The 72,089-nt window shown below is 39.5% G+C and overlaps 2 non-coding genes and 1 pseudogene across 2 annotated transcripts; 1 reads left to right on the forward strand and 2 right to left on the reverse strand.

Annotated features, from left to right (window-relative positions):
- Positions 1-4,486: 4,486 nt before the first annotated feature.
- LOC149493269 (uncharacterized) lies at positions 4,487-46,803 on the reverse strand (annotated as a pseudogene).
- Positions 26,271-26,377, forward strand: LOC149493270 (small nucleolar RNA R71). Its single transcript, XR_016318619.1, has one exon. It is a non-coding gene; the product is annotated as a small nucleolar RNA R71 (small nucleolar RNA).
- A 10,472-nt stretch (positions 46,804-57,275) lies between the features above and the next one.
- On the reverse strand, positions 57,276-57,382 carry LOC149493271 (small nucleolar RNA R71). The gene has a single exon (XR_016318603.1). It is a non-coding gene; the product is annotated as a small nucleolar RNA R71 (small nucleolar RNA).
- Between the last annotated feature and the right edge of the window lie 14,707 nt (positions 57,383-72,089).

The following is a 72,089-nucleotide window of genomic DNA, read 5'->3' on the forward strand; positions in this document are numbered from 1 at the left end:
GAGAAGAGAGAAAGAAGAAGAAAGAAAAAAGAGAGGGCGCGGCGTTTAAAGCCCTAATTTTTGCGACCGACACATTGGTCGCAAATTTTATAACCATCGATCGCAATTTTTAATGAGCCGACGTCATTTGACTAGGCTCAAAATTTGCGACCGATTTGCGACTAAATATATCGGTCGCAAAAAATCAGTCGCAATTTAGTCTCCAATCGGTCTCAGAACTTTGCCCCATTTTTTACGCGCGAAATTTTGCGACAGAAAAACATTGAGTCGCAAATCGGTCGCAAAATCGGTTGCAAATCCGTAGTACATAGGTCGCAAATAATTAACCATTCTCGCAGGAATTTTCAGCGCCAAAATTTGCGACTGATGGATTATACGTCGCAAATCGGTCGCAAAATTGCGACCCAAATAAGTCGGTCGCAAAAATCAGTCGCAATTGAGCGTTTTTTTTGTAGTGGTTCCCCTTCCTCCACAGTATATATGGGGAAAGGAGCCTTATATTTGGCGGCCAAATCTGTAACGTCCCATTTTTCTATTGAATTGAGTCGTTGCTTAGAGTCGAGTCGGGCTGATTCAAAACCTGGTTCGATCCATTAGAGTCTAGAGTGGGCTAGAATGGGATGTAATTGAAATAAGGAAAAGAAGTGGACTTACTTGAAGGAAACAAAAAGATCAAAGTATAAGGATTAGGACTTGCTTGCACTAAAGTATAAAGTTGAGGTATTGAGTTGTACCATTTTGACACTTGAGGTACCATTTGGTAATTTTCACATAAAAATCAATGATATTCTAGAGACTACCCGTGAGTTCCATTTCATTTTCATTTCTTCATCCTTATCTTCATCTTCTTCCTCTACTTTCCTCTTCCACTTTCCTTTCTCCATCACTTTTAATGGTAGTGAAGATTTTAATGGGATTCAAGCATTAATTCAACTTCTATTCTATCCAAGTAAGTAAACCTTCTTGAATTTCATACTTGAATCATTTGGTGATATTGTAGAGTATTCATAAGAATTCTCATGTATAGGAGAGGTGAGCTCAAAGGTAGAAGAAAAAGGAAGCTAAAAAGAAGAGCTTAAGCTTTTTGGAGTGAAGGTGTGCTATCTCTTTTAGTTTAATTAATTTCCTTGCATGAGAATTTGTGTGGTGTGTTGATAATGAGAAAATATGTTGTTTCATGTTGAGTAAGATGACTGAAAATGGTGAAAAAGCATGAGATGAAATGAATAAATGAAGTAGATATTGAGTTCATGCTGAAACAAATTTTGCTGGAAAAGTTACCAGTAACTTTACCTTGATTTTTACCCCATTTAACGATGGAATTAGGAAGTAGGAAGTGTCATATAAGAGTTATTTGTTCCTCTATGTGTTAGCTTTACATGGGTTTTTGAATCACCCAAATCAGAGTTTTAAATTGAGAGATATGACCAAAAAGAGTACAGACTGCGCAGGCTGGAAAACACGACGCGCGCTCGCGAATTTCATTTGTGCGCTCGCGAATTGTGCCTGGAAACTCTCTGACTCTCATGTGTGCTTTGCGCGCTCGCGACTTTCATTTGCGCGCTCGGGACTTGTGTTTTTATGCTCTTTTGGACTTCATTTTCAATGCAATTGTATTCCTTTGCTCAACTTGTATGCCTCCAATCATTTTAAAACAAAAAGACAACATTAGAACATGCATCAAAACAACATGCAAGCATGCAAATGATGTGAAATGAGGTAAACACAACTTGTAATTGTATTCTATGCAATTGTGAAATGATGTGAAATGGTGTATGAAGTTATGAATTCTATGCAATTGTATTCCTTTTCTCAACTTGTATGTCTTCAACCATTTTAAAGCAAAAAGACAACATGAACACATGTATAAACACAAAATGCAAGCATGCAAATGGTGTGAAACTAACATGACACAAGTTACCCGCTTGGCGAGGCTATCAGCATACAGGTAAGCAGTAAATTTTATGAAATGATGAAGCAGTTAATTTTTATGACATAAGCATGTGAAAATAACATGACACAAGCATGCAAATTATGACACAGTTACTTTGCTTTTGTTTTATCTATTGTCATTCCATTAATATGCTCCATTGAGGTTGGGTAGAAACCACGTAGATAAGGCTATGTCGCGACATAGAATAGCAGATCTGCGCTCCATACAGTTTGGTACTCCGGCTACAAGCCGTTGAGTGGATATGATTATATAGGCCATAGCAGCCAAGCATACAGTTTCATCCAGTTTCATACAGTTTTTCTTATCACTTCGGTTTCACTATAACCATATGGAGCCATACAGATATCTTGACATAACATTGCATGAATCATATAGTATACTAAACAGCAAGAAAGATCATCAAGGTAAAATGAAAGTATCATGATATGTGTGCTTACATTCCATATGTGAGTACATGTTTATTTCTACATATGTATGTGCTTATATGTTTCTTTATTCATTGTGATATTCACTGAGTTTAATCAAAGTTGTAGAGTTCATACAGCATAAAGAACATCAGGTAAGATCATGAAAGTACAATGCTATATATGCTTACAAGTTTATTTATTGAATCTTTAAGGAGCCATACAGTCATGAGATGTTATTAATCATAACTTATATGATGTGACTAAAAGTGCATAAGTCATACAGCATAATGATTAGCAAGTAAGACAATGAACATATACTGTTATGTATTCTTACATGTTTATTGATTTCATTCATACAACACAATGAACAGCAGGTAAGATCATGATAGTATCATAATGTGTGATTAAAGGTTCATGTAAAGGAGTTATGAGATAATTAGAACTAAATTATTTATGGTGTGAATTAGAAGTTTATTCTTTGCTATAAAGATGCATTGATGTTGAAATTTACTAAATCTATGATTTTCAATGCTTTTATGAACTTTGTATTTTAAGTAAGTTGCCATCGCACTTTATTAAGTATGTGAATTATGAGCACCACTGAGTTTTATACTCAGCGCGTCGATTTTTATCACGCGTAGGTTGAAGATCGTGGTTGCTACTTGAAGACTTGAGGAGTACTTTCAAAGCAGAAGTGACTAATTTGGTCATAGTAGATTGAGAGTTGTATAATTAAGAATTATGGCATGTATTAAGATTTATGGCATGTATAATTATTACATTTGTTAGAGCTTATGTGATTGGAAATATAATGGAAGCATGTAATTATTGTGGTGTAAGTATTTGGAGGAAATGATTGAATATGAAATATGTTACTATAGTTGGTATGATTAGGTCATGAAGACTTGATATAGATCATGAATGTACTTAATTGCTGGATATTAAATGCTATTGAGGATTTATACAGTTATGACTATATATATAAAGTGTTGTTGTGTTATGATGATTAGTTGGAGATATTGGAAGTTTTGTAGTTTAATTGGGAGTGTTTTATATTCATATTTAGCATACAGGATGATATCAGCATGACAGGATATAAGTTCAACCAGATTGTAGCGTCTCGGCTCGGTTCATTCGGGTTAACGGGTGGACCGGGAAGGGATGTTACAATTTTTGGTATCAGAGCCTAGGTTTAGGCGGTTCTCGGACGATAGGTGTATCTATGTAGGTTAAAGACATACAGTGAGAATATGAGTAATTTAAGTTAAAGACATGCCATATTGGTTTGATTGGAAACAACCAGCCATTGGAGAATGGTGTTGTGGTAAGCGGAGTATATATTGAGATTACTATTGATGATTAATGGTTATATCCTTCTGGACCATTATGCATGGAGGATATGCTTAGAGAATATTGGATAGGGAATTCGATGTAGTGGTTATTGGAGATGAAATATTATTGAGGTGTTAAGGATTTGTGTGCTTTCATGAGTTGATATGAGTTCTCAATGTTATAAGTATTATGAGATGTATTTTGAAACTGATTTTTATCCATGATTGTGATAGCATGAATGACTTGTAAAAATGTTTGTTCATGAGCTATGAAGTATATTGGTTTATGACTTAAACATGAAAATAACATATATGTATATACTTAAGTATGTTAGATGAAGTGTACACTTGTATAACTTGGCATTTTCATATGCTAATAATCTGATCTCATCAAGTTCATTTAACTGAAGTTTCCTTTTGTGGCCAGCCTTGCTTAAATCAAAATTTAAAGACTTTATTTGCCAATATGCTTTATATTCCAATTCTAGGGGTAGGTGACATGCCTTACCATAAATTAAACGGTATGGAGACATCCCAATTGGTGTCTTAAATGTCGTTCTATAGGCCCAGAGTGCATCATCGAGTTTAAGCGACCAATCCTTTCGTGATGAATTGACAGTTTTTTCCAAAATCCACTTAAGCTCGCAGTTTGAAATTTCCACTTGACCACTAGTTTGTGGATGATATGGGGTAGATACCTTGTGATGTACTCCATGTTTCCTCAAAAGGCTTTCAAATGATCTATTTAAAAAGTGCGTACCTCCATCACTTATGATTGCTCTTGGAACCCCAAATCAGGTAAATAATGCTTTTAAGAATTTGACCACTGTATTGGCGTTGTTTATGACACAAGCTTGTGCTTCTACCCACTTGGAAACATAGTCAACAGCTACTAAGATATAACTTTTACCCTGTGAAATAGGGAATGGTCCCATGAAGTCGATTCCCCATACTTCGAATATCTCTACCTCGAGTATGTTGGATAAAGGCATTTCATCTTTTCGACTTATGTTGCCAACCCGTTGACACCTGTCACAATGAGAGACAAATATACGAGCATCGTGGAATAGAGTAGGCCAATAAAAGCCACTTTCCAAAACCTTTGAAGCAGTTCTATTTGCTCCATGATGCCCTCCATATGGACTAGAGTGACAATGCATAAGTATATCTTGTATTTCTGTTTCCCCTACACATCTTCTAATCATACCGTCCATACATATCTTAAACAAGAATGGTTCATCCCATAAGAAATTTTTAGCATCTGCATAGAACTTCTTCTTTCGTGCATAAGTCATATCTGGAGGTATGATGTTAGAAGCTAGAAAATTTGCAATGTCAGCATACCAAGGTGTGTGAACATGTTGTATTAACATTAAATTCTTATCTGGAAAACTTTTATTTATAATTGTAGTTTCTCCTACTGGTCCTTCTTCATTTTCCAGACGTGATAAATGATCTGCAACTAAATTTTCAGAACCCTTTTTATCTCTAATTTCAATGTCAAATTCTTACAATAATAATACCCATCAAATAAGACGTGGTTTTGCATCTTTTTTAGCAAACAGGTATTTCAATGCAGAATGATCAGTATAGATTATGACTTTCGCTCCAAACAAGTATGATCTGAACTTATCACATGCATATACCACAGCCAACATTTCCTTCTCAGTAGTTGTATAGTTCATTTGAGTACTAGTTAGAACATGGCTAGCATAGTATATCACATGCAACTTTTTCTCATGTCTTTGGCCTAATACACAACCAATAGCAACATCGCTAGCATCACACATTATTTCAAATGGTAATCCCCAATTGGGTTTTGCTATAATAGGCGCACTTACTAATGCCTTCTTGAAAGTTTTAAAAGCTTCCAAACATTCTGGAGAAAAATCAAAAGATGCATCTTTAACAAGTAAGTTAGTTAGAGGTTTAGCAATGATAGAAAATTTTTTTATAAATCTTCTATAAAATCCTGCATGGCCTAGAAAAGATCTTATACCTTTAACCGTAGTAGGAGGTGGTAACTTTTCTATAGCTTCTATCTTCGCCCTATCTGTCTGAATTCCTTCCTTACTTATTTTGTGCCCTAAAACAATGCCTTCATCAACCATAAAGTGGCATTTCTCCCAATTCAAAACCAAGTTAGCACTTTCACATCTTGACAATACAAGATCTAGATTTTTCAAACAACTTTCAAATGAATCACCATACACAGAAAAGTCATCCATAAAGACATCCATAATTTCTTCTATGTAGTCATTAAAAATCGCGGTCATGCAACGTTGAAATGTTGCAGGTGCATTGCATAATCCAAAAGGCATGCGTCTATATGCAAATGTACCAAACGGACAAGTGAATGTGGTTTTTTCTTTGTCATTCGGAAAGATATAAATCTGAAAATATCCCGAATATCCATCGAGAAAACAATAGAAAGCATGACCAGCAATTCTTTCTAACATTTGATCTATGAATGGTAATGGAAAATGATCTTTTCTTGTGGCTGAATTAAGTTTTCTATAATCAATACACACCCTCCAACCTGTAGTGGTCCTAGTAGAAATTAGTTCACCATCTTCATTTTTTACTATAGTCATTCCTCCCTTTTTAGGCACACATTGAATTGGACTAACCCATTGGCTATCCGAAATTGGGTATATTATTCCTGCATCTAGTAACTTGATAATTTCTTTCTTCACTACTTCTTTCATATTAGGATTAAGTCTCCTTTGTCTTTCTGCCTTAGGTATATGTCCATCCTCAAGATTGATGTAATGCATGACTCGATTTGGACTTATCCCCTTAAGTTCAGAAATTTGCCATCCTATACTCTTAATCCTATTTCTAACAATTTTCAATAAATCATTTTCTTGATCTACCGTTAATTTGTTAGAAATAATTATAGGAAGTGTGTGATTGTGAACCCCTCCCCAAAATATCATAGCATATGAATGCATGTGACTAAGGGTAGAAATGCACGTGAATGTATGAGTCACAACCTTGTTTAATTATTTTAGGGTAAACTAGGAAAAAACCCTAAGTGACTCCAATTTTAATTAACCTAATTATTAGATTAATTAACCCAATGTTTAAGGCATGGTGTGCAAACCCGAGATGGATCCCGAGACTATGTCATGCTGACAAAACTAACCATGAATGAATGCTTTGCAAAGTGATTAATGTAATTTGAACCAATTTTAAGTGATTGCGACTTGCCGCTCGGGGTTAAATCCCAAACGTGCCTACGTACTTCCGTTTGAATGGAAGATCAAAGTCAACGTAGTTCGATAGGCCTTCTTTGAAGGGCTTTGAATGGGTATGCTTAATGCATGAGTGTGTGTATGCTTTGTGCATTTTTGTTTAGGCATTTTGCCAAAGAATTGATTGATTTTTAGGCATTTGATGCCAAAAATGTTGATTTTAATGGCTTTTAGCCAAAAAGATTGATTTAGGCAATTCGGTTGCCAAAATGATTGACTTTAGGCGATTGTCGCCAAAATGATTGATTTTAAGGCTTTTAGCCAAAAAGAGTTGATTTAGGCAATTTATTGCCTGAAAATTGATTGATTGGGCGTTTGTCGCCAAAATGATTGATTTAAGGCTTTTGGCCAAAAAGAGTTGATTTAGGCAATTGTTGCCAAAAATTGATGTGATTTAGGCGATTGTCGCCAAAATTGATTATTTGAAGGCTTTTAGCCAAAATAAATTGATTTAGGCAATTGATTGCCAAAAGTTGATGATTGGGCGATTGTCGCCAAAATTGATTGACTTAAAGGCAATTTATTTGCCAAAAGCAATTGTTTGAAGGCTTTGAAGCCAAAATATTGATTTAAGCGATTTGTCGCTAAGAAAATGGTTAATCTACTTATAGGCAATTTATTTGCCAAAAGTGATTAATTGATTTGCAATGTAGGCAATTTATTGCCAAGAAAACATGTTTAATTAAGGCTATTTCGCCATAATTATTGATTAATTGGACTTAAGCCGGACTTTGTTCGAAATAAAGGCAATTTCGCCATAGTTATTGATTAACTAGGCTTTTTAGCCAATATTGTCGGATTTAGGTTTAAATACCACGATTATTAATTAACCGGGCATTTAGCCTAAATTTATTTAATTGAGGCAATTTACTTGCCTAAAGATGAAGTGAATGCATTTATGCAGTTGTAGAATTAGGAGGAGGAGAAGAGAAACATGCATGAAGTGCTAAATTAAATAGGCAGAGTTTAGTTCATGTACCTGATTTAATCGACGGCCACTTCTTAACTCCAGGTTAAGCTCCTCGTTAAGGGAATTTTAATTAATTTTAATTTAGTGACCAAGTATCACCACAAGAAAGCAATAAAATTAAAATTAAAAAATGCAAGAAAGCAGTAAAGAATCGCAAGGAGCGTAGGGAGAAGGAGCGTCCGTCAACACAGACTGAGTCCCTCAAAACGGAGCCCCAGAGCCGTCTTTTATAGGAAAAAAGTGACCCCGGGCGCCCCTGCCCGCCTTCAAGGGCGGACATGCCCGCCTGGGCTGGGTGGGCGTGCCCGCCCATCCTGGGCGGGCGTACCCGCCCTAGCTGGGCGGGCGTGTCCGCCCAAGCTGGGCGGACATGCCCACCTGGGCTGGGCGGGCGTGCCCGCCCTAGCTTAGGCGGGCGTGTCCGCCCAAGCTGGGCGGGCGCGCCCGCCTGGCTTGGGCGGGTATGCCCGCCCATGTTGGGCGGGCGTGCCCGCCCTAGCTGGGCGGGCATGTGTGCCTTCTTTTTTTCTTTTTTTTGTTCCGGAGGCTTTTCCGGGAGTTCCGGACCTCCAAAAAAATATTCCAAGACCAGTTCCGTGATCCTCGTAATTTTTCGGACATTTCAAGTACCATATTGGCACACTTCCGGTGAACTTTTTGAATGACCTCCGGTCCGACCGGACTGTTTGCAGTCCGGAAAAAGTGGCTCTTTGAGCCCCAAAATATGGGTATTCACGGGCGACTACAGCCGCTGTCGCCGGCGGCTGCCGCCGCCGGCGATAGCGGCTACCGCCGCCTTTAAGGGCGGCCGCCACCGCTGCGGCCGGGAAAACCGGCTTTTTGAGCCTCAAAATTTGAGTATTCACAGTGATCTTTACCTAAGAAAGCATATCGCAAATGACTTGGTAACTCTTTAAGGTCTATTATTGGTGGAACTTCAATTGATGGTGGCAAAGGTTCATGCTCCCTAAGTAACATCTCAGGTCTTAAATTTATAAACTCCTCTTCTTCAAGATTGACATTTTCTTCCTCAAATTTTTCATTATCTTCCAAGGCAAACATTTCTTGTATGCATGCATCAACTACATCAATTCTCATTCAATTTCCCTCATCCATAGGATATTTCATAGCTTTATCTATATGAAATTCAATGACATCATCACCTATCCTAAGGACTAATTTTCCTTCTGAAACATCAATTAATGCTCTCCCTGTGTTCATAAATGGTCTTCCTAAAATAAGAGGGCAATTTTTATCATAAACAAAGTCAAGTATGACGAAATCAGTTGGAAAAATAAATTTGTCAACCTTAACAAGTACATCTTCAATGATACCATAGGGTCTTTTAATAGTTTGGTCAGCAAGTTGTAGAACCATATTAGTTCTCTTAACTTCATCCTCTAATCCCAATTTTTTAAAGAGAGACAATGGCATCAAATTAATACTTGCTCCTAAATCACAAAGGCATCTAGGAAAATCTACTTTACCTAATTTGCATGGTATAGTGAAACTTCCTGGATCTTTGAGTTTAGTAGGTAACTTACTTGAGATTATGGAACTACAATCCTCAGTTAGAGTGACTGTTGAAACATGTTCCCAACTACGTTTCTTCGAGATCAATTCTTTAAGGAACTTACCGTAGTTTGGAATTTGTGTGATAGCTTCCATGAGCGACATGTTGATATGCAAATTTTTCAGTTTATCAATAAAATTTAAGAACTGCTTATCTTGCTCCTACTTCTTGATCCTTTGCGAAAAAGGTGGCCTAGATTGATAAGTTTTAACGTTGTCCTTCTCCTTGTCCTTTCCTTTTTCTTGTCCTCTTGACCCTGCACTATTTACTTCAATGCTCGGTTCACAAACCGGCTCCACAGTTGCATTATTCAAAACATTAATATCAATACCCGAAGGAACTATTTTATCTACTATTTTTCCACTTCGTAAGGCAATGGCACTTACATTCTCCCTAGGATTCTTTTCTGTATTACTAGGAAGATTTCCCACTTCACGTGAGGAAATAGCACTTGCAAGCTGCCCTACTTGTACCACCAAATTATGTATGGATGATGAATGATTTTTAAATAACTTGTCAAACTTTGATTCTAACCATTTAAAATTATCATCTTGACTACTCATCTTTTGGTTAAATCCCTCCAGAAATTTATCAAGCTTATTAGTCAATTGTCCCAGTCTATCTTGAGATTGACTAACCTGATTGCCCCTCTCTTGATTATCATGATTTCTCCAAAAGGAATTATGATAATTACGATTTTCAGTATTATAAGTATTGGAGTATGGACCACAAACTTGTCCTTGGACATAATTCACTTGTTCCTCCATACCCGAATGCTTATAATTACATTCATTTGACACATGCCCATTTTGACCGCAATTGTCACAAATAAGAGGTGTTGATTTACTTATGTTTAAGTTATCAATTTTATAAGACAAAGCAGAAATCTGTGTTTGCATCATGGTTAAAGGATCTAATTCATGCACTTTTGTGAACCCCTCCCCCAAAACATATGCATGTGAATGCATATGATAAAGGATAGGAATGCACGTGATGTGTGAGTCGCCACCTTGTTTCATTATTTTAGGGTAAACTAGGAAAAAACCCTAAGTGACTCCAATTTTAATTAACCTAATTACTAGATTAATTAACCCAATGATTAAGGCATGGTCTACGAACCCGAGGTGGATCCCGAGACTATGTCATGCTGATGAACTAACCTATGAATGAATGCTTTGCAAGGTGAAAGATGATGTAATTTGGACCAATGAAAAATGTTTATGTGATTTTGACTTGCCGCTCGGGGTTAAATCCCAAACGTGCCTACGTACTTCCGTTTGAATGGAAGATCAAAGTCAACGTAGTTCGATAGGCCTTCTTTGAAGGGCTTTGAATGGGGATGCTTTATGCATGAGTGTGTGTATGCTTTGGGCATTTTGTTTAGGCATTTTGCTAAAGAATTGATTGGTTTTTAGGCATTTGATGCCAAAAGTGTTGATTTTAATGGCTTTTAGCTAAAAGGATTAATTTAGGCAATTGTTTCCAAAAACTGATATGATTTAGGCGATTGTCGCCAAAATTGGTTATTTTAAGGCCTTTAGCCAAAATAGGTTGATTTAGGCAATTAATTGCCAAAAGTTGATGATTGGGCGATTGTCGCCAAAATTGATTGACTTAAGGCAATTTATTTGCCAAAAGCAATTGTTTGAAGGCTTTTAGCCAAAAATTGTGATTTAAGCGACTTGTCGCTAAGAAAAAGATTAATCTCACTTATAGGCAATTTGTTTGCCAAAAGTGATTACTTGAATTGCAATGTAGGCAATGTATTGCCAAGACAAAAACGTGTTTAATTAAAGCTTTTAGTCTTAATTATTGATTAATTAGATTTAAGCTGGACTGTTCGAAATAAAGGCAATTATACCATAGCTATTTAATTAACTAGGTATTTTAAGCCAATATTGTCAGATTTAGGCTTTAATACCACGATTATTAATTAACCGGGCATTTAGCCTAAATTTATTTAATTGAGGCAATTTGTTTGCCTAATGATGACATGGATGCATTTATGCAGTTGTAGAATTATGAGGAGTAGAAGAGAAGCATGCATGAAGTGCTAAAATTAAATAGGCAGAGTTTAGTTCATGTACCTGATTTAATCGACGGCCACTTCTTAACTCCAGGTTAAGCTCCTCGTTAAGGGAAAATTAATTAATTTTAATTTTAATGACCACTTAACAAAGCAAGAAAGCAATTAAAGCTAAACTAAAGTGCAGAAATGCAGTAAAGAATCGCAAGGAGCGTAGGGGAGAAGGAGCGTCCGTCAACACAGACTGAGTGAGTTGAAAAGAGGGCCTCGGGGCCAATTTATAGGCAAAACGGACTGTTTCGGCGGCCTGGGCCGCTGGGTTCGGCGGCTCGGGCCGCCGGGGCTCGGCGGCTGGGCCGCCTGTGGCCGACGGCCTTGGCTGCCGGAGGCCGGCGGCCGAGCCGCCGAACCTACGGCGGGCGGGACCGCCGGGGTCGGTGGGCGGGGCCGCCGTCTCCGGCGGCCAGAGCCGCCGTGTCCGGTGGCTTTACTAATTTGATGCTCCGGGGGCTTTTTCGGGAGTTTCGGACCTCCAAAAAATATTCCGAAACCAGTTCCGCGATCCTCGCGATGTCCCGGACGTTTCAAGTACCATATTGGCATACTTTCGGTGAACTTCCAAAATGGCCTTTGGTCCGGTCGGACTGTTTGCAGTCCGGGAAAATTGGCTCTTTGAGCCTCAAAATTTGGGTATTCACAGTTGCCCCCCACCGGCAACCATAAAAATGATTTATGGGGGTCGGTGGTTGTCTGAAACATAAATTTTGAAGGCGAAAATCGAACGCGTCCAGAAGACCCGTCTTATGGCTATTTGCTTATAAATAGCTTGAAATTCACCATTTCAATCATTCTACACTCTCCATATTAGAGAGCTCTCTCAAATGCTCTCAAACTTCCAAGCTACAAAGACCTCCTCTCCTTATGGCTTCCTCAGATCTGAGTGACGAGGATTTTCTCGGGTCTCAGGGGATTTCTCTCGATGAGGTCGATCTCATGGCAGACGCTGATACCCACGCCTCCATGACCGGCATCTTCGCCCAGGTAAATGCCCCTTTAATTTTTTGCTTGTATGTTATTTATTATTTGGGCCTCAGGCCAAATGGTGGATTTTGGGCCTTAGGCCAAATTGTGAATTCTGGGCCTTAAGTCAAATTGTGGATTTTTTGGGCCTTAGGCCAAATTGTGGATTTTTTGGGCCTTAGGCCAAATTGTGAATTTTGGGCCTTAGGCCAAATTGTGATTTTTTGGAATTTTCCTGTGCTTACTGTCTTTATTAGTATGCATGCTAGGGCAGGACTAAGATATTACCCTTAGTAAGGAACCGAGGAATAACTCTTAGGTTGTTTTACCTTTTAGGATTCCCGTATTAAATTGGATGTGGCTGAGAGTTCTGTGGCTGGAATTCCGCTCGAAATATTTGATCAAAACAACCCGGTTGGCGCGATTATCCGTCCATCTTACCTGGGCTATCTGAGGCATTTTGACATGGGTCGGAGCAACTATAAGGAGTTATTGTGTGCTTTGGCTGAGAGGTGGTGGGACACCACCAATACCTTCCACTTTTCTTGGGGCGAGTTGACAATGACCCCTGCGGACTTCTCTGTGATCTCCGGGATCCCTTTGGGCATTCGGCCGATCGAGCTATATGATGACTGGAGGATTGATATCTCCTCCGACCGGATGGTGGAGCTGATTGGGATAGACCTACCTCGGATTGTCGAGCCAGGTTCTGCTATTCCTGCTTTGAGCGTTTCCAGACGCTGGTTATCCCTCCAGACCCCGGACATCTATGCTAGATACAGGCGGGGAGAGTTGACGGCTACTCAGGTGGCCCGATTCACTTTATTGCTGCTGTTTGCTTTGACCTTCTGGTCCAACAGGAAAGAGAAGTTTAACCCTTCTATCTTGAAGAGTTTGGAAAATCTGGCCCATTTGGAGGAGTATGACTGGGCCGGTGCTATTCTGAGTCGCATGTATGATGATATGTGTGACCTGAGTCGAGGCCACGGCAAACTCAGCGGGACCTACTACTTTTGGGAGGTAATGTAAAGAACATTCTTCCTTTCCGTGTTTTCCTGTTCGTCTTGATTTTCTTTTTCACTGATTCTTTTCTCCGTTCTGCAGACTTGGGCATTCGAGTACTTTCCTTACACTCGCCCTGAGTTGCTTCAAACTAATCTCAGATCAGGGCTGGCGCCTTTGGCTTGGAGATGGTACAAATCAAACCTTCATACCATTCGGCGCAAGGAATCGCTGAAGGAACTAAGAGCCTTTTTTGATACTTGCCCCTTGGAGCAAGTATGTGCTTATTGATTCTTAGATATGTTAAATAAAAAGGATTTATTAACATATTTGCGTCTTTTATAGGCCGAAGTGGGGCCGATGACTGCCCGTCTACAGAGTTGGATTCAGGCTGATCCCGATTTCCAGCGATCAGATGCCTTGTCTCAGCGGAGGGTGGTCCTGTCGCACCCCATCCTGCGGCGATATTATTTGGGCGAGAGAGTGGACATCCAGATAAGAGGCTGTCGTTCTGTCCCTTATGCTCCTCCCGAGGACATGCGAGCGGGTAAGCAGATGACGCTCACTGCTGCTCATACTGAGGGTATCCCACATGTGGAGTTCATCATGGGAGGGGATTATGATGAGTTCTGCGTAATCTCTTTGATACCGTCCATTGGATCTCGGCTTGATAGTATCCAGAAGCCGGTTCCTTCTCAGCCAATCGGCACTCGTTCTTCTCGGGCTTTGGGTCCCTCGACTAGGACTCCAAGGAGGAGGCCCTTGACCGATCCCACTTCTTCCACCCCGGTTGAGAGGCCGTCGCAGGCCGGGCCTAGCCGATTGGCAGGTCCTTCCAGGGCTCCCCGGGCTATTTTGGAGGCTATCGGGCCGCTTCACCCAGATCTGGCCAGTCTACGTCTTCCATACAGTGTTTCTTACTTTGTTCCTGACAGCCCCCCAGCTCTTCGAGAGGTTTCCCTGGAGAATGTGGATCGCCCGGCTCTTCCTTCCGAGGACATCACTGAGGTAAAGCCTGACACACCTCTCACAAAAAGGATTCATAAGAGATTTGATGTTGACTTGTATTTTCTTTTGTATGATTTCCAGGTTCCTGTCGGGTTGGTCAATCAGATGATGGAGCTGATTCTCGGGTTGCAGCAAGAAGTGGCTGCGGCCTGGACTCAGATAGCCTTTGATGATCAGAGGAGGAGGAGGCCCCGCCGCTGATAGTTGCTAGATTTTCCTGCTTTCCTTTGTTTTTCTCTTGCTGTATTTTCTGTACTGAACCTTGGCTGTATTTCTGTACTGAACTTTATTTGTACCTGCACTTGGTTAGTACTGAGAAGATGCATGCATGATTATCAAATTTGAAAGAACATAGGATTTTATTTCAATCCATTCTAAAAAAACATTTCTTCCTTTTTTTTTTGTTTACTGAAAAGGACACATTTTTTTTTTGCAGTCGCCTCCGGGCGCGTTTTTGCTCTATAAAAGCTACTTTTCTGGCTTTTTTTTCATTCACTCTTTTTTTCGAGCCAAACAGCAATTCTGGTCAGTTTCTTCTCTCTTCTCTCTTTTCCTTCCTTATTATTTTTTTATATTTTATATATTTTTTTTAAATAAATAAAAATAAATAAAATAAATAAAAGAACATGAATCCCTTCTACAACCATAGCATGCACAACTGGACTAGGAGTCTCTCCAGAGTTGAAAAGATCAATTTGGGGAGGTACGGTCTTTCTCCCGTTATTACTCTTAGAGGTGTAGTAATTGATTGGGATTTTTTACGGGCCTGCATTAGACTTTGGGACCCGGAAGCCCACGTTTTCCGGTTTGGGGCCATAATGGAGGAGATGTGCCCTCTTTTTGAGGAGTTTTGTGCTATCATAGGGTGTGACCCCAATGCCCCTTCGGTCAAGCATGAGGTGAAAATTGGGTATGTTAGGTCTTTTGAAAACCTGTTTCAGTTCAGCCGACCACAAGCTAGGGCTATGATTATTGATGACCAGAAGGCAATTCTGTTGCCCCTGACTGACGAATTTTTAGAGGCTTGCCCAGACGACCCAGACCGGATGAGGCTGAGAATGCGGGCCTTAGTTTTTTGTTTATTGGCTGGCTTCTTGTTTAATCAGGACCCAGGCTTTGGGGACTTGCGCCTCTGCCCCATGGTTCGACAAATGGAGGATATGGGTTGTATTGGCGGCATTGTGCTGGCCGAGACTATTAGGAGCCTTGACAGGGCTGCTTTAGGGTTCGATGACTGGACAGTTTCTCCCATTATTCTCCAGGTATTTCCCTTCTTCCCTTTTCTTTTCTCCTCTTTTTTTTTTGGTTCGTTCCCTTGTAATAGAAAGGATCCATCACCCAGGTTTGGTTGAAGGACCATCTTCAAGTGGTTGCTACTCCTACTCTCTTGCCCTATAGCCCCACTCAGTATCGTATGCGGAGGATCTTGATCACACACCCATCTACTGATGCATGGACTTCATGGCTAATTGAATTGGGTCCAAATGAGATACTGTGGTTCATCTCCTGGTACAACATCACCCGCTTTATCCAGGTTAGCTCTCGCTATACTCGGGTTTACCTTCTAGGCCTTACACATTGTACTTGGTACTGCGCTTCACGCGTTTTGAGACAGATGGGGATAGACCAGACTGTCCCGATTATGGATGACTTTTCAACTGATGCAGCCATTACCCCGAGTGTTACCTGAGCCGTCCTTAGGGCTTGGGTTAGAGATCATCATATGGTTAGGCCTTTACCTAATCCTGCCGGCGTTCAGACTTCTCCTGAATATCGGACCTGGTTCATTGCCACTGTCTGGCCGATTGAGAGACCAAGGAGGACTGCACTGCTGAGTGTACTTGAAGGTTGGGTTTAGGCAGACGCTGATGATGAGGTTGGGACTGGTGAGGAGATTGTGTTGGCTCCTCGGACAGGCGAGGCTGGACAGAGTTTAACAGCTAGGGAAGACTCAGAGGATGTTGCCCCTCGGAGGAGACGGGACACCTAGACTCCTATAGGCTTTTGCTGTCTTTCTCTTATTTTGACTTTTATTTGGTACTTAGACTCTTGATGTATGTTTTTTTTTTTTTGAATTTTGGACTTAGACTTTATTCTTTGTTTGGACCTTTTGCTTTATGCTTGACTCCAGATTGTTTGACTTTATTGCTTAAATTGAGAATGTCATTTGGCTTTTATGCTTTCCAAGCATTTTCCAACTTTATTTATTTGAGCTCTAATTTTTGCCTAAGCTGCCCTTTCGGGTTTTCAACTTAGCGAGCTTACCCATTTTTGCTTAAGCTGCCCTTTTCGAGTTTTCAACTTAGCGGGCCCCGACTTTTGCCTAAGCCGCCCTTTCGGGTTTTCGACTTAGCGGGTTTTTTCTTTTTTCCTCTTTTTTTTTGCACTTTTTCTTCCTTTTTTATTATTATTGGCAAAGAAGAAAGAGAAATGATTTTTTATTATTGATGTTTAGACCGCGCCCAATGAGGGCTGCCTACATATCTCCGATATATACTTTCTTTTTTCCGAAGAGAATCAGGTCTAATGTAGTTCAATCTTTACATTATGCAATGATTACAATTACACAAAATATCTTTTTAACTGATCTAAATTACATGGATTTGTAAACTCCAAACCATCCAAATCAGTTAAGATGACGGCTCCGCCTGACAATATCTTCTTCAACACATAGGGTCCAGCCCAATGAGGATGAAACTTCCCACGTGGGTCTATGATTGGCTGTCTAATTTCTTTCAGAACCAAACAACCTTCTTCCAGCTTCCGGTCTTTGACCTTTTTATTAAAATGCCGCGCCATTCTTCTTTGATAAACTTGAGTTTGGTGGATTGCTCGCAATCGCTTTTCATCCATACCCAAGAGTTGCAAATGATAATTCTCAGCCCAATCTGCTTCGCTGATCTGGCTTTCCCGGATGATTCTCGCCGACTGAACTTCCAGCTCAATAGGCAATACTGCTTCCATACCATGCACTAAAGAATATGGGGTTGCCCCAGTAGGCGTTCTGATGGAGGTCCTGTATCCCCATAAGGCATTCGATAATTGTTCGTGCCAAGCTTTATGCTTTTGAACTGTCTTCTGCAAAATGACTTTTATAGCCTTATTTGTAGCCTCCACCGCCCCATTTGTCTGTGGACGGTAGGGTGAAGACCTATGATGCTGAATCTTCTTCTGCTTTAACAAGTCAGAGAACTCACTTTGAAAGTGGGACCCATTATCCGTAATGATCTCGAATGGTGTTCCGTACCGACAAAGGATGTTGGTAAAAACGAACTGTGCTGCCTTCTTGGCATTCAAGACCGAATAGGAGGCTGCCTCAATCCACTTAGTGAAATAATCAACAACAACCAGGATGAATTGATGGCCATTGGAAGCCTTTGGATGGATCTTTCCGATCACGTCTATGCCCCAAGTTTCGAAAGGCCATGGTGAAGCAATGGGATTCAGATTGACCGGAGGCTATCTTTGTAGTTTGGCAAAAATTTGACACTCATGGCACTTCTGCGCGTGCCTCACACAATCTGCATTCATGGTTGACCAGTAATAACCCAGGTTCATAATTTTTCGAGCCAGAGCTATCCCGTGCATGTGTGGCCCAGACTCCCCATTATGTAAGGAATCCATGATGGCTTGAGCTTCTCCCTCCTCAACGCACCTTAGGTGCATGCCATTCCAACTTCTTTTATACAAAACTCCCCCAGGAAATATCCAGATGCTAACTGTCTCAATGTCCGTTGATCAGTCTTGTTGAATCCCTCCGGGTAGGCTTCATTCTGGAGATAATTCCGTATATCCCAAAACCACGGCTTGTCATCGACTAGATTCATGACATGTGCTGGCTGTTTCTGCAGCCGAACCGTCAAAGGTCGAATGACTTGGTCTCCCCCTATATTAACCATGGAGGCCAAAGTAGCCAGGGCATCTGCAAACTGATTTTTGGCGCGCGGCAGGTAGTGGAAAGATAACTCCTCAAACTGCTGAGCCAATTCGTCCAAGCGTTGTAGGTAAGGAACCAAACGCTCTTCCCTTATTTTCCATTTCCTTAGAGCTTGAGAGACTATCAGATTGGAATCTCCGAAAACCCTAATGGCTTTTATTTCTTTTTCCAGGGCCGCTTCTAACCCCTTGATGCAAGCTTCATACTCGGCTTCATTGTTGGTGCAGTCGAAATCTAATTTTACTGCGATTGGGATGTATTCTCCACAAGGAGTTTTGAATACGACTCCAACCCTGTTTCCATGGTAGTTTGAAGCTCCATCGAAGTACATCTCCCAGACTTCACTTTCTAAGCTCAACAAGTCTTCATCAGGAAATTCTACCTCCGGCATTTGGTCTTCGACCGGTAATTCTGCTAATTGGTCAGCCAAGGCTCCGCCTTTCACTGCCTTCCGTTGTACAAACTTTAAATCGTAGGCTGCGAGCACCAACACCCACTTGGCCATCTTACTGTCAAGAACCGGCCTCTCCATAAGGAATTTCAAGGGGTTCGACTCGGAAATAACGTATGTAGTGTAAGACGAGAGGTAGTGCTGCAGCTTTGTACAGGTCCAAACTAGAGCTAGACACAACTTCTCTATCTTGTTGTATTTTAGCTCATATTCTAGCATCCTCTTGCTGAGGTAATACACGACATTTTCTATCCTTGTATCTTCTACTTGCTGAGCTAGCATTGCACCCATCGCCTCTTCTGTCACTGATAGGTACAATAGTAAAGGCTTTCCTAGCCTTGGTGGCTGTAAAACTGGTGGGGATAACAGATATTGCTTGACTTGGTCGAAAGCTTTCTGGCAATCCTCATTCCATTTGACGGCTACCCCTTTTCTGAGTAATTTGAAAATCGGACCACAAGTATCGACCAATTGATTAATGAATCGGCTGATGTACTGTAGCCTTCCCAGGAAACCCCGAACTTCTTTCTCCGTCTTCGGTGCTGGCATTTCCAGAATGGCTTTGGCTTTTGAAGGGTCAATCTCTATGCCCTTCCTGCTGACCATATGCCCCAGAAATACTCCGGATGTAGCTCCAAACAAACATTTTGCCGGGTTGAGCTTTAAATTGTACTTTCGAAGTCTAAGGAAGAACTTCTCAAGTGTTGTTGTATGTTCTTCAGCTGTTTTTGATTTAACAACCATATCGTCCACATACACCTCAACTTCCTTGTGAATCATGTCATGGAAGATGGTTGTTGCCATTCGTTGATAAGTTGCCCCGGCATTTTTGAGTCCAAAAGGCATAACCTTGTAGCAGTAAGTTCCCCACTCCGTGATGAATGCCGTCTTCTCTTTGTCTGGCAGATACATCATTATTTGATTGTATCCGACAGCAAGATCGGTCAAGGAGACCATCTCGTGTCCAGCCATTCGGTCCGCTAACAAGTCAATATGCGGCAGGGGGAAGTCGTCCTTCGGACATGCTTTATTCAAATCCCAGTAATCGACACACATTCTGACTTTGCCATCTTTCTTCGGCACCGGCACGATGTTTGCTAACCACGTCGGGTAGGCAATAGGTTCTATGAACTTGTTCTCCAGTTGCTTGGCAACTTCCTCCTTGATTTTCAAGGACCACTCTGTTTTCAGCCTCCTTAGCTTCTGTTTCACTGGCTTAGCCTCAGGGTATACCGGAATCTTGTGCACCACTATTGCTGAGTCAATTCCCGTGATGTCACTTGCCTTCCACATGAAGCAATCAGCAAATTTCTTCAACCATTCACTGACCTGTTCCCTGTTCACACAGTCATATGCAATGTATGTATATTCATTTTCTTCTTTGCCAATCATTATTTTTTCTTTTTCATTTTTTATTTCATTTATTTCTTTTTCATTTTGCTTGGAAATGCTTGGAAAGATAGACACACAGGGTAATCAAGAATTTGCAAGCCTTTATTGATTATGACAGAATCGTCTTCAAAAATTACATCGAAATTGAAATCTGGATCTTCTAGATCCGACACAGACGACTCAGAACTGGAACTGGACTCTGACTCAGTTTCAGACTCGGACTCAATACAGGACTTTACTACAGACTTTGGTGCTAGGCTTGACTCGGGAGGGGGTTTATCAGCAGCGCGCTCCTCCTCGGCGTACCAGTTGGTGAGAGGTCCTTCGCTTGGCTTGATCAGGTTGAGCAAGTCTCGATTCCCGTCACTTCCTGTGATAACTGCAACCTCGTCAAAGAGACTGGGCTGCATGAAGTCTTTTGCTTCCAGTTCAATTATTATTTCGGGCTTGTTGCCCCAGACATCTGAGAATATCTCGAACCCAGGCAGCATCTTCTTAGTGGTCGGGCAGCAAAATGGTTCTTGGAAGCCATAGTAAGGAGCTGTTTCTCCCGGTTTGCAGAAGTAACCATTTAGAGTCAAGAGGTAAGGCCACATCTGTATATTCTCCTTCCTTCCCCTTCTAGTTCTCTCAGCACGGTCTTCGTCGGTGGGCTCGTAACCCAGTCCATAGGTCCCTTCATTCACCGGACTCTCCCAGGCTTACAGTGCAGGATATTTCTTCCCGGACCTTGCCATAGTCATTCCTGGCAGATAGGACATTTTTAGCATCAAAGGAACTATGCAGTTTATTTGCATTGTCCCGAAATCAAAGAGAATTCGAGAGTTTGCTGTCTTCCCTTCTATAAATTGCACAGTGTCATATTGAAATCCCGAGAGAGGTAGGTTGGCAGTTTCAGGGTTGACCTCAAAGAGAGGCTGGCCCTTTGGCTTCTTTAGTTGGCTGTAGTCATCTCCTCGAATGGTGATAACCTTGTCCTCATGAGGAAACTTGACCTTTTGGTGCAAGGAAGAGGGTACTGCCTTGGCATGATGTATCCAGGGTCGACCTAGAAGTAGGTTGAAGCTAGTAGGCACATCAATTACCTGGAATGGTACGTCCATTATGGCTGGTCCGATTGCCAATTTTAATGTTGCAACCCCCAATACTTCCCTCCTAGTGCTGTCGTAGGCTTTGACTATCTGGTCTGATGGAGTGAAGTCTGTTTCTTCCAACCCTAGACAGCTGGCTACCCTTAGGGGGCAGACATTCAGTGCTGACCCATTATCTATGAGAACCATGGGCACCGTTTTCTCTCTAGTCTGTACAGTGACATAAAGGGCATGGTTATGACTGCCTCCCTCCTTAGGCAAATCATCATCAGAGAACCCGATGCTTTGCATCTTTGATGATTGGGTGAGGGTGGACACTAGCACTTCTGGGCTAACCTCCACAGATGTTTGAAGTTGACTCAAAGCCTTGCAAAGAGCTTGGTGATGAGGAAATGATGATGCCAAAAGTTCCCAAATCGATACCTTAGCTTGTGTCTTCTTTAGCTGTGCAAGTACCGGGTCTTCCTTTAGCTCCTCTGCCCTCTGGTAGGGTTTATTCTGGACTTTGTCCAAGACTAAAGGTTCATATTGTCTTCCGCTCCTGGTTATAGCATCGACCTCCTCAGTTAGGTCATTCAGATCCAGGACACAGATTTCATTCATTTCTAGGAATAGTTCGAAAGGATCGATCAATTCCTGGTCAGCCATAATAGCATTTACCCCGTGATTTGGTAAGGGGTTGGTGCTAATGTTCGGCTTACTTCTGGGAATAATTGAACCGTTATCCACCAGGTCCTGGATGCGGTTCTTGAGTGTCCAGCACGCTTCAGTTTTATGCCCATATCCCTGGTGGTACTCACAGTATTCATCAGCTTTGTAATTCCTTGGTAATGGGTTTGGTGGTGGCCTTGCTTCCAAGGGCTTGATGTAGTTGGCTTTGACAGCTTCTCGGAATACCACAAGGATTGGCATCCCGAGATCAGTATAGGTTCTTCTGGACTGATTGCCATTTCTCATGTTCCCCACACGTAAAGGGTTAGTGGGGGTGATGCTTGCCACTTCGTGGACTTTGCTAGCTTGGCTAGGTTTCTTGTACTTTGAGGTTCATGAGTCTTCTTTCAGTTGCCCCATTTGAATCAGATCTTCTACCTTCGTAGCAGTGGCAATGAGCGACTGAAACGTTGGTAGGTACTGGGTTTGTAGTTGGTGCTGATAGACAGGCTGCAGGTTCTTTATTATTATGTCCACCTGTTCTTGTTCTGAAGGCCGGTTAATCATTTGGGCAGCCTTGGCCCTCCACCTCGTAAGGAATGAGGAAAAGGGTTCATTGTTTTTCTGCTTGGTGGTTTCTAGTTCCCTTCGAGTAACATCCACCTCCATATTATAGTGGTATTGGGAATTAAATGCATTGCAGATGTCCTCCCAGGTCTTCATCTTAGACCGATCCAGGTTGATAAACCACCTTAGAGCGGCGCCAGTTAGGGATTGTTGGAACAACTGAGCAAGGAGCTCGCTGCTCAATCCAAAGGGGTTAAGGGCACCCACATACATTTTCAAATGAGTTTTAGGACAAGTGGTTCCATCGAATTTGTCCATGTTGGGCATTTTGAATTTGGTTGGCAGTCTTGCCTCAGGGAACAAGGACAAGGAGTCCATGTCCACCACTTCCTTGTGTGTCTTCAGGGCAGTGATAGACCTTTCTAGGAGCTCTAGTTTCTCTCTCATTCTCTGAGCTTCCAGCTCAGAAGCAGTTTTGGAGGGCATATCATCCAGGTTCAGGGCAAGGTTTGTAGGTTCAGCAGCAGGTCCCTGATTGGAGGCAGCAGGTCCACTTTCCCCGGCCGAAGCCCTATTTCCATTACCGTTGCCCAGCTCAGCTATCAGGGCAGTCCTTTGGACAGCCAATGCCTCATTCATTCTGGCCTCCATCCTGGCCTCCAGTTATTCAATGAGGGTCTGGATGTCAGTAAGTGATGCCATTGATGCAGGTAGGGTTGTTGGAGTTGCAGGTGAAGCTGGTGTAGCAGTGAAGCTGGTGAAGCTGGTGATAGTACTGTAGGTGTGGCTGGCACTGATGTTGGCACTTGGATTGTGGGCACCTGTAAGGATAGGGGTGGCTGGATTAAGTACAGTGGTTGATGTATCAGGGTAACTGATGTGAGATGGATCGACTCTTTGTCCAATTGTGCATGATTAAAGAAGGGTGTTTGGTGTTCCTCTTAATGTGATGATATGTCATGAATGCGCACAACATCACGTCATAATCTGCTTATGATATGATTCACATCATTGGGTGCATACAGTCCTAAAGGATAGGTTCTATAGGCTATGATGCAAATAGAGAATAGGCTTATAAAGGGACCCTTGAACCTTGAGCATGGATATACCTAACCACATGTGAAACAAAGAGTTTCGCGTGGGTCCAACAGTACGCATGCCCATGGGCCACCCCCAAAAGGATTAGGGATGGTTTGCGGTAACAGGGAGGACACTTTGGCTGTCCGTCGACATAATCAATGAGACCTGCCGATCAGTTCTACTTACTATCCAGACTCAGAAGTTTGAACAGAGAGAGAAGAAATTCATTTGAAATTCATTTTTTTATGCAATGGAGAAAAAGATTCTCAATCGTGCAAATAAATCAACAAATTTAAAAGCTTTCATCAAATTTGTCAATTAAGTTCAAATCTCCTCCTCAAGTATTCTTAAAGAAAGAACACCTGATTCGTGCTAGGGTACCCTGCAAAACAAAGCATAGTAAAATAAAACCCTAAAGAAGGGCTGGTTAGTTTGCACAGCAATTGTAGTCCACTTATGCAAAAAGATTGCATATTCCCTAGTGAAGTCGCCAAACTGTGAACCCCTCCCCCAAAACATATGCATGTGAATGCATATGATAAAGGATAGGAATGCACGTGATGTGTGAGTCGCCACCTTGTTTCATTATGTTAGGGTAAACTAGGAAAAAACCCTAAGTGACTCCAATTTTAATTAACCTAATTACTAGATTAATTAACCCAATGATTAAAGCATGGTCTACGAACCCGAGGTGGATCCCGAGACTATGTCATGATGATGAACTAACCTATGAATGAATGCTTTGCAAGGTGAAAGATGATGTAATTTGGACCAATGAAAAATGTTTATGTGATTTTGACTTGCCGCTTGGGGTTAAATCCCAAACGTGCCTACGTACTTCCGTTTGAATGGAAGATCAAAGTCAACGTAGTTCGATAGGCCTTCTTTGAAGGGCTTTGAATGGGGATGCTTTATGCATGAGTGTATGTATGCTTTGGGCATTTTGTTTAGGCATTTTGCCGAAGAATTGATTGGTTTTTAGGCATTTGATGCCAAAAGTGTTGATTTTAATGGCTTTTAGCCAAAAGGATTAATTTAGGCAATTGTTGCCAAAAACTGATGTGATTTAGGCGATTGTCGCCAAAATTGGTTATTTTAAGGCCTTTAGCCAAAATAGGTTGATTTAGGCAATTAATTGCCAAAAGTTGATGATTGGGCGATTGTCGCCAAAATTGATTGACTTAAGGCAATTTATTTGCCAAAAGCAATTGTTTGAAGGCTTTTAGCCAAAAATTGTGATTTAAGCGACTTGTCGCTAAGAAAAAGATTAATCTCACTTATAGGCAATTTGTTTGCCAAAAGTGATTACTTGAATTGCAATGTAGGCAATGTATTGCCAAGACAAAAACGTGTTTAATTAAAGCTTTTAGTCTTAATTATTGATTAATTAGACTTAAGCTGGACTGTTCGAAATAAAGGCAATTATACCATAGCTATTTAATTAACTAGGTATTTTAAGCCAATATTGTCGGATTTAGGCTTTAATACCACGATTATTAATTAATCGGGCATTTAGCCTAAATTTATTTAATTGAGGCAATTTGTTTGTCTAATGATGACTTGGATGCATTTATGCAGTTGTAGAATTATTAGGAGTAGAAGAGAAGCATGCATGAAGTGCTAAAATTAAATAGGCAGAGTTTAGTTCATATACCTGATTTAATCGACGGCCACTTCTTAACACCAGGTTAAGCTCCTCGTTAAGGGAAAATTAATTAATTTTAATTTTAATGACCACTTAACAAAGCAAGAAAGCAATTAAAGCTAAACTAAAATGCAGAAAAGCAGTAAAGAATCGCAAGGAGCGTAGGGGAGAAGGAGCGTCCGTCAACACAGACTGAGTGAGTTGAAAAGAGGGCCTCGGGGCCAATTTATAGGCAAAACGGACTGTTTCGGCGGCTCGGGCCGTCGGGCTCGGCGGCTGGGCTGCCGGTGGCCGGCGGTCGGGCCGCCGGGGCTCTGCGGCTGGGCCGCCGGTGGCAGGGGGCCTGGGCCGCCGGGGCCGGAGGCCGGCGGCCGAGCCGTCGAACCTACGGCGGGCGGGACTGCCGGGGTCGGTGGCCGGGGTCGCCGTCTCCGGTGGCCGGAGCCGCCGTGTCCGGTGGCTTTGCTAATTTGATGCTCTGGGAGCTTTTTCGGGAGTTCTGGACCTCCAAAAAATATTCTGGAACCAGTTCCGCGATCCTCGCGATGTCCCGGACGTTTCAAGTACCATATTGGCATACTTTCGGTGAACTTCCAAAATGGCCTTTGGTCCGGTCGGACTGTTTGCAGTCCGGGAAAATTGGCTCTTTGAGCCTCAAAATTTGGGTATTCACAACTTTCTTTACTGAATTCTTTGAAGAAGATGAAGACTCATTATTAGTAGTAGAATGACTTACCTGAGCCCTTTCAGTTGGCCATATGCTATTATTGTTGGCCATCTCTTCTAGTAACTCAATTGCATCATTAGTAGTTTTCTTCATTAATGATCCTCCTGCCATGGCATCTATAGTTCCTCTTGTAGAAGGTGTCACCCCATTGTAGAAAGTTTGAATCAATATATTTTGGGGAAGGCCATGGTGTGGGCAAACTCGTTGGAGCTCTTTATAGCGATCCCATGCCTCATATAGGGATTCATTTTCATGCTGGGTAAATGAGGTTATTTCTTTGATAAGCCTAGCGGTTTTTGCTAGTGGGAAATACTTAGACAGGAAGGCTTGGGCTAGTTCTTCCCAAGTAGTGATAGAGTTTGGTGGTAATGAATTCAACCAAGCTTTTGCCTTGTCTTTCAATGTGAAAGGAAATAGACGTAACTTGATAGCATCTGCTGGTACCGAATTCATCTTGAATGTATCACAGATTTCAAGAAAACTGGCTATATGCGAGTTAGGATCCTCATTTGGTAATCCGTAGAACTGAACACTATTTTGGAGCATTTGTAATAAAGCAGGTTTAATCTCAAACTGGTTAGCATTTACCGGTGGACGTACTACTCCCTTTTGTGAACCATTTAAACTTGGAGTCACAAAGTCCATCAATCTCTGTGGCGGATTTCCATCACCCATGATTCTTGAATTTCTTCTTTTCTTCTTCTTTTTTCGTTGTGAAAGAAATTGTTCAATCTCAGGTTGATAATCCTCCAATTCACTATTTGAAGATCTGGTACTTGGCATATGAGTTATGTAAACTATGTGTTTCTGCAAAATTTTGAATCAACTATAAGTATGTATCTTAATTAAAATAAACTGCAAATCACATATAAGAATATTTCATTAAATGACAAAACACCGTTCCCTGGCAACGGCGCCAAAAACTTATTGCGTCTCTTTTGAGTTCCCGCAAGTATACGGATCGCAACGTCGTAATAAAAGATTGATCCCACGAGGAACGGGTTGAGTCCACTTGCTACTTTATTCTTAATGATGTGTTTACAGAAATACAAATACAGAAGTGATTGATTTCTTTTTATGCTAAGGCTAATATTTAATTAAATTAAAAGACAAGTGTATAGTTAAATACTTAGAATAATTAATCACAAAGACAAGTGTGTAGTAGAATACGTAGAATAATTAATCGTGCACAGGATTTTCTCTTTTCTATTCACAAGCTTGTAATATGCAATAAAGAATTCTTTAACTACATATGGTAAGTTGTAATTCAACTTCTCAGTATAGAATTATATTATTTATTATATGTATTTCTACATATAATAAAAACCTTATATTGTTAAATATTAAACCTAATTCTTATTCTTTGATTATTTCAATAAGACAGATTTAATTTCAACAGAAATAAGTGAAATGTGCATATATAAACTCAATTCAATGAATTAAATCTCTTTGATCTTTACTAAACTATTTCCTTCTGAGAATATAATTTAGTAACTTTGATTAGACAAAGACCAAAAGATAACTTAAAGAATTTTTATTGAATACTACCAATTAGAAATTGTTGCTTTGCATAGAAGAGTTATGAAGAACAACATACAACAAGTCTATAAAACAAGAGAAAGAAGTAATCTAACTCAAGCCTCCGGAGGGCGTCACACCTCGAGGAACTTCTTGGTGTTCTTGGCACAATTAATAACAAGTGACTTTCGTCAATCTTGCTCTAAGTACTACTAACACACTTCTCCTAATACAATCTAAGTGTTTTGTGAATCTAACTCTGAATAAGAATTAATTCTATATCTCTGTCTCCTTTCTTGCTTCACTTTGATTGCTATTTATAGAGGAGGAGAGTGATGGTGGTTTTGGTAGTGATTGGTTGGCCAAGAGGTGCTTGAGGTGACTTCTCTTGGGAAGAGTCCCGACCCTTGCATGGAAAGATATGATTTTCTAATGAAAAGGCGGCAATTACGTCTCCTGGAAATCTCGACTCGCGCTCGCGCTTGTAAAGGTCGCGCTCGCGACTTCTCCTCCAAATGCTTCTGCCTTCAGAAGTTCTTTTTGCGCTCGCGACTTTTGCTGGCAAACCTTCTGCCTCTCAAAAGTGATTCTCGCGCCCGTGCAGATGGAAGGCGCGCTCGCGACTTTTGCTCCAATTGTTTCTGACTCTCAAATCTGCTTGTCGCGCCCGAGTAGGTGGATGTCGCGCCCGCGACTTGCTTTTTCTGGGTGTGGGTTGTGCGCGTGTCCTCTGGTAGCGCTCGCGACTTGGGCGTTTTCCTTTGTTGCGACTTGCTTCGCGGCGCGAGGGCTGGATTAAGGATTCTTTCCATTTTTCAACTTGTTTTGGCCTTATTTTTGTATAGAACAAATCTTTGCTCCAACTGTGTTCCTGAAAATTACTTTGAAATAAAAACAACATGAACAAACGTAAAATGTACAAAAACAATCATGCATTCATGTAATTTATATCAAAATAACATAACAAGATTTGCCCGCTTTGCGAGGCTATCAAGTAGACCCAACAAAGCCCGAATCCTGTTTGCGGAACCCAGACTTTGTAAGCCTAATAAGACTAAAGCCAATGCATGTAGTCGAAAAGCCATAGTCACTTCCCTTAGGGAACACCTGATTCTGTTTGTTGTTATTATGCCGCATTCATTTCCAAGAGTTGATATCGTCAATCTCAAAACCCCCTGTTGGTTGTCGAGATTAGACCAATTCCTAGGAAACAGATGTCGGAATTTATACCAATGGAATCCGTGTGTGGGAGAAATAAGGTTGGAAGGCATGCATTTCCTAACTCCCGTTCCCCTGTATGTTATAAACTGTACATATGTTGTAACATTCATGTAACAGCCCAGCCCTAGTGTGATATTGTCCGCTTTGGGTGCCAAACCTGGGCCAGGGAAACCTCCGCTCTGCCAGCCCAAAATGCGTCACACTAGTTCAAGGTTGCCACCCTTTATGTATAGGACTTCCACCTTGTGCGTAGCCGATGTGGGATTCGCCTAAGGTGTTGTGCCCCAAACCTGGGATGTCACACACACCCCCCCTTAGGGACTCAGCGTCCTCGCTGAGGTTTGCCCCACCACCGGCCAGAGGGACAAGGCTTTGGCTCTAATACCAAATTGTAACAGCCCAGCCCCAGTGTGATATTGTCCGCTTTGGGTGCCAAACCTGGCCTGAACCCTCACGGTTTTGTTTCTGGGCCAGGGAAACCTCCGCTCTGCCAGCCCAAAACGCGTCACACTAGTTCAAGGTTGCCACCCTTTATGTATAGGACTTCCACCTTGTGCGTAGCCGATGTGGGATTCGCCTAAGGTGTTGTGCCCCAAACCTGGGATGTCACAATTCATGCATCATGTAATATTTTTCTTTTCAGCATGCATTAGTAAGAGCTAATTTTCGGTATGGACGTTTGACCTTGATTTTGAGACTGGACCTCAAATTCGTTTTGAATAACATAATGCAATCATTTATAGTGAATTATACCCGAAAGAAAAGGGGAGTTACAAGGGGGTTGCGATTCCTTTGTATTTTTACATTTCTCGCATTATCTGAAAATAAGTGAGAGATTACAGAATTTGTAATAAAACAAAATAAGATCCTGCTTGGGACCATCTGTTTCAAGGCAAAAAGTAAGGATACAAAAACAAAAATGATAACAAAAGTATCCCTCTTGGAAATTCTTTCATTCCAAAGCAAAAATTAAAGACTTGAGAGAAAATAGTCGACTGTAAAGTTCAAAAGGAACAGTCGACGACAGGTAATGCCAGAAATGTTTGAAGACAAAATAAACTATTGTTGTGTTATTCATATCGAATTTTAGGTCCAGTCGTAAAAAATGAGATCTTATTTCCATACTAGTTATTAGCACATTAGATTTTGCATCCCTCATCCTATGTGCCTACATTTTTCATGCATACATGTAGAAACCCCTTTAATTCAGGTCCTTTTTGATCCGTTCTAGGAAATCACTTTGAGAGTTTGGCACTGACATCCTGGTCAACGTTTGGGAGTCATATCTTCATTTTACTCATCTTTTCAAAAAAAAGGAGATAGAGTCAATTTCTTTGCCTTAGTTCAATGTTTAGTCCCTACATGTTGGTTTGCTTATATTTCACTTTTTGAAATGGAAGTCCTGAATAATATACCATGATTAAGAGATGTCAATGATTATATGTTTAAGATTTGATTATGAACTTAGGTATTAGGGTTTGAAACATGACATGTGAGGTTTCTTTAGCAAAACTGTAAATCTCTAGTTAAAAAAATCTAGACATAATTTTGGCTTAAGAGAAGCATGAATCCTAACTTGAATAAGAAGTAGGAAGAAAAGGGAAACTAAAGCCATGATACAAGTATGTTTCAAGTCAATAAATGATGAGGGTATTGCGAGAGAAAAATCAAGATTGAGGGAATAACGGAAATCCGTTCTAATGAAAAGTGGTATGGAGCATAAAATGCAACCACTTTTTACTTATATTCCCACCAAAAGAAAAAAATGCAGTACAAGTGGTACGGAGCATAAAATGCAACCACTTTGTGTGATAGAAATAGGTTACCTAAAAATACGTTGAGATGAGAAACATTACATGTGTGCTAAACTCGTCCTAAGTACTTCCTATTTCGCATTCTAAGGAAGGAGAATTGCCTATCTCATGTTTTAAAGTTGGGCTAGATTTTTAAACTTTAGATTTTATTTGCTAAATTGAAGTTTTAGATGCCATGTTCACTTAGAATGCTTGATTCAAAATCAAATCAATCTCTTATCTTTGGGTAGATTACTTTAGAAGTCCAAATCAACGAGTGAAAATAAACATGGTCAACATAAATAAAAAAAAAAGAAGAAAAAAGAAAAAGAGATGAATGTTTTGCTTAGGGACAAGTAAAGAGCCAAGTATGGGGGAATTGATAGCCTCGTAGAGGGGGCAAATTTGTTAAGTTATAATCACATGATTTGTATGACTGCATGTTTGTTTTGAAGATTTTTGGTTGTTGGTCCTCCCTGAGTGTTGGATTCTCTCAGACAGCAATCAGGACGTCAAATGCTATTTTCTCGGTGATTTCCTTGGAAGGATCGATAAAGAAAAACCATGAATAAAATCCTTAGCACTTAGTAGGTTCATGCATACATAAGGGAGTTGCATATTTTATTTTTCTGAGTGTTGCAGGTGATAAGATGATCACCCCATTGTTTGTCTGTAATGTAAGTTTCTGTCCTTAGTTGCAAAAAAAAAAAAAAAAAACCACTTCAATGTGCTTTCATTTTTTTTAATCCAAGGGCAGGAGGCCCAGGTGCTAATCCAGCAAATAATTTCGAAAAGAAAAGATTTGTTGTCTTTTGTTAATTCTGGAACAATGTATGTGGGCATTTATGCCTGTGTTAATAAGGTGGACCACTCTTGCAAGCGAGTGGGATACCTCCATTTATGCCTGTGTTAATAAGGTGGACCACTCTTGCAAGTGAGTGGGATGCTTCCATTTTGTTTTTGTGGCTTTGTTTTCTTTGTACAGGAATACAGCAAAAATCCAAAAAAAAAAAAAAAAGAAGAAGAAATCAATTTGGAGTCGGTGTGCGGCTCACATATTTCAACAGTTCCATCTACTCGCCACACAGGGGGCAAAATCATCAGATACCCTCAGGTAAGTTTTTCTTTCAAACCCCGCATCAGGAAAGGTACACCTGAAAAATAAAGTTTTCAAGGTTATCTTAAAAGATAATATTTTTGGTCTCAGGATGAATTCCGGACTGGGGGCAAAAATATAATCTTTTGCCCTGATGCAAAACTTCAAATTTCAAAATTCATGATTATTAATACATGGGGCATGTGACGCCCCAAACATCTAATAAAGGCAAGATCTGTTTGTACTCAGAACTTGCTCCTCTTTTTTGAAAATGTTTTCAGGTCAACCGGTGATGGTTTCTCAAAGCCGTTGACGCTCCAACATTCAATAGAGCCGATTAAACCAAGCTTTGCACAAGTACAATCTCAATGGTCAATCGGTGATGGTTTCACGAAGCCGTTCGATCTCACCAAGCAGTGATGGTGTATCGCGAAGCTGTTTGGATCATTTTTCTCGATTAGTGATGGTGTATTGCGAAGCTGATCGAGTCAATCCTCTTACTGATTAGTGATGGTATATTGCGAAGCTGATCAGGCCAATCTCAATGACCAAGCAGTGATGGTGTATCGCGAAGCTGTTTAAATCCAAATCTTGATTAGTGATGGTGTATTGCGAAGCTGATCAAGACAATTCTTGTACCAAATCCTCTAAAGCTGACCAAACTGAGCTGAAGAGGTGGAAAACAAAGCCGATCAAACTAAGCTTTGGAATCTTTAATCGAGTCAATGATGGTGTATTTCAAAGTTGACTCCAATCCTGATTAGTGATGGTGTATTTCGAAGCTGATCAAGGACAATCTCAAACACTCTAAAGTCGATTACACCGAGCTGAGGAGAAATCCCTTTTTTAAAATCATCTTGAATGTGGCCAGATGACCGCTGACGCTCAAAACGCCGATGTAGTCCGACTGGAGCCTTCAGGTTTGATATGGATCAACCATCACTCAACCATGGAGCTCAAGGGAGCAAGGAGAACAACATAGGAGATCCATTAGTGTTTCCTAGTGGGCCAATTACAAGAAGTCAAGCAAAGAGATATGGGGCAGCCATATCCTTATATGTTCAAGCCCAAATTACACAAGAGCTTCATGATGTGGCATTTAACAAGTGTTATGTGGAACTTGAAGGCAAACCTAAGCTTCTTACAATGTTGGAGACATGTGCTGTTGGTGTAGCACACTCTAGCCATGCTAATATGTAAGGGATGTGGGCTTGGACGTGTTCTTATTTCTTGTTGCTTGTTTTGGTCTAATTACTATGTAAGGGATATGGGCTTATAGTGTTTGTTTTAAGTTGTTTTGGGCTAATTTTATATGCATGCAATCTGCCCAATATTAAGTTGTCTATTTTGGGTTGGAAATGATTCTATTTTGTGTGTAATAGTTAGGCCCATGTGTTTTGGCCTTAGGGCATCCTAGTTAGATACTCTTCTTTAAATTTAGGGTTGTTGAGGCATATAAATAGCCTCCTTAAGATGTAAAACGAGATTTTTGGCATAATTTGAATCAAAGACAGATTGTTCATGCTCTTGCATGTTCTTCTTAATTAGAGAGATTGTGAGAATTTGCTATCCTCTAATTGCATCAAGAATTAAGGTAAACTTATCAACTCGTTGTGGCATTTATCTTGTTCTTTGCTCGATTATTGGTGTTACCGTTTCCTTATAAACGTGGGGTGCCATAGAGCGTTTTAATCTCGATTATTGGTGTTTCCGTTTCCTTATAAACGTGGGGTGCCATAGAGGCGAACTTATATCTCATTCCTTTGATTCCCGATCCCGGATCCTTATCATTTGGTATCAGTGCCAAATCAAAGTTTTGGGGTAATTTCTGTTATCTTAGTTAGGAATTTGAGTTTTCTTGTTGTTGAATTCCATTGTTGTTTGTCTAAATTCTTGTTTCCATTCTAGATCTGAAAAAAAAAATTCTTTAAATATTGTTCGATCTAGACATTATCTCATTAGATCTTCTTGGATCTAGAATTTTCTTGTTAAATCTTCTTGAATCTAGTTTTCTCTTTGTATCTTCTTATTGTTTGCATCATTTTCTAGTTACCCTTTTGACTAATTCAAGATCTATCTTTGAACATTCTTGTTGTTTGCTTATCTCTTGATAAAAAAAAAAAAAAAATCTGGATCTGAATTGGTTGTTAAAGACATTACCTACCTAAAATTGAATTGGGAGACACAAAAATCATTGTTGGACAAAGTCATTACCTACCTAAAATTGAATTGGGAGACACAGAAGTCATTGTTGGACTAAGTCATTACCTACCTAAATTGAATTGAAATCAAAACAAAACGTTTTCTTCTTGTTCTTTCAAGAACAGATTGTGTTCTTCATAGAACCAAAATATCCTTAGTAGTTAAGCTTGTCAGTTCTACAAGATTAATTGCACCAAGAATTTCAGAGTTGTTTTCAAGAGTACTTGAAGGTAAGTTTCTGATTCTTGTTCTAAATTCCTTGCTTTCTCTCTTCAAGAGTACTTGGGGGTTAAAGGGATTGTCGGGTACTTCCGAGATTGCATGCTTTCCGCTAGATGTTCCTTGTTGATTTGCAAGAGTACTTGTTAATTGGCTAGGGTCGTATCATTTGGTATCAGAGCAAACATGCTTTCCGCTAGATGTTCCTTCTTGTTGTTTGCTTGTTTCTTGATAATAATAAAAAAAAAAAAACAAAAGGGAAATCTGGACATTGCAACCTTAGATCTTACTAATTAGATCATAAAAAAAAAAAGAAAGTCATTGTTAAAGAGAGATAAGTCAAATTGTTGTTAAGGTCATTACCTACTTAAGTTGAATTGGTAGACAAAAAAAAATTGTTGGACAACCTACATACTAAGTCAATATCTACCTAGATTGAAATTGGGAGACACAAACCATCCACTTATACCTTGTTAAGGCCTTACCCTACCTAAATTGGGTCACATTTGTGGGTTAAGTGAGGATACAAGCCAAGCACGTCTGCTACAGTAACTTGCTACAGGAACTCAGAAGCAAACTTGCTACAGTACCTTTAAAAAAAAAAAAAAAATTTTTTTGGGTTTTCTTTGTTTGCTTGCTTTGATTGGGTAGAATTAATTAGGTCCATATTTGGTTTGCTTTGTAGTAAACTAAATTCATACACTATATCCCTAAATTGTCTTTTAAATTCTAGTTTCTATTTCTTGTTTGTGTGCTATCTTTGCTTCATTTATATTGTTAGGGTGTATTTGCTTGTTCCAATCACTCTAATTAATAATCAAGTAGTACATTGTTTTGTTCTTGTGCTACCATTCATTTTGTTTGAGTTTTCTTTCTAGAATTGTGCTTACGTTTCTTTTGTTAAGGTTTATTTTCCTTGTGTTCTAAACGTGCTTTGAGATTGATTGGTTGGCCTAAAATTCTGAAGTACAATTGGAGGATTTGCAAGGAGTGATTGAGGAGTGTAAACACGTGAGGGAGTGCTTTATCACTAACTCAAATCTTTTTCGTGTTTTCTATTCTTGAATACTAACCATGAGTTCAGGCACATCTGGAGATGGTAACGGAGATGGAAATCCAATTAGAGATCCTCAACTAAAGTTGTTCATGGAATCTATCCAAGGACAATTTAGAACCTTCAACAATCTCTTTCAAGACATGAGGGAAGAATTGCAAGAGATGAAGGCTTCACAAAGCTCTAATGCCACTAGAGCCCGTCCCCAAGTTAGAATTCAAACCCATGATAATGAGGAAACTGAAGATACTAATCCTAATAAAATTGATGGAGACTTGGGAGCAATCAAAATGAGGATCCCAGAATTCAATGGCAACAACAATGCTGAAGAATACCTTGAATGGGAGAGAAAGGTAGAACAAATCTTTGAATGCCATAATTATTCCCAGGAGAAGAAATCCCATGTTGCAGCTGTGGAGTTCAAAGGATATGCTATGTTTTGGTGGGAACAATTGCTACTAAAAAGAAAAAGTAGGGGGATGCGACCGGTACCACCATGGGAGATCATGAAGGAATTAATGCACCAAAAGTTTGTCCCTGCTCATTACTTTAGGGATTTACACAACAAACTAGCAAGAATGGTGCAAGGAGGGAGGAGCGTGGAAGAGTACTATAAGGAGATGGAGATTTGCATGGCAAGAGCCAAGATTGAGGAAGATGTCCAAATTACCATGTCACGATTCCTTGGAGGTCTAAATAGCGATATTGCTGATGCTTTGGAGATGTATCGCTATGATACACTAGAAGAGATGGTAGATATGGCCATGAAGCTAGAAAGGCAGAAAAAGGGAGAGTCTACCAACAAATATTCCAACAATACTTTGGGAACCAAATGGTCCAAAGGAGGAGAGAAGAGAGATTTCAAAGGTCCTAGTCTCCAAAGAACGGAATCAGTTTCGAAAGGTAAAGAGGTTGCCCAAACTACATTCAAAGGAAACAAAGGTACTTCTAACTCTATAAACCCTGCTAGAGAAATTAAATGCTTTAAGTGTTTAGGAAAAGGGCATATTGCATCTCAATGTCCTAATAAAAGGGTTATGATTGTTAGGGAAGATGGAAATGTTAGTTCTGAATCCGAATGTAGTGATTGTGATGATATGCCTCATTTGCATGATGTTGATAATGATAATTCAGATGAGGATGAGCATAACTTGTTGTTTGCTGAACGTGGAGAATCTCTAGTTGTTAGGCGAGTTTTGAATATGCATGTTAAGGAGGAGAGCCTTGAACAACGTGAGAACATATTTCACACTAGATGCTTGATACATGGAAAAGTGTGCTTGCTTATTATTAATGGGGGTAGTTGCACTAATGTTGCTAGTGTGAGTATGGTGAATAAGTTGAATTTGGCATGTCTTAAACATCCTAAACCTTATAGATTACAATGGTTGAATGATGGTGGAGAGGTGAAGGTGACGCGCCAGGTGCTTGTGCCATTCTCCATTGGATGGTACAAAGATGAGATTTTGTGTGATGTAGTACCGATGCAGGCAGGCCATCTATTGTTGGGAAGGCCATGGCAATATGATCGAAAGGCACTACATGATGGGTTCTTTAACCGATACTCTTTGGTTCATAAGGGGAAGAAGGTGACTCTTGTTCCATTATCACCTCAAGAAGTGTACACCGATCAGAAGAAAATATTTGAGAGAGAGAGAGAAACTTCAGCTTTGAGGGAAAATGAGAGTGAGACATCCAGTTCGAGAGAACAAAAGAGTATTAAAAGAGAGGTTGAAAAGAAAGAGGCCACAAAAGATACCAAACAGATTATTGGCCCAAAAGTGAGTGAAACACAAAGAGAGGAGAGAAAGAAACACACTTTTTATGCGAGAGCTAGAGAGGTTAAGTGTGCCATAGCCTTGAGGCAACCCCGTGTTGCTTCTTAGGTTCAAGGAAATTTTATTTTCTAACGCTGACACTAATCTTGATGGTTTACCTCCTGTGTTTGTTTCTATGTTACAGGAATTCACTGATGTTTTTCCAGAGGAGCTACCTAGTGGATTACCGCCTTTGAGAGGGATAGAACATCAGATTGATTTCATTCCTGGCTCCACCATTCCAAATCGACCAGCCTATCGAAGCAATCCAACGGAGACAAAGGAGTTGCAGAGGCAAGTTGATGAGCTTATGGAGAAAGGATTGGTGCGAGAGAGCATGAGTCCTTGTGCCGTTCCAGTACTTTTAGTACCCAAAAAGGATGGTACATGGCGAATGTGTATTGACTGCAGGGCGGTCAACAAAATCACTGTAAAGTATAGACACCCTATTCCTAGACTTGATGACATGTTAGATGAGTTGTGTGGGTCTACTTACTTTACAAAGATCAATTTAATGAGTGGTTATCATCAAATTCGAATGCAACCAGGTGATGAATGGAAAACTGCTTTCAAAACTAAGTATGGTTTGTATGAATGGTCAGTTATGCCTTTTGGATTGTCTAATGCACCTAGTACTTTCATGAGGCTTATGAACCATGTTTTACGTGCTTTCTTAGGAAAATTTGTAGTTGTGTACTTTGATGATATACTTGTTTATAGCAAGTCTCTTAATGATCATGTTGGGCATGTTAGGCTAGTATTACAAGCTTTGAGAACTGAACATTGTATGCTAAGCTTAAGAAATGCACATTTTGTATAGATAGACTTGTGTTTCTTGGTTTTGTTGTGAGTGCGCAGGGTATAGAGGTGGATGACGAGAAAGTGAAAGCTATAAAGGAATGGCCGACGCCGAAATCAGCTTCGGATGTACGAAGTTTCCATGGGTTGGCAAGTTTCTACCGACGGTTTGTACAAGATTTCTCTTCAATTGCCGCACCACTCACGGAGGTAATTAAAAAGGAAGTTGGGTTCAAGTGGGGCGAGGAACAACAGAAAGCATTTGACATGCTTAAAGGGAAGTTGACATCCGCTCCAATACTTTCTTTACCTAATTTTGAGAACACCTTTGAAATTGAGTGTGATGCTTCTGGTGTAGGTATTGGAGGAGTGCTGATGCAAGAGAAGAAGCCAATTGCCTATTTCAGTGAGAAGTTGAATGGAGCACAACTCAATTACTCGACCTATGACAAGGAGCTATATGCCTTGGTGAGGACTTTGAACGTATGGCAACACTACTTATTACCTAAGGAGTTTGTCATTCACACTGATCACGAAGCCCTAAAACACTTGAAGGGTCAAGGTAAGCTCAACAAGCGACATGGTAAGTGGGTTGAGTTCATTGAACAATTCCCTTACGTTATTAAATACAAGCATGGAAAGGATAACATTGTTGCTGATGCATTGTCACGGAGACATGCTTTACTTACTACTCTTAGTTCTAAGTTGCTAGGATTCGAGTATGTTAAGGATTTGTATGTGTCTTATTCTGATTTTGGCAATGTGTATTTGGCATGTGAACATGGAGCATTTGACAAATTTTATCGACATGAAGGATATTTGTTTAAGGGCAGTAAACTTTGTGTTCCTAAATGCTCTATGCGTGATTTGCTTGTACTTGAGTCTCATTGTGGGGGATTGATGGGACATTTTGGGGTACATAAGACTTATGACATGTTGAATGAACATTTTTATTGGCCTCATATGCGTAAAGATGTCGAGAAAGTTTGTGATTCTTGTCTTACTTGTAAACAGGCCAAGTCTAAGTCTATGCCTCATGGCTTGTATATGCCTTTACCAGTTCCTAGTTCACCTTGGGTTGATATATCTATGGATTTTGTACTTGGATTACCTAGGACTAGGCATGGTAGAGACAGTAAATTTGTAGTGGTTGATAGGTTCAGCAAAATGGCTCATTTCATTCCTTGTCATAAAACTGATGATGCTATTCATGTTGCTGAATTGTTCTTTAGGAGGTGGTACGATTACATGGAGTTCCACGGACTATCGTTTCTGATAGGGATGCTAAGTTCCTTTCACATTTTTGGAAGGTTTTGTGGGGTAAGCTAGGTACAAAATTACTTTATTCTACTACTTGTCATCCACAAACAGATGGACAAACTGAAGTTGTGAATAGGACTTTAGGAACTTTACTTCGTGCTATAGTGGGTAAAAATTTGAAAACTTGGGAGGATTGTTTGCCATTTATTGAATTTGCATATAATCGAAGCATACATTCTACTTCAGGTTTTACTCCATTTGAACTTGTTTATGGATTTAACCCACTAACTGTTTTGGATCTTGTTCCTTTACCTTTACATGAGCTCTCTAGTCTAGATGGTGATAAAAAGGCTGAATTGGTGAAGTCTTTACATGAGAAGGCTCGAGCAAATATTGAAAAGAGGAACAAACAGTATGCTGACAAGGCAAACAAAGGAAGGAAGAAGCTGGTGTTTGCACCTGGAGATTGGGTTTGGGTGCACCTTCGGAAGGAGAGGTTTCCCAACCAACGAAAGTCTAAGCTAGATGCACGTGGAGATGGTCCATTCCAAGTCTTGGAACGCATCAATGACAACGCCTACAAGATAGACTTACCAGGTGAGTATGGTGTTTCCGCTACCTTTAACGTTAGTGATTTGTCTCCTTTTGACATGGATGCAGATTTGAGGACAAATCTTTTTGAGGAAGGGGGGAATGATATGGATCGACCATCACTCAACCATGGAGCTCAAGGGAGCAAGGAGAACAACATAGGAGATCCATTAGTGTTTCCTAGTGGGCCAATTACAAGAAGTCAAGCAAAGAGATATGGGGCAGCCATATCCTTATATGTTCAAGCCCAAATTACACAAGAGCTTCATGATGTGGCATTTAACAAGTGTTATGTGGAACTTGAAGGCAAACCTAAGCTTCTTACAATGTTGGAGACATGTGCTGTTGGTGTAGCACACTCTAGCCATGCTAATATGTAAGGGATGTGGGCTTGGACGTGTTCTTATTTCTTGTTGCTTGTTTTGGTCTAATTACTATGTAAGGGATATGGGCTTATAGTGTTTGTTTTAAGTTGTTTTGGGCTAATTTTATATGCATGCAATCTGCCCAATATTAAGTTGTCTATTTTGGGTTGGAAATGATTCTATTTTATGTGTAATAGTTAGTCCCATGTGTTTTGGCCTTAGGGCAGCCTAGTTAGATACTCTTCTTTAAATTTAGGGTTGTTGAGGCATATAAATAGCCTCCTTAAGATGTAAAACAAGATTTTTGGCATAATTTGAATCAAAGACAGATTGTTCATGCTCTTGCATGTTCTTCTTGATTAGAGAGATTGTGAGAATTTGCTATCCTCTAATTGCATCAAGAATTAAGGTAAACTTATCAACTCGTTGTGGCGTTTATCTTGTTCTTTGCTCGATTATTGGTGTTACCGTTTCCTTATAAACGTGGGGTGCCATAGAGCGTTTTAATCTCGATTATTGGTGTTTCCGTTTCCTTATAAACGTGGGGTGCCATAGAGGCGAACTTATATCTCATTCCTTTGATTCCCGATCCCGGATCCTTATCAAGGTTAATGGAACCTTGAACGTGGCCAGATGACCACTGACGCTCAAAACGCCGATGTAATCCGACTGGAGCCTTCAGGTTAATGGAACCTTGAACGTGACCAGATGACTGCTGATGCTTAGAACGCTGATGTAGTTTGATTGGAGCCTTCGGGTTAATGGAACCTTGGACATGACCAGATGACTGCCGATGCTTAGAACGCTGATGTAGTCCGACTGGAGCCTTCAGGTTAATGGAACCTTGGACGTGACCAGATGACTGCCGATGCTTAGAACGCTGATGTAGTCCGACTGGAGCCTTCACGTAAATTCAAATTTTTCAAGCCAACCAAATTTCAAAGTTTACAATTATTAATGCATGGGGTAATGTGATGTCCCAACATTTTTCTAACAAAAGGCAAGGTCTGTTTGTACACAGATATTGCTCTTTTTCTTATGAACAATTTTTCAGGCCAACCGTTGACGGTTTCTCGAAACCGATAGGTCCTACTGAGCAGTGATGGTGTATTGCGAAGCTGTTCAGATCATTTTTCTCGATTAGTGATGGTGTATTGCGAAGTTGATCGAGTCAATTCTCTTACTGATTAGTGATGGTGTATTGCGAAGCTGATCAAGACAATTTCATCCTCTAAACAGTGATGGTGTATTACGAAGCTGTTTGAACTCTTTTCCCGGTCAATGATGGTGAATTGCGAAGTTGACTAGGGCAAAACCTTTCGAGCCGATCAAACCGAGCCTCAAATGGTATCTTCATCAAATCAAATTTTGGATATCATTACTGATTCGACTGGAGCCGACGAAAGCCGATCAAACCGAGCTGAGAAGGTGGCCAGATGATCAAATCAACCCAAAACCTTTCGAGCCGATCAAACCGAGCCTCAAATGGTATCTTCATCAAACCAAATTTTGGATATCATTACTGATCCGACTGGAGCCGACAAAAGCCGATCAAACCGAGCTGAGGAGGTGGCCAGATGATCAAATCAACCCAAAACCTTTCGAGCCGATCAAACCGAGCCTCAAAGGTATCTTCATCAAATCAAATTTTGGATATCATTACTGATCCGACTGGAGCCGACAAAAGCCAATCAAACCGAGCTGAGGAGGTGGCCAGATGATCAAATCAACTCAACATCTTTCGAGCCGATCAAACCGAGCTTCGAGGATGATTGCCAGACTGAAGGCACATCAATGGACCACTTTAACATTAATCGTTTATACAATTAATGATAAAGTGGGGGGGGGGGGCAAACTGTTGACGCGTGTTTTTATGCCCCCGCCTGATTCGATGAGGATACGAGGATACAGATTGTCTTAATGGTATCTAGAAGTCTTTTAATCCAAGGATTTAAATTAAATCAATTTTCAGTTTCTGGCTGGGTAAGAGTTGCGTCACGCAGCTACAGTAGCGTCATGCAGCTACAGTAGCGCACGCAGCTACAGTAGCATCGCGCAGCTACAGTAGCGTCAGCATAGCAGCTACAGCTACAATTGCGTCACGCAGCTACAGTAGCATGACGCAGCTATGCTCTGACCTACTTCTATAAATAGATCTTTTTCTCACAATTTTGGGGACTTCACAATTTTCTCACAATACTCTGCGGCCACATTTTCCTCCAAACACTCTTGTGAGTGGATTTGAAGGAAAATTGCTATTAGATATCAATTCTAGGTGAATCAAATCACAAAAAAGAGAGAAAAAAAATCAAAAGATAAAAAAGAGCATTTATATCCTTGGAAACAAAGCTTCTGGCAGATCTTAAACATCATTTGTTAAGACATTTGATCCATTTACAATCCTCAATCTGAGGATTAGGTGATTTCTTTAACATTCTTTGTAATTTTTATATATTTTTGTGGTTTTAGTAATTTAAGCTATTTTTGTGGTTTTAGTAATTTAAGCTTCTTTAAATTATATTCTGTTCATATTTGGCCATTTTATATGTCCTTAAATCACATTTAAATAAAAAATGATCTAAATAAAGCGTTTGAAAATGATTCTGGACCAGAACAACTGCGTCACGCAACTGTTCATCCAAGAATAGCTGCGTCACGCAACTGTTCATCACTGTTCATCGCTATTCATCACTATTCATCACTGTTCATCCAAGAACAGCTGCGTCACGCAACTGTTCATCCGATTTCCAGAAATAATAATAATAATAATAATAATAATAATAATAATAATAAATTTTACACATAAATAAAGTTTAATTTCTTCAATAAATCTGAAAATGTCCAGCTATGAACAGATCACAGTTTAATTAAGCTTAGAATACTAAAATGTGATTTTATGTGTTTATTTGTATGAATTTTACAATTTTTGTTTAAATTAAAAATGAAATTAAATTTGTTGATTTATTAATAATTTGCATGTTTAGGATTAAATAGAAAATAATAATAGAAATGTGATTTTAGTGTTAAATAATAAATATGCATGATTTTGGTTTTGGGTTTATGGGTTGAATTTAAATCGGGTAGAATGTATTTTTAGGTCCGGTTTGTGGCCCGCCTTTAACCATAAGGCAAGAGCGGGTCTTTTATTTATTTGATTCAATTACTTTGGTTTGAATGATTTGTATGAGTATGGATGCAATGAATGGATTTATTTGGGACGATTAACTAATTTTCCACGTAGGAACTCGGTTCGATTTATTCGGGTTGGATTTAATTAAATAAATTGGCTTTCCTAAAATAAATTAGAAATTGTAGGTTAAAAGAGGCCGGTTTTCCGGGCGTCGGCTTCCAACGGGCCGACGTACCTAATTCCCTTACCCAGAATCGTACTTGGTATGCCTGAATAAAAATTGGGTTTTAAATGAAGTCACTTTTTAATTGGAAACGGTCCCATTGCCGAAAAAATGGGTGGCGACTCAAATGTTTTATAAGACCGATTTATCGGCATCGCGTTCCTAAAAGGTTTTGTCACCATTTATTTAAATAAAAATCACATTTCCACATTCAAACAATAAAATTCCAAAAGCAAAAGTTTTCCGAGGTCCTTTTGGGGTTGGGATTTTGGGCGAAAACATATCTGCCCGAAACGGCGAGAATCGCCGGAGAAGAGAAATCGGAGGGCAGCGTCACTTCGAGCATGATTCCTTTCGTTTCCAGCGTCTACTGCGTGAACAGAGACCATAGGTGGGTTCCTATCGTCGAGCACTTGCAGTTTGGGTGCTTGGTTGTCAGAATCTGTGGTCGATGGCCGAAAAACTCAGTGAATAAGGGAGGAGGAGGCTGTCGCACGACTGGAGAAGAAAAAGGAGAAGAGAGGAAGAAAAAAGAAATTATGTCGGTTTCTAGATCATTCCGGTTCGATTCGAATCGGTTTGGTCTGATTCAATGATTTGGCTTGATTTTTGCTCGGTTTGCAAGTTTTCACTTGGTTTTCAGGTTATTCGTGTGGTTTTCGAAAAATCAATTTGAATTTCAGGTCCGGTTCGATTTATTTTGATTAATTTAGTTAGATTCCATAACATTTCTCCATTTTACTCCATAACAATAAAAACAATAATAATAATGATACTTGATTTTTGGATAATTAATTCATATAATAATCACACATATATAAATATATTTTATAATGGATTAGTAACTGGAGTTTTATATTATTTCCTAAAAATTTTTTTTTTTTAAGTGTTCTCACATCAAAGATTCCAATAATATATTTTTGGGCTTGGGCCCAGCTGGCAAATTTGGGCTCGAATCGAGACTGTATTCTATTCGCAACCCACAAAATCAAAATTTCTGATTTTTAATTTAATAAAAATTCAAAGGTTTCAAAAATAAAAATTCGGGGTCTTTCATTTTTGGAGACACGGCCATGGCGTCTGACACAGCCTAGCTGTGTACTTTACTGACTTAGCCATGTTGAACTTTTAACCTTCATTATTTCAACTCAACCTTCTTTGATGCAAATTTTGGCTATTTTCCTGCTAAAAACCCTTCAAACCAAGTTTATCAAGAAACAAGGAAACTTAATTAAAAACATAAATAAATCTAAATGAAAATTAATCAAAGTAATTAAAAATGCTAAAAATCCTAACAAAAATTAAACTAAAAATACTATAAAAATAAGACTATCAAAATTCTCTAAACTTAAACCATTGCTTGTCCTTAAGCAATGAAACTAAAAATAAAACAAGAACAAAAACACAAACTAGTCGATCTAACAAAGCTTAGCTTAATATGGTTGGGATAATTATTCACAATCTAAAAAAATATCAATAATTTCCTAACATGAGAATAAACCAAATGCTCTCTAAGCTAATTATTTCCTTGCAAAGATTTAATTTTCAATAAAACGCATTATTCAATTTAAACATGAGTTACTAAGGTCTACAACACTAATACTTAATTAAACTATAACAAATAAAATGTAAATTTCCACAAAAAATATTAACCTTTAATCAAGACGATATAAACTCAACATTCCCATGGGCAAAATTAGTCATTCCTTCTCTACAATTAAAATCCACCAAATTAAAAAGGTCAAAAGGACTTTTGCCAAGGTTGTAATGGAGTTTAGAGGGTATAATTTGGTTAACAAAGAAAAGGGATAAAAAGGATCAACAAAGAGTACAAATAATGTATAGTAACAATATTTAATTATATTAAAACATATATTCTTTCTGTAAAAAGAGTTTTTAATTTTGAGATCTTTAATTAGCCTTAATTGGAGATACTTGGGCAAGGTTTCTTTATAATAGCACTTAAATAATTTCGTCTTCTTTGCTTGAATTCCCCAAACTTGAATGTTTGATTATTTTCATTTTCTTTTCTTTTCATGGGTTTTTCTTTTGAACTCCATTTGCTAGTATAATTAGATACTCTCTTCCTTTGATTTTTGTTTCTATGTCTTAATATAATTTAAAAATTATTTATTATACATTAATGTACTTAAGAGAAGGGTTTTGCAATTTGGTCTAGTGGCTAGGTTTCATAAAGAGTAAACAAGAAAATTTTTTGATATAGGCTTCAAAGGGTTGCAAAAGTCATAATTCAACTTGGGGTTGCCTAAGTTAAAATATGAGTTTGAAATAAAGAATGCCTAAATCATCTCTTCCTAAATGTGAGCATTTAAAAAAATTTTGTCTCAAAGGAATTTCTAATTTGTTCTAGGAATGCCAAGGTTAAATAAATTTTGATCAAAGCATATATATTTATCATAAAAATCTCAAAAATTGATGTTTATGACCTTGACAATAAAAGCTTAAATCAAAGAATTATATTAAGTTAGAAATCAAAATCAAAGCTTAAAAAAAAATAGCTTTCAAAAACCACTCAATTTATCTCAAGTTATTAGATTATGATAATTTTCAAATTTGTTCACAATTAATCCAACCATATTAAGCTAATTCACATAACTAAAGAAAAATAAAATTTTAACCAAAATTTCCTCTTCCTCCAACTTAATCAAGCACATCATTCCCAATGTGCAAAAATTAAAAACTATTCCCCAAACTTAAGAGCATACCCCAATACAAAGTGTAAGCACGATGAAAATTAATGAGCTAGAAACCACTTACCATAATTGTATTGAAAAATACTATAAAATTTAAGGAATAAAAAGGTAAGAAATCCAATGGCTAAAAGCTGAAAGGGAGGAGAAAAACTACATAACAGAATTAAAACAAAATATCCAACAACGAAAAAGAAACAATAAAAAATTGGTTCAAGAAATAGGGAAATCAAAAACAGAAGTAAAGTTTAAGCATTAATTAAACTAAACAAAAGTAACAAGGACAAAGCGAAAACTCAATCTGCAGAAGGTGGAGATCGATGAGGTTACAATATGTGGATGATCGTCTAAAGCTAAGCATTCAAACCCGAGTACTGATTTTACATTGTATCAAGGTGGGAATCAATGCTTCAATAGGAGATGTCAGGGCTAGTAAAACGATCAGACACCATAGTCTCCATCCGTTGCATAAAATCGTCGAACATATCCATCCTTGATAGGATGGGAGCTCACACCTCATTGTTTAAAATGTCGGTATCATCTTGCGACACCGAGCGTGAAGGACCTACACCAGAAAAAGTAGGAGGTATACATCCAATGTTAGCTCCACTCTCATCTCCTTCGACTCTAACCTTAGTTTCCTCATCCAAAGCATCCTCCTTAGGTTGGTCATCAACTCCAGCCAAGCGATAAGTATCTCCATGCCTAACTACCATCCCTATATGGGCCATCACCTCAATGTCTAAATAGGTATTCTTGGCCCCATCAAGTACTACCAAAGGGGTTCTTTCTAGGTTAAACACTCAAAGATACCTCCCAATCCTAGTGACAAAACTCCCCGTCACTATAAAACTGTATACCATAAATGTATATCTTCCAGTTCCTATGAATTAAGGCAAAAGGGAACCAAGGATTTTATTTTATCATCCATCAATATTTTTTTCATTGGTTTATTCTTTGTCTAATTATTCTCCTTTTAATACTTGGTTTGAGATTTTGTAATGGCTGTAAGTCCATAAAGTTGGTTCATGAAAATTGATCACATCTTTTTTTTTAATGGCTTAATTTTTTTTTTTACTTGTTAACAATGAGTTTGTGCCAGTTGTTGAAACTTGCTTTAGATTGCTTCTCAAATCAACCACTGAAGGAAGCAAGTTATATCATCGGGAAAGTGAACTAAAATATATGGTTTGTTTCATTTTTCTGCTTTATAATTCTTCATATGGTAATGAAATGTAAATATGTCTTGTTGTTTATCTTTTTATTTTGAACACTGCAAACATATATCACTTATATAAAATGATTTCTTCAAAGTATGACAATGTATACATTTTGCTGGTTAAACAAATATTTTGCAGGAAGGTGTACTATTTCAAGTGTAATTTACAAAGAGTATATTAAACCTAGGCCAATGACAAATGCTTTTATTAAGCAAAAATCAATTGAATTTAGAATGTTAGGACTTTCATTCCAATGATTTGGAGGGAAAGTAATACTTTGAATGTGATATGTAAGGGCCTAACATAAGTTAATATTAAGGAATTTCTTTTTAAGATGGTTCAAGATGATTTCAACTTGATATGCTTATGACTCAACAGGCCCATGATAAGTGATGGTTGACGTCTTCAGCAGATGAGTGCGCCCTTTTGGCGGCTTGATCTGAAATGCATCACTTTGGATAGGTGTGTTCTTTAACCAGCTTTGAATTGAAAGGAAGCGCTAGTTTTGACGTTCCAGTGCACCACTTTGGATGGCTTGATTCTAAAATACATCACTTTGGACTGGTGTCACTTTAGTCATGTTGGATGGAACAATTGCACCATTAAATGATTGGTGATTTTGCAGATGAATGCGCCATTTTGGCGGCTTTGATTTGAATTGGTCGCTTTGGACGAGTGCGTTCTTTAAACAACTTTAAAATGAAAGGAAACACTAGTTTCGATGATCCAGTATGCCACTTTGGACGCCTTAACTTAAAGGTGCACCACTTAGGATGGCTTAATCTAAAGGTGCGCCACTTGGGACTGCTTGATGAAGTGCGCCATTTGGGATGGCTTAATGAAGTGCACCACTTTGGATGAAAGTAAACTTTTCCTACAAGAAGTAATTTTTGCTAACAAAGAGAAAGAGGCTTTTGGCTTATGGGTTATTGCCGTAAGCTTCGTGATTATGCTCGAAAAACCGTGCACATATGAAAAGGCATGACTTCGCATTAAAAAGTGAAATGTGTGACTTTGCACAAAAAATCGAGAAATTTTATCTGTGATCAGCGGTGGTGCCCTTGCTTAGGTGGTGAGTCGAGATGAATTGTCAACTAAGCATAAGAGCTGTTTCGCAGTAAATGGGCCGAAGACCCATACTGGACTCAATAAGCCCATAAAACTTCTACTAGGATTGAAACTTTTTAGGTTTCACTTTCACCTCATTACTAGCTGTGTAGTTGATGCCTATGAGGTCTTTGCTCATGGTCCATTATTTGGAAAGGTTTCTCCGTTTGTATGGCAACATAACCTAAGGTAATTAACTTATGAAAACCTCTATGAGTCAAACCATATAACTTTCGTATCAAATTATTATTCTCATATAATTTATTATATTTTTTCTTATCAAAAACCCTTCTTGATAATGATTAATGAGATAAACCAATCTATGTGAAAAACTCTACCTAAAAGCATTAAGCTCAATAATAAATTATACCATGAACAAGGAGAAGCAAATCTAATATGATAAATTGGAATCAAAATTAAGCTACATCGAATCTCTAGTGTGAAAATTTAATTCGACATATTAAAAATAAATTAAGCTTAAATAAACTTGTAAATATTCTCATAATCAACATGAATATTGAAAGTAAAACAAGAAGAGAGTTTAGAAATAAAAACTAGTCAACAATTGACTTATAGCGGTTCCTTCAATCTTAATCTCCAATTTGATTGGTTGAAGTCTTGTAAAAAGAAACGAGGTAGAGAATAGAATATGGAATAATCTCTAGTGTGAAAATTTAATTCGACATATTAAAAATAAATTAAGCTTAAATAAACTTGTAAATATTCTCATAATCAACATGAATATTGAAAGTAAAACAAGAAGAGAGTTTAGAAATAAAAACTAGTCAACAATTGACTTATAGTGGTTCCTTCAATCTTAATCTCCAATTTGATTGGTTGAAGTCTTGTAAAAAGAAACGAGGTAGAGAATAGAATATGGAATAGTGGATGTAATGTGAATGAATATCTCTAATTAGTGTAGAGATTTCTTTTTATATAGACTTCACAAGGTTTCTTTAAGTCTAATTAGGAAAACCACTTAACTTGTTGAGGAAGAAATAGAATTACAATAGGAAACAATTAAGTCTTACATTTCTTCCAAATTAGGAGTCCAAGTTGCTTAATTAGGATAGAACTCAAATTAAGTAATAGCTTTGTGGTCCCGTTCATCCTTATTTGATTATTGGCAATTTCCTAATTAAAACCCTACAAAAACCTTGCAAAACAAGATCAAAACAATAAAGGAAGTCAAAATTAAAAAGTAAATAAAACATAAATAAAAATAAATAAAAACTAATTAAAGTAACTAAAAACACTAAAAATCCTAATAAAAAGATACTATAAAATAAGACCTATCAACTTGCCCTAGATTTATAATATTTAACCCAATAATATAACGAGACAAAAGCTATGGATAAGGATGGATCACAATACACAATATTTATCATTTTAAATAGCAAAAGGTAGGAATCTAACCTGTAGAGTGTGTAACCATCCAACACAGGCCCACTGTGACTTTTAACAAAAGAAGAATATTTTTTTCTTTTCTTCTTAGTGTCGCTTTCTTTTCTTTTCTCTCACTTTCAAACAGTATAAAATAGTGGATGACTAAAAACAATTATACCAACAGAAAGAACACGATCATTGTTAACGATTTCTTATCTTCTTTATCAGCTATTTTTTCTAGTTTGGAGTGTTTTTTTTTTTCTTTTCTTCCTAGTGTCGCTTTCTTTTCTTTTCTCTCACTATCAAATAGTATAAAATAGTGGATGACTATAAAATGTTATACCTACAGAGAGAACATAATTGTTGTTAATGATTTCTAATCTTTTTTATTGGCTATTTTTTCTAATTTGGCCTCAATGTGTCACTAATTCAGTGAGAGGAAATTGCAAAGGTAAGGGTTTAGAGAGTTAAAAAATCGCAGAGGTAAGTGGGATTTGGAAAAGTGCAAGGAGACTTTTTTTTTTTTTTTTGCAAGAGGGTGAAGGTTTCGGTTAGGTAAGAGACAAAAGTGTACTGGAAAAGTTAGATTACGTGGAAAATAAAATATTTACATATTATAATATTAAAGCACATCAGCTTTCCGGTTGTTTTCTCACCGAATTATATTTTGAGGATGTTTTATGTTATAAATTAAAGTGTAGGTAGTTTTAAGGAACAAATTAAAAATTAAGTGCAACAATGGAATCACGGTATAAGCTGATGAACTATGGTTGAAAATTTAACTTGTATGCTTGATACGGGTCTGTGACAAGGAACCTACGTATAATATTTGAATCCATTAAATTTAGGGGTGGGTAACTGGGTACTAACATTCTATACACAACACCCACTTTAACTCTACCTATTGTGATTTCTCCTCTGCCACTGTGCATTATGCTTTGGATCCCCTTGTCTGCCACTGTGCACGCTTTCTTTCTTTCTCTCGCTTTTTTTCAAGTTTTTCTAGTTTTTCAAGTATTCCATGAAACCATAAACATCTTTCCTTTGGCCTAATTACTTTTCCGTTTCAGTCATGGAAGCTGACTTTGCCCAACTTTCTATCGATGAGGAGGAGGAGATTGGGCTTTTCCTTCCTAATCAACCTCATAACCCTCCGGTTGATTCGTAAAATTTTTGTTTGGTTGGCATGTTTCTTACTGATGGCAGAATCAATTTTGAAGCTATGAAACACACGCTAACAGATCTCTGGCATCCCTTAGGAGGAATGGATATCCAGGAAGTGGAAGCCAAACGTTTTCTATTCCATTTCTACAATATGATTGATATGGATAGGGTTGTCTCCGGTGGTCTTTGGTTATTTAATAGACATCTTCTTGTTTGGCAACAGATCAAAAGTGGAGAAAACCCTTTCGAGATCCCTTTATTGTTTGCTGATATTTGGGTCCAAATTAGAGATGTTTCGAATGGAAGTGTGGATGAAGGAACAGCTAGAGCGTTGGGTGATTTCCTCAGTTTTTATCTGGAATATGATTTTAAGACATCCATGGAGGCTGTTTTTGAATTCCTTCGAATCAAAGTGAAACTAAATATAAGGAAACCTCTCAAGCGTAAAAAGAAACTAATTGCTCTGTCTAGAAAGGTTTCTTACATTTGTTTCTAATATGAGAAGGTTTTCACGATTTACTTTTTGCGTGGCTGCATTGTTCATATAGAATCATATTGTGATCTTCGGTCATCTAAACCAAGAGAGAAGCTGATCTTGGCCTGGGATGATAGTATCCGTGCTCCGGTGAGGCACGTGGGGAGAAGACAGAGTTCCTGGATCCTGTCTTTTGGTATCGCTAAAATTTCAGCAAATTGGACAGCTAGAAACTAGGCATCAGGTTTGGAAGAAGATACCACTGTGGTGAGAAATTTTTGTAACTCCTTTTACGATACAACTTCAAATTTTGAAGAGGGCAGGAACTCTGACGAAACGGAAGATGATTTTTTTTGAAGTGGACTCAACCAAAGAAGTGGGTGAAGCTGAAGATGTGGAGTTGGATATCAGTGATGAGACTATAAAATGACAAAGAGTTATTCCTACAACTCATAGCACCACTGCGGTTTCTAATAAAAGTGATTCTGCAACTGGTAACACTTTGACTATAAATAAGCCGAAGAAACATACATCGGTCGATCCTGCGGGGAAGGATGGCCTGAAGCAATGAGGATCCTTTCGTGGAACTGTCAAGGATTTGGCAACCCTCGCACAGTACAAGCTCTGTGTGACTTTGTTTCAATTTATCGCCCTATTCTTTTGTTCCTTTGTGAAACTTTAGTTCATAAAATGAAGCTTGTGGAACTTTGCTCTTTGTTGCGTTTTAATTCTTGCTTTTCAGTGGATTTTATTGGGAGAAGCAGTGGTCTTGGTTTGCTTTGGAAGAGTGAAGTTGATGTTTCTATTTCTTCTTATTCAAATAATTGTATTGATGCTTTGGTTCTTTGTTCTGGTATTTCATGGCGCCTAACTGGTTTTTATGGGTTTCCAGAAAGATGTAGAAGGCAGGAATCCTAGGACTTGATTAAAACTTTATCCCGCAGACATAATGGTCCTTGGTTATGTGTTGGGGATTTTAATAATCTATTGGCTGATTCGAAGAAGATTGGTGGCAATAAATATCCTAGATACTTGTTGAATGGTTTTAAGGAGGCGGTAGTGGAGAGTGATTTATGTGATATTCCTGCTAAAGGATATAAATTTACTTGGTTCTTAAAAAGATTTGGCCGAATTATCACCCGTGAGAAACTTGACCATGCTATGGCTAATAATCGATGGTCTTATTTATTGCAAGAAGCTTCTATGACTACATTGGTTTCACCAACGTCAGACCATGATCCTTTGTTAGTTTCGACGGTTGGGGGTGGGATATCTCGTAGGAAGGAGAGGCAGTTCTGTTTTGATAATATGTGGCTTCATGACGAAGATCTGGTTGAAGTAGTTTGAGACAGTTGGTCCTCCTCCAAGGGGTCTGATATAATGATCCGTAAAAAATCTTGTATAGAAGTGCTACAACGTTGGGGTGTGGACAAAAACTTGAGATTTTCGAAGAAAAAGAACAGTTTGAAGCATGCTATCGATTTTGCTAGAGAGGTTGACCCTTTTGCAGATAACTCGGCTTTAACTAGAGAGTAGGGCAATATTCTAGCGTAGGAGGATGCTAGAAGAAGATAGCTCAGTAAATAATTTTGGTTGCGGCATGATGATAGAAACAACAAGTATTTCCATGCTAAAATCAAAGCAAGAAAACACAGGAATTCTATTGATAAGCTGAAAAATGATGCTGGGCAGTGGGTTGAAAAGGAGTGTGCGAAGCAGTAGCTGTTTGTTGACTATTTCACTCATCTCTTTACACATAATGCCATGAATTTTCAGCCCATTTTGAGGTTTGTAAGCAGTACAATTGGAGATGAAGATAATTGCATGTTGACAGCTCCCATCTCGTTAGAAGAAGCAAAAGAAGCAATTTTTCAAATGGGTCCTGATAAAGCGCCCAGTCCGGATGGTTTAAACCTGGCTTTCTTTCAGAAATCTTGGCCTTTAATTGGTGGGAATTTTGTGATTGCTTGTAACTATTGGCTACAACAAGGTATTTTCCCGAACTCTCTAAATGATACCTTAATTGTTTTGATCCTCAAGAAAGATAGACCAGATTTTGTCACTGATTTTAGACCTATCTCATTGTGTCATGTGCTCTACAAGATTGTGTCTAAAATCCTAACGAACAGATTAAAATTTGTGTTGCCAATATTATCTCTTGCTATCAGTCTGCTTTTATACCTAGGAGGCTTATCACTGATAATATTTTAGTCTCTTTTGAAATGATGCATAATCTTAAGAAGCTAAGTAAAAGTAGATGTGGAAATTGTGTACTGAAAATTGATATCAGTAAAGCTTATGACAAAGTTTGTTGGGAGTATGTTTGTCCCATGCTTGAGAAAATGGGGTTCTATGCTATGTGGGTAAATTGGATGAAGATGTGTATGACTTCTGTTAAATATTCAGTTCTTGTTAATGGGAATACTGTTGGCTCTATTGTTCCTATAAGAGGTTTACGACAAGGGGATCCTATATCGCCCTACTTATTTTTGGTATGTGCAGAAGGTTTGTTGCTACTCTTCTCAGGAGCGAAAAGTTGTGGTAAGATTCATGGTGGTAAAGCTGGTCGTGGGTGTCCCAAAATATCCCATTTATTTTTTGCAGATTGACTTGCTTTTCTTCTTCAAAACATCAAATGCTGAAGCAACTAATGTTAAAGGGATTTTAGCTACATATGAGATTGCTTCTGGTCAATCGATTAATTTTCAAAAGTCTGGCATTACTTTCAGCCCGAATACTAGAATGACTGCGAAAGATGATATTCGCCATATTCTGGGAGTGTTTGACTCCTTTGAGGGTGGGCCTTCCTTGGGGTTACCTTCTCTAATTGGTAGAAATAAAAGACAAGTTATTGGTTTCCTAAAAGATAGAATGTGGAAGCATATAAATAGTTGGTCTAACAAATTTCTTTCTAAAGCAGGGAGAGAGATACTTATTAAGTTGGTGATTCAGGCATTGCCGGCTTATAGCATGAGTGTCTTTGAATTGCCTCTGTGTCTATGTGATGAGTTGGAAAAAATGATGAATAGTTTTTGGTGGGGTTCGAAGGGTAGTGAGAAGAAGTTTCATTGTTTAGCTTGGAATCGAATGTATGGAAGTAAAAAAGATGGGGAATGGGTTTTAGGGATTTTCATTATTTCAATGTGGCTATGTTAGCGAAACAGGGGCGGCATCTTTTGACTTTGCCTAATACTCTCCTTTATAGAGTTTTCAAATCTAAATATTTCTGTGACGAGAGGTTGCTTGATGCAAAAACGGGTCATAACCCTAGTTTTGTCTAGAGGGGTATAATGTCTTCTAATATGGTATTGAAACATGGAGTTAGGTGGAGGGTTGGTAATGGTAGGCGTATCAATGTTGTGAAGGACCCTTGGTTACCCATTGATGGGGTCTCTTATGTGGTGGATGGTAGTCTTTTTGTTGATAATAATCTCCTGGTGAAAGATCTTTTGGTGCAGGGGGAGAGGAAATGGATGTGGCAAATGATAGGTGTCAGTTTTATAGTATTTTTAGTATAGTTTTTAATTAGAATTTTAGTAAATTTTATCACTTTGATTTGTTTTTAATTCATTTTAAGTATAATTTTGTTCAAAGCTTCTTTGAATCATAACCCACTTGATCTGAAAGAAATTTGCAGGGTTTTGGCACAGAAAAGAGCATTACAAAGCAAAATACTCAGTCTCAAGCATGCCCAGCCCGTGCTAAAAGGCACTCCCGTGCTAAAAACTAAGGAAAATCAAGTGGAGAGTCAGAAGCGAGCACGGGATATGGCACGCCCGTGCCCAAAAGAAACTCAGGGCGTGCTTACCTAGCACGCCCATGACAAAAATCTATCTTGGAAGGACAAAGACAAGCACGCCTTACCCGTTCAAATGTGCACGCCCGTGCCACAAAGACTTACCTGAGTGTATTGCATAGCACAACCCGTGCTTAACCATCCAAAGTTCCAGACTTGAGCACGCCCAATCCGTGCTATATGGCACGCCCGTGCTATAAAGGCAAAGCTGACTTGAGCTAAAAACGCAAGCAAATCTTTTTCTCACATGGGCCCACCTCGGATATTTTCCCAAACGTGCTAAACAAGATCTAAACCTATTTAGGAAGAGAAAAGAGTCCTAACTAAGAAGAAATCCAAAGCCTAAACAGTCATGATCTCCTAAAGAAGATTTTGTATCTAAATAGGATTCTGTTTCCTAAACAGAGTCAGATTCTACTGCAGGAAGTCTATATAAAGAGAGGAGCTATTCATTGTGAGGTATCTCGAAATTTAGTATTCTTTCTACATAATTCTCTCTCTCTCAAGGATTTCAAGCATCCAAGATCTATGCCAAGATTCAAGGAAGCCATTCCACATAGCTGTTACCTAGTTTTTGTCTTTAAACTCTTAATCTTGTTTTTCTCTTTATTGTTCATCACTGATTATGAAGATTTATTCAAGTATTACTGAGTTTTATTTAATTACTATATTTAGCTAAACTCTTATACTAGGGATTTGATGTAACTTAATTCGATTCCAATTTATAATATTAGATCTGTTTTTCATTGTTCTTGTTATAATTTGTTATTGAACTTAAAGCTTCCAGGCAGAGTTTCTCCCTTGGATTGAATTATTTCATTAATCACTATCGGGAGAAGGATTTTTGATATGAAAAAGGTAATGAATTACTTGAGAATAATAACTTGATGCGGAAGCTATATGGTTTGACTCAAGGGGGGTTTTCATAAGTTAATGACCTTAGGTAATGAATTCACAAAACAACCATAAAACTTAGTGATTTAATTTATGTTTGATTGCACTATTGGAAGATAGGTAATTAGACTAGATTAGAATAGCTAACAATATATCGGGAGAGTTTGTTAGTGATTTTAGGGTTGTTCTCCTATTTGAAAAATTAAAATCGATTAACAGACAAATGAAATAAATTGGATAGAATTAAGTGAAATCAAATTCCCTAGTAGTTTAAATCCTTGATTTCTTTTCACTTAAACTTTGTTGCTTGATCTCTTTCTGTTTTATTTTCGAATTTACTTTCCTTATAACAAATCTCTCTTATTGTCGTTTAAATAATAATAGATTAACATAATTTTGGTACTTGATATATAATCCCTATGGATACGATACTTTCTCACTCTATATTACTTGTTGCGATTTCGTACACTTGCGAAAATCACTGTCAAGTTTTTGGTGCCGTTGCCTGGAATTGGCGTTATCAATATCAATACGAATTACCCTATTGTTAATTTAGACATTCTTTTGTTTTTAATTTTCTTTTAAGAATTATTTCAAGTGTTTATGCAAAGAAGATCAAGTAGGACTGAACCTCTAGTCTTTGATCCGAAAATTGAAAGAACTTATCGTAGGCACAACGCTGCAAGAAGAGCATGTGAAATAAAACCCGAACAACAAGCAGACATGGTCAACGAAAACGAAAACGAAAACTTAAATGGACCTCCACTTCAACATCCGGTCCGCACCTTGCGAGACTACACAACACCTAACCTTAATGGGATAACCTTGAGCATTACAAGACCTAGGGTGGAAGCTAATAATTTTGAAATCAAACCCGCAATTATCCAAATGCTTTCCACCTCAATCCAATATGGGGGTTTGCCTAGTGAAGATCCTAATGCCCATATCACAAATTTCCTGGAAATTTGCGATACTTTCAAACAGAATGGTGTTTCCGAAGATGCAATTAAACTGAGACTTTTCCCTTTCACTCTTAGGGATAAAGCACGATCCTGGTTACAGTCATGTCCCGCTGGAATTTTCACAACATGGGAAGAATTAGCCCAGAAGTTCTTAGCAAAATTCTTTCCATCTTCAAAGACCACAAAACTGCGCAATGAGATAATGACATTTGCTCATCATGATCAAGAAAGCTTGTATGAAGCTTGGGAAAGATTCAAGGACTTGTTGAGAAAGTGCCCACATCACAGTCTGCCTAAGTGGTTACAGGTACAAACTTTCTATAATACATTATCTCCTAACATCAAAATCACCTTAGATGCAACTGCAGGTGGATCTTTTGAGAAGAAGGGAATTGGTGAGGCATATGAATTAATAGAGGAGATGGCAAGCAATAGCCATTACCAAAACAATTTCGAAAGGAAGAGAACTATAGGAGTCTATGAAATAGACACCATTACAGCACTTAATGCAAAGGTAGATAACATGGTAAGAAAACTGGACATGTTAACTACTAATCCTGTGAATTCTATTATGCAAGTTTGTGATAGGTGTAATGGACAATATGGAATTGGAGAATGCATGATAGACTCTTTGAATCCACAAACCTTGGAGCAAGTAAACTATGTGATGAATCAAGGAAGGAAGAATTACCCATACTCCAACTCATATGATAATAGATTAAGGAACCATCCTAATCTGTCCTATGGGAATCCTAACAATGCCTTGAACGCACCATCAGGTTTCCTTCCTCAAGAAAAGAAGTCTCATGATGACCTCCTCACTGCCCTTTCTAAATCACACATGGATTTCATGAACGAAACCAGAGAAAATCACAAAATCCAGCAGGCGACAATAAGAAATCTAGAGATTCAGCTAGGACAATTTACAAACATGATGGCATCTCGACCTCAAGGTACGTTACCTAGCAACACTGAAAAGAATCCTAAAGAGCAGGTGCAGGCCATCACCTTGAGAAGCGGCAAACAGCTAGAAGAGCCACCAAAGGAAGAAAAAAAAGTGGAAGAGCAGAAAAAGGTTCCCATCATTGACCTAGAAGAACAAGAAAAAGTAAAACCTTATGTTCCACCTGTCCCCTTCCCACAAAGGTTAAAGAAGGCACAAGATGACAAGAGCTTCCTAAAGTTTCTAGATGTATTTAAAAGGTTGCATATCAACATTCCTTTTGCTGAAGCTCTTGCTCAAATGCCTAGCTATGCTAAATTCCTAAAAGATATCCTGAGCAAGAAACGAAAAATCGATGATCAAGGAACGGTAATGTTAACTGAGGAGTGCAGTGCAATTATCCAAAATGACGCGGAACCCAATGGAAATAAATTCCATGAACTCTATGACAAGTTTTGGAAGAGATCAAAGATCTAAATAAACTCCCCCTCTATGGCACCCAAAGCTTAAAGAAGCAAGAACACCAATAATAGAGTAATAGAATAAGATAAACGCCACAAAAGAATTGATAAGTTTACCTTGATTCTTGATGCAATTAGAAGAATGCAATCTCACACTCTCTCTAAAGCAAGGACACGCCAAAAGCATGAAGAAGAATTCTATTTCATTGATTGAATAATGTATCAATAATTACAAAATAATAAGCTATTTATACTAATCTAAGAGGTCCAGATCCTTAAAGGATTTAGAGTTAGCTAAGGATTAGGATTTAGCAAATCTAAACCAACTAAGGATATGACTAACAAAATCATAACAACTTAAGGATTTGGATATCTAATCCAAATCTACTAAAGATTGACTAAATCAAAACAAAATAAGGCTAAAATAATCAATGGTGGCCGAATTATGGAAGGCCCAACCCATTTACATTGCAAAAAACTCAAAATAAGCTAACTAGTTTAATGAGAGGTAAAGGCGTGCACAGTCCAGGGCGTGCCAATGCGCACGGGCGTGCTTCAATGTTAAGCTTCCTTCGCGAGAGGCAGAAGAGTGCACGGTCTGGGGCGTGCTAGTTGGCACGGGCATGCGTCGAGTTAAGTGTTGTTCCTTGAGAGGCAGGTGCCACCTTGCACGGCCTGGGGCGTGCTACATTGCACGGGCGTGCTAACCAAGCATGGTCTAGGCATGTCATGTGTTGGGAATTCAGGTTCCAACTCAACATGTGCTTCCATTAATGTGAGAAACTTAGGTGTTCCTTCAAGTTCTTCATAGCACTTGTTGAAAGCAAGGTCATGGAGCTCTTATGTGATTTGTTCTTGAATGTACAAGGACATGGTTGCTCCATACTTCTTTGCACGGCTCCTTGTAATTGGTCCACTAGGAAGTACTAATGGATTTCTATTGTTGTGGTCCTTGTTCCCTTGAGCTCCATAGGGGGTTGGTGATAGTGGATCCGTATCATCCCCCCCCCCCCTCTTCTTTAAAAAGATTTGTCCTCAAATCTGCATCCATGTCAAAGGGAGACAAATCACTAATATTAAAAGTTGCAGAAACACCATACTCACCTGGCAAGTCTATTTTGTAGGCATTGTCATTGATGCGCTCTAAGACTTGGAATGGACCATCTCCACGTGCATCTAGCTTATTCTTTCTTTGATTGGGAAACCTTTCCTTTCGAAAGTGTTCCCAAACCCAATCACCTGGCATAAACACCAACTTCTTCCTTCCTTTGTTTGCTCTATCAGCATATTGCTTGTTCCTCTTTTCTATGTTGGCTCTAGCCTTCTCATGTAAAGACTTCACCAAATCTGCCTTTTTATCACCATCTAAATTAGAAAGTTCATTCAAAGGTAAAGGAACAAGATCCAATACAGTTAGTGGGTTAAAGCCATAAACAAGTTCAAATGGACTAAAACCTGAGGTAGAATGTATGCTACGATTATATGCAAACTCAATGAATGGCAAACAATCTTCCCAATTTTTTAAGTTCTTACCCACAATGGCACGAAGCAATGTTCCTAAAGTTCTATTCACAACTTCAGTTTGTCCATCCGTTTGTGGATGACAAGTTGTAGAATAAAGTAATTTAGTTCCAAGCTTACCCCACAAAACTCTCCAAAAGTGTGAAAGGAACTTTGCATCCCTATCTGAAACTATAGTTCGTGGTATCCCATGCAATCTTACCACTTCTTTAAAGAATAATTCAGCAATATTATTGGCATCATCAGTTTTATGACAAGGAATGAAATGAGCCATCTTGCTAAATCTATCAACAACAACAAATATGCTATCCTTACCACGCTTAGTCCTAGGTAGACCAAGTACAAAGTCCATAGATATATCAATCCAAGGAGAACTAGGAACAGGTAAAGGCATGTATAATCCAAGAGGCATAGACTTAGATTTGGCCTATTTACAAGCAATACAAGAGTTACAAACTCTTTCTACATCTTTATGCATATGAGGCCAATAAAAGTGTTCATTCAACATGTCATAAGTCTTATGTACCCCAAAGTGTCCCATCAATCCCCCACTATGAGATTCAAGCACAAGCAATTCACGCATAGAACATTTAGGCACACAAAGTTTGCTGCCCTTAAACAAATATCCATCATGTCTATAGAACTTATCAAATGCTCCATGCTCACATGCTACATATATGTTACCAAAGTCAGAATCATTCACATATAAGTCCTTAAAATACTCAAATCCAAGCAATTTACAACTAAGAGCAGTAATTAGAGTATATCTTCTTGACAATGCATCTGCAACAACATTATCTTTTCCATGCTTGTATTTAATCACATATGGAAATTGTTCAATAAATTCAACCCACTTACCATGCCTTTTATTAAGCTTACCTTGACCCTTCAAGTGTTTTAGGGCCTCATGGTCTGTATGTATGACAAACTCCTTAGGTGTAACATCCCTTCCCGGTCCACCCGTTAACCCGAATGAACCGAGCCGAGACGCTACAATCTGGTTGAACTTATATCCTGTCATGCTGATATCATCCTGTATGCTAAATATGAATATAAAACACTCCCAATTAAAATTTCAGACTTCCAATATCTCCAACTAATCATCATAACACAACAACACTTTATATAGATAGTCATAACTGTAGAAATCCTCAATAGCATTTAATATCCAGCAATTAATTGCATTCATGATCTATATCAAGTCTTCATGACCTAATCATACCAACTATAGTAAAATATTTCATATTCAATCATTCCCTCCAAATACTTACACCACAATAATTACATGCTTCAATTATATTTCCAATCACATAAGCTCTAACAAATGTAATAATTATACATGCCATAAATCTTAATACATGCCATAATTCTTACTTATATAACTCTCAATTTACTACTCCCAAATTAGTCACTTCTGCTTTGATAGTACTCTTCAAGTCTTCAAGTAGCAACCACGATCTTCAACCTACGCGTGATAAAAATCAACGCGCTGAGTATAAAACTCAGTGGTGCTCATAATTCACATACTTAACAAAGTGTGATGGCAACTAACTTAAAATACAAATTTCATAAAGCATTGATCATCATAGAATCAGTAAATTTCAACATAAATGTCTCTTTATAGCAACGAATAAACTTCTAATTCATAAACATCAATAATTTAGTTCTAATTATCTCATAACTCCTTTACATGAACCTGTAATCACACATTATGATACTAGCATGATCTTACCTGCTGTTCATTGTGTTGTATGGATGAGATCAATAAACATGTAAGAATACATAACAGTATATGTTCATTGTCTTACTTGCTATTCATTACGCTGTATGACTTATGCACTTTTAGTCACATCATATAAGTTATGATTAATAACATCTCATGACTGTATGGCTCCTTAAAGATTCAATAACTAAACTTGTAAGCATATATAGCATTATACTTTCATGATCTTACCTGATGTTCTTTATGCGGTATGAATTCTGCAACTTTGATTAAACTCAGTGAATATCACAATGAATAAAGACACATATAAGCATATACATATGTGTGAACCCCTCCCCCAAAAACACATAGGCATATGAATGCATGTGACTAAGGGAAGAAATGCACGTGAATATATGAGTCGCCACCTTGTTTAATTGTTTTAGGGTAAACTAGGAAAAACCCTAAATGACTCCAATTTTAATTAACCTAGTTACTAGATTAATTATCCCAATGTCTAAGGCATAATCTGCGAACCTGAGGTGGATCCCGAGACTATGTCATGCTGATGAAACTAACCAAAAATGAATGCTTTGCAAGATGATTGGACCAATGGAATGTTTAAGTGAGTTTGAATGATTGCGACTTGCCGCTCGGGGTTAAATCCCTAACGTGCCTACGTACTTCTGTTTGAATGGAAGATCAAAGTCAACGTAGTTCGATAGGCCTTCTTTGAAGGGCTTTGAATGGGTATGCTTTATGCATGAGTGTGTGTATGCTTTGTGCATTTTGTTTAGGCTTTTTGCCAAAGATCGATTGATTTGATTAGGCATTTGATGCCAAAAATGTTGATTTTAATGGCTTTTAGCCAAAAAGAGTGATTTAGGCAATTTGATTGCCAAAAGGTGATGATTGGGCGATTGTCGCCAAGATTGATGTTTGGGCTTATTACTGCCAAAAATTGATTGATTTATGGCTTTTAGCCAAAAAGATGGATTTAGGCAATTAGTTTGCCAAAAATTGATTAGGCGATTTGTCGCCAAAGTGATTAAGGCATTTGTGCCAAAATTGGTATTTGAAGGCTTTTAGCCAAAAATTGCAATTTAAGCGATTTGTCGCTAAAAAGTGGTTAATCTAATTTATAGGCAATTTGTTTGCCAAAAATTGATTGAACCGTGGGCAATTTATTGCCAAAATGTGGTTGATTTAATTGTAGGCAATTTATTGCCAAAACGTGATTGATTAAGGCTTTTTAGCCACAATTATTGATTAATTGGACTTAAGCCAGGCTGTTCGAAATAAAGGCAATCATACCATAGCTATTAATTAACTAGGTATTTTAAGCCAATACTGTCGATCTAGACTTTAATACCACGATTATTGATTAACCGGGCATTTAGCCTAATTTTATTTAATTGAGGCCGTTTATGACATGAAATGCATTTATGCAATTGTAGAGTTATTAGGAGTAGAAGAGAAGCATGCATGAAGTGCTAAAATTAAATAGGCAGAACTTAGTTTACGTACCTGATTTAATCGACGGCCACTTCTTAACTCCAGGTTAAGCTCCTCGTTAAGGGAATTTTAATTAATTTAATTTTAGGTGACCAAGTATCACAATAATAAAATAAAACTAAAATTAAAAAAATGCAAGAAAGCAGTAAAGAATCGCAAAGAGCGTAAGAGAGAAGGAGCGTCCGTCAACACAGACTGAGTGCCTCAAAACGGAGCCCCAGAGCCGTCTTTTATAGGGAAAAAACGCACCCCGGGCGCGCCTGCCCGCCCTCGAGGGCGGGCATGCGCGCCTGGGCTGGGCGGGCGTGTCCGCCTGGGCTGGGCGGGCGTGCCCGCCTTTGCAGGGCGGGTGCGTCCGTCCTTGAGGGTGGGCATGCCCACCCCCGCGGGCGGACATGCGTGCCTTTTTTTTCTTTCCGGAGGCTTTTTCGGGAGTCCCGGACTTCCAAAAAATATTCCGAGACCAGTTTCGTGATCTTCGTAATTTTTCGGACATTTCAAGTACCATATTGGCACACTTCCGGTGAACTTTTTGAAAGACCTCTGGTCCGACCGGGCTGTTTGCAGTCCGAAAGAATTGGCTCTTTGAGCCTCAAAATTTAGGTATTCACAGTTGCCCCCCACCGGCAACCATAAAGATGTTTTTATAGGCGCTGGTGGTTGTCTGAAAACTAAATTTTGTAGGCGAATGTTAGACGCGTCAAAAGGACCCGCCTCTTGGCTATTTGCTTATAAATAGCTCAAAAACTCATTATTTCATTTATTCTCCACTCTCCAAATCAAAAGAGCTCTCTCAAATTCTCTCAACTTTCTCATCATGGCTTCCCCAAGCTATAGCAGCGGTGAGAACCTCCTGGAGTGTCTGGGAATTTCTGTGGACGATGCCAATCTTGCGGCGGACGCTGACAATCATGCTTCCATGACCGGCGTCTTTGCCCAGGTAAGCTCCCTTTGCTTCTGTACTTTTGGGCCTTAGGCCAAGTGTGAATTTTTTGGGCCTTAGGCCAAATTATGATTTTTCGGGCCTTAGGCCAAATCGTGATTGGGCCTTAGGCCAAATTATGATTTTCGGGCCTTAGGCCAAATTGTGATTTTTTTTTGGGCCTTAGGCCAAATCGTATTTTTTTTTTTTGGGCCTTAGGCCAAATCGTGATTTTCTGGGCCTTAGGCCGAATTGTGATTTCTTGGGCCTTAGGCCAAATCGTGATTTCTTGGGCCTTAGGCCAAATCGTGATTTTTTGGGCCTTAGGCCAAATCGTGGTTTTTGGGCCTTAGGCCAAATTGTGATTGAATCTTACCACTTTTATTAGTATGATACTGGGGGAGGATTAGGATATCTTTTAGTTAGGAACCAAAGGATAACCTTAAACTGTTTTACCTTCTAGGACGCATACATTAGGCTGGACGTGGGCGAGTCCTCTATTGCTGAGATCCCATTTGACATACTTGATCCTAATAACCCGGTCGGAGCCATCATTGACCCCTCTCACCTGGGCTTCTTAAGAAATCTCGAGCTGGGTAGGCAGAATTACAAGAGTTTACTGGGCGCGTTGGCTGAGAGATGGTGGGACACCACCAACACTTTCCACTTCTCTTGGGGCGAGATGACGATGACCCCAACTGACTTTTCATTGATTTTTGGGATTCCTTTTGGTACTCGGCCGATCGAGCTGTATGACGATTGGAGGACTGCGGTTACCCCCGACCGAATGACGGAGTTGATAGGGATTGACCTTCCCCGGATTGTTAGACCCAGCCATTCCTCCCCCGATCTGAGTGTTTCGAGGCACTGGTTATCCTCCCAAGCTCCTATCATTTATGCCCGACATAGACAGGGAGAGCTAACGGCGACTCAGGTAGCTAGATTCACTCTGCTGCTGCTGTTTGCTTCGTCTTTCTGGTCTAACAGAAAAGAGAAGTTTAATCCCTCTATACTGAGGAGTTTGGAGGACTTGGCCCACCTCACTGAGTATGACTGGGCCGGTGCTATTCTGAGCCGCATGTACGAGGATATGTGCGATCTGAGTCGAGGCCACTGTAGGCTCAGTGGGACCTACTATTTCTGGGAGGTAATGTAAAGAACATATCCTCATTCTGTGCCCCCCTTTATTTTTATTATTAATCCTTTCCTTCCTTGTGCAGACTTGGGCCTTTGAGTATTTTCCCTATATCCGCCCTGAGCTGGCCCGCACTGATCTTGGGCTAGGGTTGGTACCTTTAGCTTGGAGATGGTACCGAGCTAACCAACAGTCTATTCTACACCGGAAGTCTTTGGGAGATCTGCGGAGCTTCTTCGATACTTGTACCATAGGGCAGGCGAGTGCATTCCTAATTTCTCTTGGCTATGTGAAAAAAGAAAAAAAAAAGATTTATTAACACATTTGCTTCTCTTACATAGGTTGAAGTAGGGGCGATGGGCATCCGACTCCAACATTGGATTGAGGCGGATCCCCATTTCAGGCGATCAGAGGCTCTGTCTCGGCGGCGGTTTGTCTTATCACATCCTGTTCTGAGACGTTATTACCTGGGTGAGCGAGTGAACTTCCAGGTTAGGGGCTGCCGCTCCGTTCCTCTTCCTCCCCCTGAGGACATGCGAGCGGGCAAACAGATGGTTCTTACAGATGTCCATACTGAGGGTATCCCGTACATGGAATTGATCCGGGGTGGAGATTATGACGAATTCTGCTAGGTGTTTCTGATGCGGCCCATCGGCTCCAGGTTCGACAGTCTCCCGAGGTCGACTCCTTCCCAGCCGCTTGGCACCCGTTCCTCTCGGGCTTCCGGTTCTTCGGCCAGGACTCCAAGGAGGAGGCCTGTGACCCAGCCTTCTTCTTCTACTCCGGTGGAGGGTCCGTCTCGAGCTGGCCCTAGTCATTCGGTTGGTGCCTTCAGGATTCCCCAGGCTATTTCAGAGGCTACCAGGCCTGTCCATCCGGGCTTGGCCAATTTGCACCTTCCATACAGCATTTCCTATTACACTCCTGAGGGTACTTCGTCTCTTAGGGAGGTATCCCTGGGTCGTGTGAATCACCTGGCTCTTCCTCCTGATGACATTAATGAGGTAATGACTGGTAAATCCCTCATAAAAAAGGATTCATATGAGATTTGTATATTGACTTTGTATTTTTGTGTGATTTCCAGGTTCCTGACGGCTTGATCCGTCAGATGATGGAGCTAATCCTTGGAATGCAGGAGGAACTAACTTCAGCTTGGACACTGTAGGCTTTTGATGACCAGAGGAGGAGGAGGTCTCGCCGCTGATAGCTGCTAGACTTCTTTGCTTTCCTTTACTTTCTTTCCCTCTCTCTTTTTTTTTTTACTGTATTGAAACTTGGCCTGTATTTCTGTGCTCAACTTATTTGTACCTGACAGTATGCATGCATTAGATTTGAGCAGAAAAGGATTAAAAAAGTACACACTTTGTCTCTCTTTTTTTTTGTTTTTTTTGTTTTACTGTTTATTATTTATTTTATTTATTATAATATTTATTATTATTTTTTTTTAAAAAAACAGGAAGGATAAATAAATAAGAAACATGAATCCCTTTTACAATCATAGCATGCATAGCTGGACCAGGAGTCTCTCCAAAGTTGAAAAGATCAATTTGGGGAGGTACGGAATTTCTCCTGTTATCACTCTTAGGGGCGTAGTAGTTGACTGGGACTTTGTGCGAGCCTGTATTAGATTTTGGGATCCTGAGGCTCACGTTTTTCGGTTTGGGGCTATGATGGAGGAAATGTGCCCTCTTTTTGAGGAATTTTGTGCGATTATAGGGTGTGATCCCAATGCTCCCTTGGTTAGGCACGAGGTGAAAGTTGGGTATGTTAAGTCATTTGAGAACTTGTTTCGGTTTAGCCGGCCACAGGCTAGGGCTATGATTGTGGATGATCAGAAGGCGATTCTGCTGCCCCTGATTGATGAATTTTCAGAGACTTGCTTGGACGACCCTGACCGGATGAGGCTGAGGATGCGGGCCCTGGTTTTCTGCTTATTGGCTTGTTTCTTATTCAACCGGGACCCAGGTTTTGGAGACTTGCGGCTTTGTCCCATGGTTTGGCAAATGGAGGATATGGGCTGCATTGGCGGTGTCGTGCTGGCAGAGACCATTAGAAGCCTTGACAGAGCCGCTTTAGGGTTCGACGATTGGACCGTTTCTCCTATTATTTTGCAGGTATTTCTCCCTATCATCTTTCCTCATTCTTCTTCTTCCTCTTTTTTTTTTTTTTTTTTTTTTTTTTTTATAATGGAAAAGATCCATTATTCAGGTTTGGTTGAGGGATCACCTCCAAGTAGTGGCTGCTCCAACCTCTCTTCCCTACAATTCTTCTCAATATCGCATGCGGAAAATCTTGCTCTCCCACCCTTCTACTGAAACATGGACTTCATGGCTAGTTGAATTGGGTCCAAATGAGATACTGTGGTTCGTCCCTTGGTACAATATCAACCGCTTTATTCAGGTCAGCTTTCGCCATTCTCGGGTTTATCTCCTAGGCCTCACACACTGTACTTGGTACTGCGCTTCGCGCGTTCTGAGGCAGATGGGGATAGATCAAACTGTCCCTATTATGGATGACTTTTCAGCTGATTCTGCGATTACTGCTGGTGTTACCCGAGCTGTTCTTAAAGCTTGGGTTAGAGATCACCGTATGGTTAGACCTTTACCTGATCCTACCAGCGTTCAGACTTCTCCCGAGTACCGGGCCTGGTTCATTACCGCTGTCTGGCCGATTGAAAGACCAAGGAGGACTGCACTGCTGAGTGTTCTCGAAGGTTGGGTTCAGGCTGATGCTGAAGAGGAGGTTGGGACAGGTGAGGAGATTGTGCTGGCCCCTCGGACAGGCAAGGCTGGGCAGAGTTCAGTAGAAGACTCAGAGGATGCTGCTCCGCGGAGGCGACGGGATACCTAGACTCTTATGAACTTTTGTGATTTTTTTCTTGTTTTGCCTTTCGTTTGGGACTTTGGATTTATCTTTTGATGTATGCTTTACACTTTCTTTAGTTATTTTGGACTCTCTTGCTTGATTCTGGATTATTTGACTTTGTCATTAGGCGTTTGAACTTTCCAAGCATTTGCCAACTTTTATTTATTCCAAGCTCTAATTTTTGCCTAAGCTGCCCTTTTGGGTTTTCAACTTAGCGAGCTTACCCATTTTTGTCTAAGCCGCCCTTTTTGGGTTTTCAGCTTAGCGGGCCCCGACTTTTGCCTAAGCCGCCCTTTCGGGTTTTCGACTTAGCGGGTTTTTCTTTTTTTTCACTTTTTTCTTTTTTTTTCTATTTGGCAAAGAAGAAATGAATTATGAAATGATTTTTTTATTAATGTTTAGACCGCGCCCAATGAGGGCTGCCTACATATCTCCGATATATAATTTCTTTTTTCAAAGAGAATCAGGTCTAATGTAGTTCGTTTTACATTATGCAAATGATTACAATTTACACAAAATATCTTTTTAACTGATCTAAATTACATGGATTAGTGAATTCCAAGCCATCCAAATCAGCCAAAATAACGGCTCCGCCTGACAAGATCTTCTTCAACACATAGGGTCCAGCCCAATGAGGACGGAAATTCCCCCATGGATCTATGACCGGTTGTCTAATTTCCTTCAGAACCAAACAACCTTCTTCCAGTTTCCGGTCTTTGACCTTCTTATTAAAATGTCTTGCCATTCTTCTTTGATAGACTTGAGTTTGGTGGATTGTTCGCAATCGTTTTTCATCCATACCCAAAAGTTGCAAATGATAATTCTCAGCCCAATCTGCTTCGTTGATCTGGCTTTCCCGGATAACCCTTGCTAACTGAACTTCCAGCTCAATAGGCAACACTGCTTCCATTCCATACACTAGGGAGTACGGGGTTGCCCCAGTAGGCGTTCTGATTGAAGTCCTGTATCCCCATAGGACGTTCGGTAACTGTTCGTGCCAAGCTTTATGCCTCTGAATCGTCTTTTGCAAAATGACTTTTATAGCCTTGTTCGCGGCTTCAACGGCCCCATTTGTTTGTGGGCGATAGGGTGAGGACTTATGGTGCTGAATCTTCTTATGCTTTAAGAGGTCAGCGAATTCTCCTTGAAAATGAGACCCGTTATCAGTAATGATCTCGAATGGTGTTCCATACCGACAAAGGATGCTGGTACGTACAAACTGTGCTGCCTTCTTGGCGTTTAACATCGAAAAGGAAGCTGCCTCAATCCATTTAGTGAAATAATCTACAGCGACCAGGATAAATTGATGGCCATTAGAGGCTTTCGGATGGATCTTTCCAATTACATCTATACCCCAAGTTGCAAAAGGCCACGGTGAAGCAATTGGATTTAAATTGACTGGAGGCCGTTTTTGCAGCTTAGCGAAAATTTGGCACTCATGGCACTTCCGCGCGTGCCTCACACAATCCGCATTCACAGTTGACCAGTAATAACCTAGGTTCTTGATTTTCCGAGCCAAGGCTATCCCGTGCATGTGTGACCCAGATTCCCCATTATGCACGGAATCCATAATGGTTTGGGCTTCTTCTTCATCAACGCACCTTAGGTGCATGCCATTCCAACTTCTTTTATACAGAACTCCCCCGGTAAGGAAGTATCCCGACGCTAACTGTCTCAATGTCCGTTGATCAGTTTTGGTGGATCCCTCCTGGTAGGCTTCGTTTCGAAGGTAATTCTGTATATCCCAAAACCAAGGCTTGTCATCCACCAAATGCATGACGTGTGCTGGCTGCTTCTGAAGCCTAACTGTCAGGGGCCGAATGACTTGGCCTTTCCCCACATTAACCATGGAGGCCAAGGTGGCTAGGGCATCAGCGAATTGATTTTTGGCTCGCGGCAGGTAGTAGAAAGATAATTCCTCAAACTGTTGAGCCAATTCGTCTAAGCGTTGTAGGTAAGGAACCAAACGCTCTTCCTTGATTTTCCACTTCCTTAGAGCCTGGGAGACTATCAGGTTGGAATCTCCGAAAACCCTGAGGACTTTTATCTCTTTTTCCAAAGCTACTTCTAACCCCTTGATGCAGGCTTCGTATTCGGCCTCATTATTGGTACAGTCGAAGTCTAGTTTAACTGCAATTGGGATGTATTCTCCACAAGGAGTTTTGAATACAACTCCAATCCCATTTCCATGGTAGTTCGAAGCTCCATCGAAGTACATCTCCCAGACCTGACTTTCCAAGTTTAACAGGTCTTCGTCGGGGAACTCTACCTCCAACATTTGGTCTTCGACCGGTAATTCTGCTAATTGGTCAGCCAAGGCCCCGCCTTTTACTGCCTTACGTTGTACAAACTTTAAATCATAAGCCGCAAGCACTGACACCCACTTTGCCATCTTACAGTCAAGAACCGGCCTTTCCATAAGGAATTTCAAGGGGTTCGATTCAGAGATTACGTGTGTAGTGTAAGATGAGAGGTAGTGTTGCAGCTTGGTACAGGCCCAGACTAGAGCCAGACACAACTTCTCTATCTTGTTGTATTTTAGCTCATATTCCAGCATCCTCTTGCTAAGGTAATACACGGCGTTTTCTACCCTTGTATCCTCCGCTTGTTGAGCTAGCATTGCACCCATCGCTTCTTCTGTCACTGATAGGTATAATAACAAAGGCTTTCCTAGCCTTGGTGGTTGTAGAACTGGCGGGGATAACAGGTATTGCTTGACTTGGTCGAAAGCTGCCTGACAATCCTCATCCCATTTGACTGCCACTCCTTTCCTAAGTAGCTTGAAAATTGGGCCACAGGTATCGGCCAACTGATTGATGAAGCGGCTGATGTACTGTAGCCTTCCCAAGAAACCTCGGACTTCTTTTTCGGTCTTTGGTGCTGGCATTTCCAGAATAGCTTTGGCCTTTGAAGGGTCAATCTCTATGCCCTTCCGACTAACCATATGCCCCAGAAATACTCCGGACATGGCTCCAAACAGACATTTTGCCGGGTTGAGCTTCAAATTATACTTTCGAAGTCTAAGGAAGAACTTCTCAAGTGCTGTTGTGTGTTCTTCGGTTGTTTTTGACTTAACCACCATATCATCCACATACACTTCCACCTCCTTGTGAATCATGTCGTGAAAGATGGTCGTTGCCATTCTTTGATAGGTTGCCCCGGCATTTTTGAGCCCAAAAGGCATGACCCTGTAGCAGTAAGTTCCCCATTCCGTGGTGAACGCCGTTTTCTCTTTGTCTGGCTCATGCATCATTATTTGATTATAACCGACAGCAAGATCAGTCAAGGAGACCATCTCATGTCCAGCCATTCGGTCCACTAACAAGTCGATGTGCGGTAGAGGGAAATCGTCCTTCGGACATGCTTTATTCAAATCCCGGTAGTCCACACACATTCGTACTTTTCCATCCTTCTTTGGCACCGGCACGATGTTTGCTAGCCATGTCGGGTAGGCGATAGGTTCTATGAACTTGTTTTCCAGCTGCTTGGCAACTTCCTCCTTGATTTTCAAGGACCATTCTGTTTTCAGCCTTCTTAGCTTCTGTTTCACTGGCTTAGCCTCTGGATATACTGGAATCTTGTGCACCACTATTGCTGGGTCAATTCCGGTGATGTCACTCGCTTTCCACATGAAGCAATCAGTAAATTTCTTCAAACATTCACTGACCTGTTCCCTGTTCATGCAATCAGATGCGATGTATGTATGTTCATTTTCTTCTTTGCCAATTATTATTTTTTCCTTTTCATTTTTTATTTCATTTATTTGATTGTTTTTGCTTGGAAATGCTTGGAAAGATAGACACGCAGGGTAATCCAGAATTTGCAAGCCTTTATTAATTATGACGGAATCGTCTTCAAAGAATACATCGAATTTGAAATCTGGATCTTCTAGATCCGACACAGACGACTCGGAATTGGAACTAGACTCTGACTC

This window comes from Jatropha curcas, chromosome 10 (genome assembly GCF_041381405.1).
Source record: "Jatropha curcas cultivar XTBG-Jc1 chromosome 10, XTBG_Jcur_1.0, whole genome shotgun sequence".
Classification (NCBI taxonomy): domain Eukaryota; kingdom Viridiplantae; phylum Streptophyta; class Magnoliopsida; order Malpighiales; family Euphorbiaceae; genus Jatropha; species Jatropha curcas.